Source organism: Mus musculus, chromosome 1 (assembly GCF_000001635.26).
Source record: "Mus musculus strain C57BL/6J chromosome 1, GRCm38.p6 C57BL/6J".
Lineage (NCBI taxonomy): Eukaryota > Metazoa > Chordata > Mammalia > Rodentia > Muridae > Mus > Mus musculus.
This window is the reverse complement of record NC_000067.6, coordinates 92,687,706-92,759,274: the sequence shown is the minus strand read 5'-3', so window position 1 is coordinate 92,759,274 and position 71,569 is coordinate 92,687,706. Positions and strand designations below refer to the sequence as shown.

Below are 71,569 nucleotides of genomic sequence, written 5' to 3'. Positions count from 1 at the left end.
ATCTCTCACCTTGAAGTCTTTTAAAAACTCCAAAGGGGCAAAAATAAAAGCCCAAAGAAAAAAACATCACAATTTCAACGAGTTGGGCTTGGTTATAGGTGTGAGTAGGAAGCCAGGCAGAAGGGCATCCAGCACACTGGTCTTTTCTTAAAAGTAGCCAAAGAGGTGGTTGTAGGTGTCCCTCAGATGACTGTATAGGCAGATGTGGGGCAGGATGGCCTTAGTTCCAAGGCTGTGGGGCTCTTAGTAGGGAGATGTAGGAGACGAGGTTGTCATCTTTTCTAGCTTTAATCTCCACACAGGTATCCATACAGGAAGTGTCAGGGTTCCTGAAGCTTGGCGCTCAAGATGAAGCAGGCTTTCTGTTCTGGTCACCTCTCATCCCTGCTCTATGTGTAAGGAGACTGAACCAACAACAGAGACCACATAAAAGACCAACTCTCCTGTGTTCCTTAAGTGGTTTTGCTGAGGTCTTGGTTGAGTTCTGATTCTCCAACCATCCAGACAGGAGGTGGGAGCCACATTCTCTCACAGGCAGACCAACAGTCCCTATACCAATTTTGCCAAAATGAATGCTACAGACCAACACGTCACAGGAGGAAAAGGCTGGATGTCACTGACTCTGTTCCCATGTCTTCTGTCTCATGTCCTCATGGCTTCCTGTTGTCTGCTGATCACACAAACCCCAGGACCCATGACTGTGTTTGAGGTTAGTTATTCCATGACAGCCATGCTAAGAGAGCTGAGATGAAGCCATGACACTCTGACTAAATTACTTTTGTATCACCGAGACCACACTTCCTGACAGAGACAATTCATATTTAGCTCATGGTCTCAAGGGATTTCAGTCCATCACGGCCCAGTGTATTAAGTAGTTTAGTTCATGGCAGGGGGGGCCTAGAGAGGGTGGCAGGGCTCAGGTGTGACCTTCGAAGGCCTTCCCTAGTGACTGCTTTCATGGTCCCACCTCCTGAAGGCTCACCCCACAGCCTCTCATTCTCACTAGCAGCTGGGGGATCTGCATCTAAACACTGTAGAGGGATGTTCCAGACTTAAACAACCTCAGTGATGAGGTTTCTTATGTAACAGCATGGCTAAAGGCAGCTTTGATTTAACCTCAAAGACCCAAATCATGCTGGCGACAGTGGATGGGCAAGGTTGACCGGAAGTGATTATCTCTGCATCCAATACTGTGAGTTGAAGTTCTGAGCCCGAATCTGTTGCTGTGACTTCATTGAGAGTCCACAGAGATGTAAGTCACATGGGTTAGGGAGAAAATCTTAATGACAATGTCCTTGTAAAGTGAGCCTTGGAGACATACAGAGATACATGGGTGAGGTGGTCAGGATAGTCTTTGTCAATTCAACCTGCTACAGGACAACAGCGGCAAATATGGTAATCAAGGAAATTGGTAGTCAGTGTCCAGTGAGCACCTGATCCTCTCAGGGAGTCCCTCACTGAACCCTTGCTTGCTGAAAGGGCTCTCCAGACCTCCTCTGTAAGGGTTGTGACCCCACTTGTGACCCATTGTCACTGTAGAGGTCAGGCTGTGCCCTGCTCTAAGTGACAAACAGTGGCTTCCAGCAACTTCACTTTGTAAAATGGCAGCTGGCTCCACTGAGTGCAAATGTCAGGGCAGGATGGCTCCTCACCTTGCTTATGCAAGTCAACACTCACTTGTGCAGCCTGAACCACCAAGGACCGACAGACAACGGATACAGATAAATCACCTCTTCCTAGGAATTCCCCAAATGAAACCAAGAACCCACGGACACATGGGAGGTCAAAACGATCTCCAACAATAAGGCCTGAGAATGTATCAAACATGGAGACCAGTTTGTGAGGCCATCTTCATCCTTGGGTGTAGGAGAAAATGCAGGCGTGACCTGGCTGCCAGCCCACTTGGCACACTGTGCTTACAAAGAAGAAGCTGCTCCTGACTATTCCCGGAAGTCAGACTTCTGAATTCTGAGGTAGCGTGGGAAGCCAGTGGCCAGTCTGCGTGCTCTGTGTCACTGGTTAAGTGCTTCTCCTGCATAGAGATCCTGGTGGTATGGGCACCCACTGTCCAATCTGAGGTTACGTGCTAACCAATCAGTCAATAGGCTTCTACTATTTTGTTTTATTAATCACTTTGTTTACATTTTAAATGATATCCCTCTTCCTGGTTACCCCTCCACAATCCCCCCCATCTCAATCTGCCCTCTCCCCCCTCCCCTTTGCCTCTATGAGGGTGTTCCTCCACTCACTCACCCACTCTCACCTTACTGCATCCTCCTACGCTGGCTGGGGTTTCAAGCCTCCACAGGACCAAGGGCCTTCCCTCCCATTCATGTCAGACAAGGCCATCCTCTACTACGTATGTATCTGGAGCCATGGAGCCCTCCATGTGTACTCTTTGGTTGGTGGTTTAGTTTCTGAGAGCTCTGGGTGGTCCAGTTAGTTAGTTGTCCATGTGCAATAAAGCATATGATGTTCTCTGAAACCATCTCCGGAGTGGGTCATCTCCATACCCTTTACTGATCCATGGGCATTGTGGTCTTGTCAGGGGACATCTGGTAATGATGGCACCTGGGTCACAGAAAAGGAGGTACACCCAACTCTGGTGCCCAGTGGTACCCACTAACTTGTCGTCAGACTATCTTGAACCTTCAGTCCAGAATTCATAGGTGATGAGCTCCCAGCTTGGTCCTCAGATTTTCAGCAAGCATCACCCTCAGTCAGATTTGAGAGGGGACATACATGCAGATTAGAGGACACATCAAAGCCACAGAGGGCAAGGACTGCTGGAGTCATGAGAAGCAGAAAGAGGCAAGAAGAGATGTCACTTTCCTGCAGCCTCTGGAGGAAGCCCAGCTGTGGACACAGCAGACTTCAGATTTATGGCTGTTAGAATGTGGCAGAAGCCCCCAGTTTGAGGCAGTTGCTGGGGCAGCCTTGGAAACTGACACACAGGATGGGATGCCAGCTCTTCTCTAAAGCAATGGCCTGCTACCCAAATAATAGAAAGAGCCAGAATAGGGAGGTATGTTTTGCTGGGGATCACAACTTGGTTCAGCTGTTGAGGAACCTGGCCAAGGCCAAGGCTATGAAGCATTTCCTTCTCGTGGACTTGTGTAAGCAAGCTCTCCAGGAAGGCTCGTGACCGAGGTGCTGACAGGGACACCTGTGGCAGATGGAGTTGCTCGGAGGAAGATGTTGTTCTTTTGGCTTATCTGCATCTTCTGGTTTTCCTCAGTCAAGCACATAGGATCTTTGCAAGTGAGGGGGAAAAAGGCACTAGCCACAGCTTTTAAGTAAAAAAGCAAACCTTCAAACTCTTGCAAAAGGGCTGAGAGGACCAAGACCCTGCAAAAGCCGCTTCCCTCACTAGATGCCCTACTTCAGTGTGCCTTTCCATATTAACTGCTTCTCACTGCTGGATTTATCCATGTCCAAATCTCTGCTTTTACCTTCTGAACAAAAAGGTAAAAATGTCATAGAATTAAGAGCAACATTTGAAAGTGAAGATGCAGAAACATTCATTACAAGCCCCTGCTGGGTTCTAAGACACTCCCTCTTGTGTGCCGTCCCTGCCCCTGCCTTGAGTCCATACCAAGGGGTTTCATCCCCTAAGTCCCAAGCCAGAACACACGTGGCTTATGACCAGACCCTGGAAATCAGCAAGGCCATCACATGAAGAACCGTCCTTACTGCCTTCTGCCACAGGCTTCTTCGAAGTGCTCTTAAAAACAAGCAAAGACTCTTTCAGGAAGTCAGCTGCCACTAGTGATGGGGAGACTCAGATCATGACTAGAAAAGGCCTCTGTTACCAAGCGGAATTGTGGTAGTAGAGGAGGCACCGTTCCACATCACAGGGGCCATGTGGTTGGGATGGCAGTTGGCCAGTTGTGGAAGTGGAGAGCAGAGCGTTGCTTGTGAAATCCCTCCTAGGCACACGCTCCATGAACAGCCTCTTAACACACACAGCTTGATTTCCTTACATCTGCGGCAGCCTTAGGGTTAAGTCCTTCCGTGCACGATGAGCCTGCTGATGGCATTGGGCACTTGGCCAGCCTGTTCTAAACCAAGTATGGAAAGAGATACAGAGGAAAGAAGTTCATGTTTTCGAACTCTAACCTGAGCCAGAGACATTCTCCTGTGTCAGCTGGATCCCGGCTTCTGCTGGGTCACCTGCATCGAGGCTGGGGCCTGGGATGGAATTAATTATCATTGGCTTTAGTGGGGGAGGGCCGGAGCTTGACTGCCTTTAGGCACGGTGACAACTGCTGCTGTGCTGTCAGATGCCAGCATGCAGTCAGAGAGCATGGTGGAGAAGGCCCAAGTAGCAGGGACAGAGAAGCTACAGCATCCAGAGAACCCGCTCTCAGCGATAATGGGGCTGGATCCCGGCCGGGCGGAAAGGAAGCGTGTGGAGACAGGCCGGTGCAACCAAGATGGGACTGAGCTGTCAACTAAGAGACACCGTGAGGGCCATTTAGTTTAGGAAAGAAGATAGCACCTATGCAGACCTTGAAACTATGACCAAGACACACCTGCTGAGTGGAAAAGGCACCCAGAAGTGAGTCTCTTTATGTCTATGCATGAGATACAACTGACATTCTGCCCAACTGTGAGCAGACACGGAGGGAGACTGGCATCACCATGCTGGGCAAAGTTCCCCCAGAAAGTCTATCCTGGTCCATCCCCAGCACAACAAACCCCAGGATGGTAGATGCCCTTTCACACTCTCGGCAGACTTCTGGTAGAGATTCTGGATCTCAGACGAGGCAGAGGACAGGGTACTTTCTTTGGCTTGTAAATGGCAGAGAGACAGAAAAGAGCCCCTCACTTGGGCACAGACCAGTCTATGCCAGTGACCTCTGCTCATGGTCGGAGAGATGGGACTGGGGGTAGACACCGCCCTATCACACATTTGCGTTTGGTGCTTCTTGAAATTCTGAGCTCCTTGGGTCTGAAAGTCTCTGGTCTGGGAAATTGGGCTTCCAAAAGGAATAGTCTTAGTAGACTTTGGGGGTTGGCCCCTGCCTGGTCTCTCAGGGCTTCTCCAGCTGTGGTTAGTTTTATGTGTCAAATCGACACAATGTAGACTGTCCTGGGAAGACAGCCTCAGCAAGCGATTGTCTGGATCAGGTTGGCCCGTGGCCATGTCTGTGGGAGATTATTTTGATTATGCTAATTGCTGTGGGAAACCCCATCTTAAAAGTGGGTGGTACCATTCCTTGGTTTGGGGTCCTGAACTGTATAGGACTACAGGAGGCAAACGGAACAGTAGGCAAACATGCCTTCATTTTCCTGGTGCTCATAATTGCGGATGTGATTAGCTGCGTCAAGTTCCTGTCTTGATTTTCCCATGGTGCTGAACATGGAACTGTGACCTAAACTAAACCTTCCTTCCCTAAGTTGCTTCTTTTTCTCAGGCTGGTTTTTTTTTTTTTTTTAAATCATGGCATCAGAAATGAAATTAGGATACCAGCCAGGAGGCCAGCAAGACAGAGAGGGGTCATCACATTGACAGAGACCAGCTGTCAAGAGGAGACATGGGAGCAGGACAGAATTGCTTGTGTCTTGTGGAGGCTTTGAGGTGTTAGTGGCTGGGCAGTGGCCAGCAGGAGATCTGAGCTCTTGGTAATCGGCCGTTCTGACAGAGTGCTATGGGAGGGTGGCAGGGTCCCGGGTGGGTAGTGGGTGTCGGTCGGGCAAGCACAGTGGTGGTTCTCCCAGCATCCTTCCTGCTGCAACTCTCAAGAGCAGAGACCAGCGGGACCCAAGGAACTGCTCCTGCAAGGCTTGGCTTTCCAGGCCACACTGTCCCCGGGCAGGCTGTGATGCCGAGAGCCCTGGGGAAGTGGTTGAGTGTTGGTTGCTGATGCATAAAGTTGGGAATTTCTGTGACCCCAGAGGGGCTGTTTTACATAGTATACTGCTCACCCCTGACACAGTTCACACTCGGTGGCCCACCTGTGCTGCCCCAGGTCGAGTCCTTGCCTCCCTACATAGGATACCCATGCATTCTGCAGTGGTATGTGTACTAGCCACATCATGTTTCAGCTTCTCTTTACCCTTCTGCATTCCATGCCCTGTCACATGTGAGCCTTAAGAGCCTAAGTCCCCAGCATAGAAATACCCACTAGAAAGTGTTTCCTATGACAACTAATTCCACGAGCCTTTCTGTTATGATGATCAGGTCACCAACAGTAAGGGGTGAGGGGTGAGGGCTGACCTCCGTTACCCTCCCCGCCCCTCTCTTTTCTCTCCTTCCAGTGTGATCAGATCAGTTATAATTACCCTTTCAACCTTTGTAGCGGCAAATGCTTCACAAAGGTAGCATCTCCTATGGGGAGCACTTCCTACAGGGAGAACATTCATGGGGAGTACCTCACATAACAGACATCTCTCCCAGGGAGTATCTCACGCAAGGAGCACCTTCTACAAGGAGCATATTCATAGGGAGTCCCTCACATAGCAGACATCTCTTGCAGGGAGCATCTCACACAGCAAGCACGTCACACAGCGAGTACCTCACAGGATGCCACTTCAAACACTGATCACCTCACCTAGCAGACACTTCACATAGTGGGCATCTCACACAGCTTCCTTGTTTCTCCTAACACACACCATCTCTCCGTGGCCGGCCCGTGGCGTTGTAACCCCAGGATCCCCTCCGTGGCCTTCTCCTCTTCCACCTTCTGATGGCTTCATTGTTTATACTCCGCCATCAAGGTGTAGTTTCAGTCCTGTTTTCCACAGAGACGGCCCTAATTTGGGAAGTAAACTTTTGCCTTTCAGGGGACCCAGCTGAGTTTAACCGTAGCAGAAACAGGGAGCAGCGTCGTCATTTTTCTCCTGGAATCTCGACTGTCTCCTGGGCTTTCTCCCTTTATGGCTCTGTTGGTTTTCACTCCGTCGTAGATGTTTGAGGTCTCTCAGGGGCCAGCGCCTTTCCAGTCCTTTTCAGACAAAGCTTATTTCCAGAGTGTCCATGCAGTCATAGAGCCTGGCCAGCCGGTGGAATGCTCATTTCTCTGGTGCCTCTGCTGCCTATAGGAGGGCCAAAGCAAGGACCAGACCTCTGGAAGCCCCTCTCTTCCCCGTTCTCTCTACCCTGAAGCCAGTTTTATAGCTTTTCAGGCAGCCATAGATTCCCAAAGTCCCTCCTTCCCCGCCCCGAGGCAGCTGGGAAGTTGTGTCTTCAGAACTGAGGGTGTGAGTCATTGGGGTCATTGGAAGGTCCCAAGCTTCCACATCAGGGCTGCCTGATTCCCCTCCCCACCCCCCAAACACACACCAGTGTGGCCTCGCTCCTCCCTGTGACAGCTCTGCATCTGTTTCCCCAAGTCTGTCCTGTGGGTGACCCTCCTTGGTGGTGTCTTCCTCTGTACAGAGACCTTGCTAGGGCCTGTGTGCCACACGGCCCACTGCCATCTTGCCTCCAGGCTTCCTCAGACACATGCTAATCCTCAAGTCAGAATGGCCCCTCCCCTTTCTCTTCTCAGCAGCAGCTCTGTTTTGTGCAGCTTCTCCTGCTGTGGTCCACAGGGTCCAGATGGAGTTCTGTGATTACTGGTCACCACTAGCTGGCAACGGGGCTCTCTCCATTGTCCAGGAAAACTTGCCAAGGGCTCAGCCACACACCTTGCCGATGCAGACTCCAGGATTTCAATGGCTCCTTGGATTTACATACCTGGAGGTTAACCTAACTCACTGTCAAACCCTCAAGCAGCAGTGTGGACAGCTGGTACCAGCTCACCATCGTATCCTTAACCTAGAGACTGTACCCTGTGGGATTTTTATGAAAAAAACCTAATGATTGCGTGGATACTTGAGGGATACCTGAGGCATCTCCCCAGGGACTCTGAGAAGGTGTCCCCAGAGAAACTTTACAGGACCCTTTGGGTGCATGTGACATCCTCCATTCTTCCTCTCATGGCTGAGTTGGGGAGCTTTCATTGTCTTTTCTCATTGGCCATGGACCAAGCAAGGGTTTGAAAACCCGAGTGTCTGGGGTGGGTAGAAGCATTGAGGTCTCACCCAGGGTCAGGAGGTCCCTCCACCCCCAACTCCCTGCTGCTGCGTCTGATGCTCTATGCCCTGCAGACACGCAGGGTGGCAATCCTGGATGGTCCTGGACTGGGGCACAGGTACCACTGATTTGCAATTGATTTCAGACAACCAAGAGGCCAAAGACTGAAGATATCGGGCCTCGAGCTGCAGCCAGCATGGGTGTGACTCTGGCCACCTTGTCCCTCTGTGGTTCCCGTCTCTTCCATTCTTGCACATGCTCATCACATACATAAGGTGCACATATTTGCATCTCATAAAATTGGGACAGTAGCTGCAGTATCAAAATATCCATCTTCCCTCCACAGAGTAGTGACAGAGCCCCTACTCGGCTCTCCTTGGCCCTCCTGGGCATATGTGCTTTTGCCTGGACAAACAAGCACATAGTTGGCAGCAATCAAGTCTCAGGCAATCAAGGGCTTTCTGTACGGGAGCAAGAATGCTGTTTATTGCCCTCTCTTTGGCTCTGCAGTTGGCCAGAACATCTTCACAACTGCAGAAGACCACAGGCCCTTGGCAACCATGGTCCTGTGTGCTTGCAGCTTCCATTCTCTTGGACCTTACAACCTCTTAGCCCACTCTGGGTTGGTCCCCCTTGAGAATGTGACAATGGTCCCACCCCAGGAATTTATCCTTCCCTCCCCCTGGGAGCCAGGGGTGCTGACTTGGGGAAAGGGCAGCTGAATAGTACACTGACTTCAACTACTGCGTCTCTTTCCTCAAGTCCCAGTGACAATGCTGGCTCCCGCCTCGACCCCAGAGTGAGATACATTAGTGGCTGCAGACAGCGCATGCAGAGAGGAGAGAGCCGGCATGGCTCAGGCCTGAGGGAGACACCACGTGGGACCATAGTAGAGTCCTCTGAGCTGGTCCAGGATGTTACACAGCTAAGCCAAAAGGGCATGCAGGAGAGCTCACTGTTCACATGTCAAGGACTTACTTGTCTAGAGCTGCCTAAAACAGATGCAGCCTTAGTGTTCTGGGGGTGGTGGGGAGTGGGCACACCCCTCTTTCTGAGACTCATTCTTCCTGGGACCTGGTCTTTCAGGTGTGCGCTGACTTGGCAGTTTTGCCAATGCCTTCAGATAATTGACTTCTGTACACAGGGCAAGATGTTCTCATTGTTTTTAGAATACCTAACCCATGGACCAAAAACTAGCTCCCTGGGCTGGAGAGATAGCTCAGTGGTTAAGAGCACTGACTGCTCTTCTAAAGGTCCTGAGTTCAAATCCCAGCAACCACATGGTGGCTCAGAACCATCCGTAATGAGATCTGATGCCCTCTTCTGGTGTGTCTGAAGACAGCTACAGTGTACCTACATATAATAAATAAATAAATCTTTAAAAAGCAAGCAAGCAAACAAACAAGCAAACAAAAGCTAGCTCTCTGTGCTGGAAATGGGGAAGTCAGTCCTTACTCTGCCAGTCACCAGCGCGTCTATCTGTCCATCTTTTTCCTTTATGGGTTGACGTTAACTGTCGTTTCTCAGGACTGTCTCCTCCGTGCCCAGTGCTAAGCACTTTCTCCTCCACAGTGCTGACGTTTCCCCTTTCACCTCTGTCTTTAGCTCTGAGGCTGACTGTCAAGATGCTGTTGACTCAACCGCACAGGGTTCCAGGGAAAGAGATATTGTCACTCACACAAGCTGTAAAGTTCCTCTCTCAAAGTCCTTTGTTTTAAAAAAAAAGGTTAATTTGCATACAATTCTAGTCTAGTAAAAGCTTTTTGTTTTTCTCCCTGCCTTTTGTGACAGGCACTTGATAGGGCCCTTGTCACCCTCGCTTGTCTGACTCATTGGAAGGTGTCAGTCAATCTGGCCTCTGCCCGTGCTTGTTAAAACAAGCAAGGATGACAAGGGAGGAGTAGTGAAGAGGAGACCAGAGAGAAAAGACAACTTGGGCCTCCGCAGGCTCAGACAGCTAGGATGGCTGCCATAATAAACATCTCATTCTAGTGGTAGTGCTTGGAATTATAAACCCACTTGTAAGTGGTCTGTTTTAGTCGCTTTCTCATTGCTGTGATAAGTTACCATGACCAAGGTAGAGAGAGAGGTTATTTGTGGCTTACAGTTCCAGGGCATTGCCACCATCACAGAGCAGAACACATTGGCAGGCACGGTTCTTGGGCAGCAGTTGGGAGCTCTCACATCTTGACCCATTAACAGGAAAGCAAGAGCTAACTTAAGATGGTATGAGTCTTTTGAAACTTCTAAGCTCATCTTTAGTGACATATCTCTTCCAGTAAGACCACACCTCCTAATCCTTCCCTAATAGTACTACCACCTGGGGACTAAGTATTCTAACATATCAGCCCATAGGGGCCATTCTCCCTCAAACCATCACACGATCACAGGTCTTAAATGTCCTGGACTCTTCTGAAAGGAGCATGTGGGGGGGGGGTCACTAAGCATGAACAGGCATGGGGAACTGTGAAGTTCAAGGCCCTTTGCTATGTTGAATATGAGAGTGGGCTTGGAAAAGGGCCATTGTGTTAGTTAGCTTTTCAACCCTTTACAAAATACCGCAGATAATTAACTGCCAAGAACAGGTTTGTTTCAGCTCACAGTCTTCAAGGTTTTAGGCCATTGCTTTTTAGGAGTGAAAGCTGGCAGTGGCAGAGAGAACAAACCCACTTATGTTGCTAGTCAGGAAACACACACATACACACACACACACACACACACACACACACACACACAAACATGGTGCCAGGGTCCATCAAACTGGGAAAGCATGTGGTGCCTCTGTCTATGGTGGCAGAGTGTGAGGCAGCTACATGGACCAAACGGTAGAGACCCAGATGCAAATGGTGGTAGGTATAACCTTTGAAGACTTGCCTTGTCAGCCAAACCCTACCTCCCAATGAACCCACCACCTCAAATACCAGGGAGGCCACCAGCTAGAAACATGGATTCAAAATATGAGCCTGTGGGAGACATTCATATTCAAACTATGATATTTCACCCTAACTTTCAAAGCCATCTCTATGAGTATCTTACAGTACAAAATGCATCCAGCTCAACTTTCAAAAATCCCCACAGTCTTACCAGGTCTAACAGTGTTTGAAAATCTCATCCTAGACTCAAGAAAATCTCTTATCTGTGAGACCATGTGAAAGGAACTTAGGATCTTCCATCATACAGTGAAAGCCATTATGTGTTCAATGTCTGTGGTCTGTGTTTTGATTTTTGATTGTATAGGGGATTTTAGTGAAGCGAATGCATGAATCTCAAAAGAGACTTTGAACTTTAGACTTTTAAGCATTGTTGAGACTCTGATAGACTATGGGGGCTTTGAAGTTGGACTGTAAGGCAGGAGTATCACACAGAGAAATTGGACAAATGCAGGACCAAATGCCAGCAGAACTAACACCATGTCCTGTAGCCCCGTGTCCTGTACTCTGGCCATGTGGTGTCATCATCTGAGTTCTATCAGACCTGGGTATCTCTACTAGTTTTATTCTGTTGCTGTGACAGATACCAAGACCAAGAGCAATGTAGAGGAGGAAAGGGTTTATTTCGTCTTAGAGGTTACATCTCAGAGGTCACGGAGGCAAGTCAGAGCAGGAACTCACAGCAGAGCCTGCAGGAAGACTTGCTTCCTCGTCCATGAAGCATTACTTCTGGCCAGGGAACTAACTTGCAGCCAAGGAAGTACAGCAGTAATGGTGGAGGAATGCTCTTTAAGGGCCTCCAGGTGAGCTTATAGACACCCAGCTTTCCTACATAGCTCAGAACCTCCTTCCTAGGGAATGGTGCTGCTCATAGTGGATTGAGTTCTCCTAAAACAATTAGCATTCAGAAGAATTTCCCATAGACATGTGCATAAGCCAATCTCTTCTGGGCAACCCCTCAATTTGCACTATTTTCTCAAATGACTCTAGGCTGCATCAAATTCAGTTAAAGCTAAGGGGAACCACACTCCTAATCCTACAGACCTGCTGTTCGCAAAACACCTGGCCTCTCTTATGCCAGTTTCCTTGGTGAATCCCTTGTTCATGACATCTCCAACATCTTGCAGTTTCCACTATAGATTAGCTTCACCTTTACAATTCCACACATCACCCAGTCAGGGGACCCCTGCAGCATATCCAATCCAGCTACACACTGCCTAATCTCCCAGACGTTTCTCAAAACTCTGGTCACATGCATCCATGAATGTTCATCTCTTGAATTCTAGCAGGATACCTCTGAAGTTTTCTCCTATTAAAGGACGTATTTCAAATAGAGTTGCAGTATTATACCCCAGAGCATAACATGGGTGGGATATCACCCTTAAGGTGCCTTTCCTACTGTCAGCATGCAAACTGCTTGTGTGTTTTCTCTTGAATGGTGCCAATATCTTTAGAAATGATAGCCGTTCTGTTTGCATTCACCTTTTCTGATACTTTAAATACATCCATATTTCTTTAGTGGCTAAATGTAATGATCTCCACATTTTTTTACAGCATATTCTCACCATAAGCCTCCCTAAAATCAGTCAGCAATAACCATGCCACAAAAAATTCATTGCTTTTGAATTCTGACACACACACACACACACACACACACACACACACACACTTAGAACATAGACAAAAGCTCATCATATTATTTATTCTAGTAGTAAGAAGGCAGGCCAGCTGCCATCTGGTACCTCCTGACAGTGTCTACTGTCCATAATTCTATCCGTGTTCCTCTCTTCTGAGCTTCCATCAGAGCCAATAACTGAGCACAAGTCCTAGATTCTAAGATTTCTCTAGCCTGATTTCTAAACTCTCCCACATTCCTCTTGAAGATGTGGCCAGGTTCCTCACAACTCCTGGGTACCAAAAGCTACTTGTCTATCACTGTTACGGATAAGTGGCAGATGCAAGTTATGTGTGGATGTGTCTGGCTCCTGTTTCTATTTCAGCCAGTCCGACAGTTCCTTCTTTGGAGGCAGGAGCACCTAGAAGCAGAGAGCAGTTAGACCCAGAGGCTGGGCTATCACCTTCAAAGGCCCTTGTCACCTATTTTTGCCAGCCAGCTATCACCCCTTATCCTGGCCTCATAGAATAGCTCTTTCAGTAGAGGGGCAAGCATTCAAGACACAGATCTGTGGGGGACATAACACCAAAGTTGCCCAGGTTGGCAGACAGCCAGAGTAGGCAGAGAAAGGCAGACACAAGTTTTCCTTGAGAGACTCAGGAGGCTCTGACTTGCCCAAGACTGAGACAAAGGAGGACACATTTCTGTCATGGGAACCACCATTTGTGCCCTTTTGTCCCAGGAGCCCTTGCCACACGTATGTGCTTCTGAAAGAGGGTCAGAGAAGGCTTTGGGGGTCCAAATACCTCTAGATCAGTGGTTTTCAACTTTCCTAATGCTGTGACCCTGTAATAAATATAGTTCCTTATGTGGTGACTCCCCAACCATAAAATTATCTTTGTTGCTACTTCATAACCGTAATTTTGCTACTGTTATGAATCATAGTGCAAATATCTGGTTTGCAGGATATCTGATATGTGATCCCTGTGAAAGGATTCTTTGAGCCCTCAAAGGGGTCTCAGCCCATAGGTTGAGAACCACTGGCCCAGAGTCACTTGGGGACCCTGGATACGAGGTTATTTGGCAACATCAGGACTCTCCTCACTGGGGCAAAGAAACCTGAGGCAAGATGCCCAACCTTTGAGCTTATAGCATGAACCTGTGGCTGCTAGCCTGCATGGCCAGCTTCCAGCAGGGGAGATCCCCTGTACTCCAGAAGGATCCTCTGGATGAGTCACCCTCAAACCTACAGAAGCAGGGGCGGTAAACAAGGCTTTACAGGATGCGTTCCCAGGCTCCTGAGCAGTGACGACCAGGTGTAGGGAAGGAAGGGTGCTGGGGTCTGCAGTCCACACACCGTTCCAGCAACACCAGCCTAACTTGGCTTCCATGAAACTGTATCAGCCCAACAGCAAACTACTGTACCCCTCCCCTTTTAGTAAAATCCGAGGTGGGATCCATCTGCACGGCTGTCCCTGGGTGGAGGACTTTGTTTGCCTCTGTACACTTTCTGTGTTTGCTAAGATTCCTATAGTGGGTGATGTATTTCTTCGAGAGTGGAAAATCCTTTCCTTTAAAGGGTCTTGATTAATAGGCTTGCAGCCTGCAGGCCACAGGCAGCCATCGCTGAAGGCTGAGACTGTGACTTGGCTCTGGGCCGACATGGGTGACTTCCTGGCAATTGCCAGATAGGATGGAGCAGCCTGCGGGCGAGACACAATTATCTGCTGGCTTCCAACCAGTGATTCATGGTTTGAGATCAGCAGTTCTCAGCTGATCTCCAGGTCACTGCCAGGCCCCTGCTTGTGTAAGGGTGGGAGTTGTCGGAGCTACTACGCTGGAGGTTAGAGGACAGAAAAATGTTAATTATGTTTTGCTAATTCATTAAAGAGTACACATGGAGGGACTCATGGCTCCAGCCCATATGTAGCAGAGAATGGCCTTATCTGGCATCAGTGGGAGGGGAGGCCCTTGGTCCTGTGCAGGCTTGATGCCCCAGAGTAGGAGGATGCTAGGGCGGTGAGGTGGGAGTGGGTGGGGGAGCACCCTCATAGAGGCAGGGAGAGAAGGCATGGGATGGGGGTTTGTGGAGGGGAAACTGGGAAGGGGGACAACATTTGAAATACAAATAAATAAAATAACCAATAAAACAAACAAACAAACAAACAAAACAACTAACCAAAGAAACAAACAAAAGTTAACCAGGGCAAACTCATTACACTTCAACACAGATAATGAATTCTGATGAGGAATATAAATATTTTCCAAATGTAAAGAGAAAAGTTGCACGATTTAAAAGGTTATTTATTATTTTGTGTGGACGTGAGTGTTTGTATCCGCAGTGCAACATGTAGGTACGGGTCAGAAAACAACTGGCTGGCATTGGTTTTCTCCCTCCACTGTGTGGGTCCCAGTTGTCTTGGTCGCAGGTGCCTGTAGCTGCTGAGCCATCTTGATGTTCCTAATTTTTTCCCCTAAAAGCAGTTTTCAGATCTGTCCAGTGTTGGGCTTGCTAGCCATCGTGATTTTTCTAGCTGCTTCTACATCCCATCAGTGGTCAGGATGTGTCCACGACAAACCTTGGCTTCACACAGAAGGTGGGAGGAGAGTTCAGTGGAATTTGTCGATAACTGGGGATGCTGTTGTTTGAAATTAACTAAAACCTGACACATTAGGATCTTCGTTAGTTCAAAGGAGATTATGGAGGTACATTAAAGACTGAACATTTTTCCTTGTTTGTTAAATGACAATCCAGAACTCTGTCTTTGAATGGATTTTTGTACAGTTGCCCTTTGGACATTTGGGAAACACTTGGGTCTCCCTTCCTTTGTGGCCTCACCAGCGCTGGGACATCTTATCAACACACCAGCCCACAGGAAGGTCTCGTGTGCACAAGGTGGGGTTTTCATAGTGCTAATCTTTGATTGTGAGCTTGACAGTTATCATTACCATAGTTTTACCTGCTACCTTTTGTGAAGTCAAAGTTTCATTTTGCTCATTCTAGAGAAAAAGGTCTGCTAAACACAAAGTCTTATTAAATATAGTTTGATCTCCATTACATCCTGCACGGTTTCAGGGACAGGCACGACTGGGGCAGTAAAGGACTGAAGAAGTGCCAGACAGACACACAGGCTTCAGGTTTACTGGAGTCTCTGATGGAGAAGCCATAGAACAGGACCTCAAAAACTCAGTGTGTTTATTACATAGGGTTGAAGAGAGATGAAGGATTGCATACAGCTGAACAAGGGAGTGAGGTCATTACATACGGATAAACAAAGAGGCAGGGTTTACGTGAAACAGCTGGTTCCAGCAGACAGATTCAGCTATGGCTCAAAGTGAGCAAAGAGAGGACTCTGTAGTGAGGGCTGGGTAATAAAACTGGTCCATGGGATGCTTAACTGGGCTGGTATAAGGCAATGGAACTGGTCCATGGGATGCTGAGCTGGGCTGGTATAAGGCAATGGAACTGGTCCATGGGATGCTGAGCTGGGCTGGTATAAGGCAATGGAACTGGTCCATGGGATGCTGAGCTGGGCTGGTATAAGGCAATGGAACTGGCCTATGGAATGCTGAGCTGCACTGGTACAAGGCCATGGAACTGGTCCACTGAATGCTGCCCTCTAATGGAGCAAGGACTATGGAGCTGATCCAAGGACAATAGAAGCCACAGATCATTCCCATGAGCACCAGGCTGTGTATGCACTTGAATACCCAACGAGGTAGAGGACAACTGAGGGACAGAGGCACACTGAACTATAGACCTGGTTTCAGCAAAATGTGAAAGACTGTCTTAATGCTTAGATGGTGGATTCCAGCAGGGATTTATTTCCTCCTGGTCCTAGCTTCCCGACTGCCCATTATTCTTCCTGGCCATTCCCTGCCTTCCCAGGCAGAGGGAAGCAGACGGAGATCCCTGAAGCTTTGTGTCCAATGGGATTCTGTTCCGACAGACCCTTGACCTCCAGCCTCCTGGTCAGCAGCCTTTACTCTCCCTGCAGGAACCTGACACACTTGCGTTCGGGGATCTCAGATGGCTGATCTCTGGGGAGTAGCATGTATGTCTGGTAAAGCTGTCATGCCAGGTACTAAGGGTGCTGAATGAAGACACAAATTGCATAAAAAGAGGAAGGTGACTTGTCTTATACTGGTAAACTTGCTTATCCCGTTGGCCACTATTGGTAAATGTCTAAAAATAAAAATAAGGAACTCCTACATTTCTAGTGCTTGCCAAACGCCCCAGGGTTGACACTGTTGGCATAAGCTCTTTCCTTACAGGTCAGTGCACAGGCCTGGAGTTGCTCCTCTGGTCCCTCTCAATGAAGCAGGCGGAGCCTTGGCTTGAGGTTCAAGCTCCCGCCATGTTAATTCACAAGGTGACCTAGACCAGAGTGGGGGAGTGATTCCACATAAGCTCCTGATTCTGGTGAAAGGACGAAGGAGAGCAAGACATGCTGAGGCTGCAGAGCAGGAGTGTCTATCTTCATTTCTCAAGGCCTAGGGTTAGCCACTGGCTGGCCAGTTTCCTTCTGTGCCTGGGATGGATGCCCTATGCTAAACAGCCAGCCCTCTGTCTGAACTGGGAGGCAGCAGATTCTCTAACAGTCTAGGGTGCCACATACTCTTGCCTGCTTGGGTTCACGCTTGTATGTGAAGTGTCTTCCCTGTCTGCTCTTTCTTCTGCATTGAAGGCCCAGACTCATTCCTGACCCAGCCCATCCGCAAACCTTATTTATATAGTGAAACTTGGGTGCAGGGACATTTGGGCAAGTAAAAGGCTTATTTCTGCTTCTTGGTCACTGCTAGGCTTCCTCCACAGTCTCCTCTAATGTGAGGCTGCACCTCCATTTCTTGGTGGGTGTTGCCAGCTTTAGCATAACATCCTGTCCTGGACTTGGGATATTTCAGTTGGGCCATGGGTCTCAGGAGCAGGACGGGCCTGGGAAAAGTGGCTCCCCACCCCAGGCCAGCCAATGAGGGTGAGTCTGTGTCTCAGTTGCTTCTTAATAGGCTTCGTGCTGCTTGACACACAGACTTAACAACATGTCCTCTCACGAGGTTCATCTCGAGGGCCCCTGAAGCCTTGTCACAGTGCTATGGCCATAAAGCAGAGGCTAGGCAGATGTTTGAGGTCTTTGTAGGAAATCTGGAGCAGGCAGATGGGTTGGAGTTAATCATGGTGGAGAGACAGTGGCACCTTGCTCTGTCACCTCTAACACACATGACATTTTAGCACTTCTCCTTTGAATTTTGCTATAGACACAGATTCTTTAGTTTACAAAAAATTTTTGAACTGGAAAAGAACTACAGTTTCCCGCTTCTTTTCACTTACCCAAATATCCCTGCACCCCAGCTCACTGTATAAATAAGGTTCGCGGTGTTGTGGAGACTGGCCAGGGTCACTCTGAGGCAGGCTCATCTACAAGTTCCACCTGTCCAGGCCTCAAGTCTCCTATCTAGCAGCTGCAGCTGCGGCATAACTTATGGCCTGCTCTAGGCTGTTAGGGGCCTTGTGGCCCTGGTGAGGTTGTTCAGCCTGGGCTCAGCTTACATGACAGTGTTAACTGGATATTTCTTATATGTTTGACTTAAGACATGACTTTTCGTGTGTGTGTGTGTGTGTGTGTGTGTGTGTGTGTGTGTGTGAGAGAGAGAGAGAGAGAGAGAGAGAGAGAGACAGAGACAGAGACAGAGACAGAGAGAGACAGAGAGAGACAGAGAGAGACAGAGAACTGGTACATTTCACAGTGATGGTCTCTGGGACTGTGGATCAGTGCTGACTGTCCCTCGAAGGGAATGAGGTGCCTGCTGCTGATAATTTGGAGAGAAGGCTGTGAAGTGGACAGGGGCTTGCCCTGCAGTAGATTTACCCCTCACCTCTGACTGGGTCACCTGAAACAAGCCAGAAACACCTAAGGAGGGAGCTGCTCGGACAAGTCCAGAAGATGGACTAGGCTCTTGGGAGGTGAGACAGTGCCTATGATGCCTTCCTGACAGCTCTTCACCTTGACAAGTGTCCTATTGCCCATCAGGAAGGCCTGGCGAAAGACTATAGGTAGAAGTATATGGCCAGGCAGTCATCAGGAGCTTTCACAGGGACAGGACACTGTGACGTGGAGTTGGGAGCCTCAAAGGGGCCAGAGCAGACTCTCTGCTCAAGTCTTTTCTTGCTTTGTTGTGGAGTCCAACACAGGGTTCTAGTGACTTCTCAAGGAGGTGGGGGCTTCTCAGGAGCCATAGCTACTCCCTCCTAGGTTCTGTTTAGGTTCTGTTTAATGAAGCTACTGGCATATCTGCCAAAATGTCAAAAAGAAAGGAGAGCAGGGGACAGAAGAGAAGGGGTGAGGGACAAAGGTAAAGAGAGGAGGAAGGAAGGAAGGAAGGAAGGAAGGAAGGAAGGAAGGGTAAGGGAAGAGGGAGGGAAGGGAGGGAAGGGAGGGAAGGAGGGAGTGGGTAGAGAGGAGGGAAGAAGGGATGGTAGAAGGAAAGATGAAAGGGAGAGGAAAAGAAAGGCAGAGAGAAGTAGATGAAGAGGTTGGAGAAAAAGAAGGGAGGGGAAGGAGGAAGAGGGAAGAAGAGAGGGAGAGAGGGAAAAAGACTGGTATAAGAAACCCCTAGGAACCCATCTTCTCCCAGCCCCCAGCCTGTCACTCAGTTTCTCTGCCGCCTTCAGAACATCACGAAATTTTCTGCACGGATGCTTCTGTATCTCACATCTAAAGCTTTCTGTGGAGCTTGGTCTCCAGGGATCTACTCCACTTTCTCAGGCTGGTCCCAATGTTACACCATCTTATCCTTTGGTGAGCAGCTCACTGGCTCCTGGGTCCCGTAACTGTTGCCCACACTTCTTTAGGAGTCTGTGGTGGGCTTCTGGGTTGCAAGACAGAGGCTGCACATGGGCCAGGTCATCAAACTGTCCTTTTGCTGGGAAGACCGGGTACCCAGCCTCTCTGACTTGGATTGCTTCAGTCTGAGGAAAGCTGAACATTTCTTGTGTTGACTCGGTCTATTCTCAAAAGGCCTCCTGTGGGAGCAACATAATGTAATTAAGTTCATTAGAGGGTCCCAGGGACACAAGTGTCTGGGGTGATGGACTGAGGGGTGGGTTTGGTAGGAATCTGGATCTAGAAGGGCAGTCGGTTTATCCGGAAGGAAAATCTTTGGAGCCAAGTGTTGGATATCTGGACCTTCTGCCCTTCCTTTTCTCTGGGGCACACTGAACCTCTTCAGTCACTCTGGGAGTCACATCTGCAGGCTGACACTACAGAACCTTCTCGATTAACAGCAGCTACGTTTCCCTATGCCACTCTTCCCTTAAATGGTTCCCTAGGTTATCCACTGGGACCTCTGTGTGAACGGCTTGCCTCCTTCCCATCCAACCATCAGGCTAGATGACCAAGGCACCTGCTGCCTTCAACCAGAGTGGAAGTGACCTTGTGGAGCATATACTGTGTGTCTCCTCATCCTGATGTCACATGGGACCTTTGTGTGCCCTTCCTGTGGGGAGAATTCAGGGTCACCCGGCTCTCCTGTTCTCTGCTCTTGGTGACAACCACCACCCTTGCTGGATGGGCCCTCCTGGCTCTCTCCCATTGCTAGAGAAGGATGGCTTTTCTTCTTTCTCCATAGCACAATCAAGTCCGCTTATGAGTGTTGTAGACCACCCTGGACTAGGGATGTTCAGACCCCCATCCTAGCTCCATAGCAGCCTATAGCTATGTGAATGGTGGGGTGTGGGAGTTAGGGTTGGATGGGGGCTTTGCAGCTGGTCTGAGTCTTTCTCTGGCACTCCTATGTTTGCCCCGCCTTGCCTGCTCTACTTCTGCCCATGGCACCAGAACATTCTTCTGAGCTGCCTCAACCTGCACCTGCTGGACCCCATGGTCTTTCCACCCAGCTTTGTTCTCCATGAAGCCCCACTCTGCACTGTCTATGAGTCTATCCCTTGAAGTCTTCCAAGAAGACTGCAAGCTCTGTGTGGGAAGGGCTCTCTCTACTGCGGGAACACCCGACACTTAAGAGGGTCCTTCTGTTCATGGAATTTGCGAGCCACCGAATCTGCGGAAGCAGCAGGCAGCACCTGCAAGCCTGGGTGCCTGGGCTTCCCAGCAGAATGCAGATCCCCTTGAACCTGTTTAATGATAGTGGAGTGCTTGTCTCATGGAGGAGTAAGGGAACCAAGGAAAGACAGATTCAGTGGGCTGCAAATAGGGGCTTCTTACTGGACCAGAGGAGACTGGAGGAGCTGAGGGGAAAGGGTCCTGTCTATCCCAGGACATCCACAACAAATGGCCAGACCAGCATGGGGGTGGGTGGGTAGAGTTGGGGGTGGGGTGTCCCTTTTACGACAAAACTCTACCCTTTGGAAGAGTATTTCCTCAAGAATACTACCTTGGGAAGAGTCACCAGAAATACCTGCAAACTGGTGTGCAGATATGGGACAGGAAACCCAGAGCTGTGCAGCCTTCTTGTATCATTTGTAGATGCTGGAAACAGCTCGGTAAGGCAGAGTGCTCTGTGCTGGCCTGGGGAGGGAGTGGCCACCAAGAACCCACCCAGGCCCTCTACCCTCCCACTGGGCCAGCAGAAACCAGCTCTTCCCAACTATGGAGGGAGAGAGAGGACCTTGCAAGGGGCTGGCAGTACAGCCTTCCATGAATATGCATGAGGGAGGTGCCCCTCTGGGGGCCATTCCCACCCGCCAAGGCACTTATCTTTGGTGGTGAATAGGGTGCTATTGTGGGCAGGGCTTCAGAATTTTAATGACTTGCAAAATATAGTTAATTATGTAAAAAGACATCTTCTGCACTTTTTCATGTAAATGAGACAAATTAATTGGCACTCAGTAGTTTTGAGAGCCGCCTGGTCTCAGGGGGGTGGGGGGAGGGGGAAGTCCTTGATGGTTCTGAAGTAGGTGCTTGCTGAAAGCAAGGTGAAAAGCAGACACGGAGAAGGGCGGTTTCTGATCCATTTAATTAATCCCATCACTAAACCCGCTTAGGGTTTGTAACTCAAACCGTGAGAAAGCGCAGCCCGCGTGTTCTCGCGCCACTGGCAGTCAATGGGTATAGCCCAGAAACCCTGGGGGCTGCAGGGAAAGGCTTGGGGGTAGGGCGCTGGGGCAATCAGCTCCCCCAGCCCCTGGTCCTTAGCCAAGTTCCCAACAGTGGCTCTGAAGATGACCCTGGGGGCATGGGGGCAGTGTCCACGGTGGCTTCAGGTGAGATGGAACGTTTGAGGGGCCAAATCTGCCACTTTCAAGGTCTTGAGAGGACACTTTTCTAAAGAGGTACAGGTAGCCCATGGGCACAGAATGTCACAATGGCTATAACCAAAATCACAGAACACAAGTGTCCAAGAGGATTGGGGGAAGTTGGACGCTCGGCGTGCTGCTGTTGGGGATGTGAAGTATTGAGCCCACTGCTCTCTGCAAGGGAAGGTTAGACTAGAGCCACCACATGCCCTAGTGACTCTCCTTCGGCATGTAGATCTGAAAGAACTGAAAGCAGGGGCTTGAACACAGTGCTTAATCAACATGGCCCACAGGAGGCAAAGCGCCCACGTGCCTGTCGGAGGATGAGCAGATGAGCGTGGGGTCCGTCCACGAATCTCAGGGACATGATAGAATGGAGAGTTGCAGAAGGACAGAGGCTTCTCCACAGTCCCCAGTAGAGATGGAAAATGGGAGGGTGGCTAATGAGGAACATAGAAGCTTTGGTTGCAGATCGATGTATTTGGTGCTACCACATTGTCCAGTAGAAATATTCTCTTTGAGCCTAATAGCCTGCCCCTATACCAGCATTATCTGCAGTCTTTGCCTAGACTTGTGCCTGGCTACACAGAGACCATTAGGCCTCCATGTCCCATCCCGAGGGTAGCCGGGCCCCGGCAGAGCAGCCAAGGCACCAAGGGGACACAGTAACACCCTGGGCCCTCACCCACCTCCTGCTCTGGCAGCAGCAGCCACCAAAGGGTCACTTTACACATTCCCAGATCCTAATCAAATCGCACCTGCCCCACTTGGCTCATCTTTCTGAAGCCCCTCGGCCAAACCAGCCCGACGGAGGAGCCAGCCTGGAGGCCTCTGCTCTGCATGGGAAACACCATGGGAGAGCTGGCAACAATGGGCTTCTATCTCAGGAGAAACCCGAGCCAGCGTTCTCATGGCCAGGCTGCCCAGCCAGGAGTGGAACCTGACCCCCCACGTGCTGCTGTCCTCTTAGTGGCTTTGAAAATTCAAGAATGGAGGCAGGGCCTCAGGGAAGGCAGCAGGTAAGCTAGGGATGTGGCCTTGGGTGCAGGCATTCCGATTTCTTCTGGGTCACATCGCTTTGCCACCCTGAGGGTCCAGTCAGAACCTTACAGACAGCGTATGCCCTCACGCAGCAGGAAGCCTTGGGGCCATCCAGATGTGCTGCCAGAGCCCTATAGGGCCACAGCTGCCTCACCCAAGCTGGAGGCTTGCAAAACCAACTTAACTTTCTAATTTCTACCATGGGCACCTGCCTAAGTTGGGGCTCTATGCAGTTTCCCTGGCTGGCTAGGGAATAGCTAGGGCCTAAATTGTCTGTAGCGAGGCTAAACCTATGATTGCCTCCTAAGGACATCCAGGCCAGCCAAACCAAGGATGGAATGGCCCCAGGGTGTCAGATGTACATCTAAAGCTGACAGGGACCTCCATGGGCCTAGTGGAAGCTCAAGCTGTCAGGACTCTGCCTGGGCCATCCTCCCTCTGCGGTGGGAGCAGAGCCTAGAAAGGGCTCCTCCAGGCCAGCCAGGGCAGAACTCATTATGCTTCTCCTTTCTCTATAATTAAGAGTTCTTGTCTGAAGGTTGTGGTGCACACCTTTAATCCTAGCACTTGGGAAGCAGAGAGAGGCAGATCTGAGTTCAAGGCCAGCCTGGTCTATAGAGGGAGTTCCAGGGCAGCCAGGACTACACAGAGAAACCCTGCCTTGAAAAACCAGGAAAAAAAAGTTCTTCATGTCCCTCAGCTTTGTAAGCCAAAGGACAGGGCATCCTGGCCAGGAGTCACCCTCCTGCACCACAGGGACACTAACACCACAGGTCCATGGCTGGGCAGAGGTTGCTTGGTGGAGATGAGGCTTGACATTGCTAAATGGCCACTAGTTGTCATTGCTCCAATTTCCTTCTTCTTGTCACCCCTGCTACTAAAGGTGAAGTCAACAGATGTAGATGTCATAGAGTCACTCTGATAAAGAGCACCAACACATGTGGAAGGTACCAGAAGAAGAGGCAACTTTAGGAGCCCACCAAGTCCACAAGAACTACCTGCAGTGGCTGGTTCCACTTGAGGTGCCCTCAGGCCTTGTGCCAGTTTCCTCAGCTAGTCAGAACTGAGAATCGAGCAGGACTAAACACCAGCCGCTGTCACATACAGTCTCTACCACAAACCAGTGACCTTTCTCCATGTTGATCAAATGACAGCCTATGGTAGTGGAGTTAAAAGCCAAGAACAGCAAAAGAAGTTCTTGCAGTGCTGGGGGTCCTGGAACTCTCTTCCAATCCTGGTACCTACTGATGCTTGCTGTCCCACCCCCTACCTAGGGGGTCTGTTGGTCCTCTGTGTAATTCCTTGTCCTGAAGACTGTCATAAAAAACACTCCCTCTCCAGATCAACTTCATAGCTGAGGGGTGAAGTCCCCCACTAACCTGGGACCCTCTGAAGTCTGGGCCTGTTTGTCTCAGAGCCCTGAGGGTGTGGTCAGGGTTCAGCCCATGGGGACACCCAGAAAATGAGAAAGGGAAGGGAAAGAAAGAGAAGAAGGGTAAAGAGGGGAAGAGAGAAGCGGAGGGGGTCCTGAGTATGAGAACAAAGTAGGTAAGGTCAGTGGTCCATACTGGCTGAGAACTCAGGAAATGAATATACTGATAGTACTACAGAGTCACTCTGCCTTCCAGGCACCATTAATGATGAAGGGGTGTTTGGGAGCATGTATGTTTATGCATGTATGCACATAAAACCAACCTCTAGCAAGGTGCTGGCCTTCTATGGAATGATGTTTGAAGTCCTACATATATCAGAATAGATCTAATTCATTCGCTTCCTGCCCCTCCAACCCAGTGTCCATGGCATGACAGATGGATTGCAGTTTGTCTCTGCGTGTCCTGACAGAGCTGACAATCATGGATCTATTTGTTTTGAGCAGGCACCCTTTGCTGTCAACTCTGGGGGTTAGGCTTTTATGCGCAGCAGTGAGTGTCTGTGTACCAAGCAGCACACACAGGATAAACACAGGGCCACTACACGCCTGACTTAGACAGAAGTCATCTGGCTGTCTCTGACCTGTTCAGCATGGGCTTCCATGAGTAGCTACTCACTTTTTCTGACCCTGCCATCTCAGACATTGAGAACTCTAGCTACCAGTGATCGCATTAGTATTTTACTGGTCCCCAGGAAGCTGAATGTCTTTCTGGATCTGGTCCTCCTCCTTCTCAGTGCAGTAGGTGAGTGACATAAACAGTACAGGTGGGAGTCTGGCTGTGTGTGGTGGTGGCTCTGTGGTGACAGCAGAGGATGACAAGCAGTGACATGGGACATGGAGCCATCAGTGTACTCTTGGCTGACCTGCTGCCTGGATGGCTGGAGATTGCCAAGCTGCCCCCAAGCCCAGAACCTTCCTCAGCATGGGACTCTGGGAGCACTGCGCACGACACTCTTGCTGCTGCTCCTATCCCTTTGCCACCTTCTGTGCTGTTTCTGTCTTCTCTCAGCGGTGACAGGAAGGAGGCATTGCATTCTGAGTGCAGCTGATCTTTTGTGTTTAATCTGTCATGAATGTCTCCTCGCCCACTGGCACTTGTCCCTTCGCTTGAAACACTCACTGAAGATATTTTTCAGCCCCCGAATGTCATTAATATTCATGAGCAATAAATGTCTGTCAATATTTCCCTTAGAACGTCTGGGCTTAGGGCCTGAAACTGCAGGACATCATTCCAAGGTTACAGAATGTCCCGCGAAGGAGTCACCATGTTCCGCCCAAGAGCCTCATTCTCATGGAAGGCTCTGAGCTCAGTGCAGGCTTGGTTAAGTCTGGTCAATCAGGGAGCTCTCAGCCCATCTGCCTTTACCTTGTCTGCCTCTGCATTTCTTTGCAGTCAGGAGGGCATCAGTTTCTCTGTGTCTCTTAGTATTGCATCAGCTCTAAAATAAAGATAAAGCTGGGTTCCTTTCATTTATTCTGTGCTCCTGGGTCATGATGATATCCACACCCGGCTCAAAGGGGTCACTTGGCACCTAGCCTATCCTCGACTGTGGTGTTTGGGTCACTTTGGTGCAGGAAGGCCACCGCTGGTGTAGGCCAGGCTCTGAGCCCAAGGGTTGGCGAAACTGGGCAGATACAGACATCTTTGGGGCTCCTGGGTCAATTTGAAGCTCCAGCAGCAGCAGAGGATGTGATGGGGTGGCCATATGGAAGAGCCATGACAGGGAGTTTCTTTCTTTCTGGTTCTGAATGGGGGCTGCTCTTCCCCTCTCTGGGCTCTTGGTAAAAAAGATGGGCAGGTCAAATCTTGGCCTTTACCCTAGGCTGGCCCCACAGCGGCAGAATCTCCACAGGAGCAGGTCTTGTTCCTCCTGCATTGTCAACAGGCAGCAGTCCATCGAGCTCACAGAGCCTAGGATGTTGGCTAGGGAATCTTAGTTGGGTCTCTCTAGGATGCCAGCTTATATTGAGGTACCCCAGAGACAGGACCCAGGCCAGACATCTGCTCAAGTCCTCCATCCAGGCTGTGAGGTCCTGGAGGGTGTAGGAAGAGAGTGGGGGCACAGAGCTGGAGTGCAAGGCCTTCCATTGTGAGTCTCAGCTATTCTGGTCCACACATCCAGAGATCCAGAGTCTGCAAGAGCTATTGTTGTGCTCTAAAATGGTCAGGGCTGTAGGCAGCAGACACCATGTGATATATTTCAGACTAAGGCATGACTACTATATTCCTCAGCTTCAGGTCTCAGCCTCCCCCCCATGTCCTGGAATTAGCTCCTCATCTGCTCAGGGAGAATAATGGGTCGAAATCACGGGTCCCTTCGTGTTCTCCATGGCCACATCTTCATGAAGGTCTCCTACAGTCAAGCTAGGCAGGTTCACATCTTTCTTTCTTTTCTTCCTTTCTTCCCTCTTCCTTTCTTTCTTTCTTTTAAAGATTTATTCATTTTATTTATGAGTACATTTTAGCAGTCTTCAGACACACCAGAAGAGGGCAATCAGATACTATTATAGATGGTTGTGAGCCACCATGTGGTTGCTGGGAATTGAACTCAGGACCTTTGGAACCACTGTGCTATCTCTCCAGCCCCGGTTCACATCTTTCAAGCAGAGACCTTGAGAAAGGACTCTCTTACTCCACGGCAGCATCCCAACTCAGGCCTGCCCCTGGAATGACCCTCAGGCTTGCTGCTCAGAATATCTGCCACAAAACCACTCACAGAATGAAAAAAACAAACCCCAATTTTAAAGAAACGGGGCTGGAAGACCATAGTTGAGATGATACGTCACTTAATTAAGAAGTTAGGTAAATTATACAGATCTACTCATCTTAAAGAATCCTGGTATGTGTCTTCAATAAGGAAGCCGCAGAGAGGAAGGGCAGACAAACTGTCAGATTCTAGGTTTCCTAACAGAACAGCTGACCTGGTTTTGCAACTCAGACTCAATTTAATCGTCTGGTTGAGCAGACAAAAGTACATGGGATTCTTGGATTCCATGACTGGTTGGTTCCTAAAAAGAAAATAAGGTCTGGTCAGCTGGCTCAGGATCTGCAGGCTGGAACTTGTATCTTGACTCAAGACTAGATTCTTAATGGTTCCTCTGCTTCCGAGGCCCACCCAAACCCAGGGACCTGTCAATCAGTAAGAGTGTAGGTCACAGTCTGCTCAGGTAGGTTTATAGCTTGCCCCTGGCCATGGTTAGGGCAGTCCAAGAAGGTTCTGGGTACACCAGTGAGCAGAATGTCCCTTGGGAGGTGACAAATGCTTGGTGAAGAGACAGAGCGAGGTGCTGTGATAACTCCAGGGCTGTCTGGGAGCTCGGGGTTGTTTGAGGTGCTAGAATGTCACATGGGGTGGGGGAGGGAGACTGGCACAGCCTGAGGGCATGTCTTCCCTTTGACTTGGCGTCCCCAAGCAGCAGATGCCGACTGTTCCAAGATTCTGGCTCTTGGCTTGCTTGGAGATGCCAGCTATGCTTGAAACCTGGGAGAGACAAGCCTGGCCCTCGGAGGGGTGGTGAGCAGCAAGATTTTCCTCAGCTTCCCAGATGACCCCAAAGTTTCACCAGGGCTGAGTAGCACTGTCCGAATCACTGAGCCAGTGGGGTGCTCAAGGCCCAGGGTGATAGGCTAGCTGGGGATCAGATGGCCCACTGAACGCTCTGGTGGAACAGAAATGCTCTCCTGCTCTGTGCACCCCCAGGTCAATCTTCAAAGGCCTTGGTTGATCTAGGAAGGCCCATCTGAACCAACATGTCATGTCACTGTTCCCTGTAGCAGAGTGTCCCAGGACATTGGTATCCTGTATGTAGGCAACATGTACCTGTGTGAGCACTGGCTATTCAAAGACACCTTGATGTCCTTGTCTCAGACTTACTGGACTAGTCTTCCCACCAGACTGGTTCACAAGACAAAATAAGATCTTTCTATCCATTGTTCAAATTTCTCTAGCTTTGAGCATGTCTCAAAGCTCAAGGGGCACGGACCTCCACATCTGTTCAAGGACACCTAGCCAGAATGTACCCCATTGTGAACCTAAAGAACTTTTGCTTGGATTAGAACTTCCCTTCCAACGGCATGCCATGGCAGGTTTTCCGTCCCTGTACTGCAGCCAAGCCCAAATCATATTTCATTGGTTTTCAATAATGGTATTGTCAACTTGCCAATACACTCCCGTAATTGGGCCAGCAGGAAGCCTGCAGAGGAGGCTCCTCTGCGCTTGCCTGGAGGCACAGGGGATCTGTGAGAGGCAGGGCTGCATCCAAGCATGCTGCAGGTTCCATCCATCCGATAACACAAGGGGCAGTGACTGTACAAGCTGGGAGCCGCTCACTTCAATGTGATGGACACAGACACAGGGTAGGTCTTTGCTGCTGCTGTTGCTGGCATTTCTTGTGTTCAGTAGCTTAAGTCAAGCTATTTCCTTCCCCCTTCTGCCAGGAAACTGGCACTGACCGTAGCTCCAGATTCTCAGCTTGTGTCCCTCTGCTGAGCTTGCTGCCTGCACACTTTGACTATGTTAATCTAGGCCAGAGACAAATGCTAGTTACAAGGAAAACCACGGTGCTGATGGTTTTCCAAATTCAAAAGTGAGAATTTAAGTCTTTCCCTAGTTTTAGTGCAAAGCTTTTGCTCTCAAGTTCAGTGCTACTCGGCTGAGTGTCTCAAATACAGAGGGGACACACTGGATGCATCCAGGTATTGTGACTGCCATGGGAGGAAAAGTTCCAGGTGTCCTGCTTCCAGGCAGGGTACTGTTGGCTTCTTCTGAAACTTGGCTTGAAACCTGTGAGCCATCACTCTCGCCACATCTCAGTTTCCCCATGAGGCCAGGCATGACCCTCTTCCTCAGCCATCTCTCTGATCACTACTGGTAGACTTTGATAATATCAGGTGTATGGTGGTCCTTCTACCTGAGGCTAATCCACAGACTTACCTGTTCCTAGCTGTCTAGCATGGAAGGGCCCTATAACTTCTTCATTTCTTTGTATTCTGGGATGCAATATACACTTGACAGCTAGAGGCCAAGCCTTTAGGCAACTTCACTAAGGCCAGCATTTCAGATCTCCAAGGTGTCCTGCAGCAAGTTATTAGGCCAACCTGAAGCAACCAATTCATTTATAAAATTCAGGTGCCAGTCATATCACCCTTGAAGAGGTCCTGCCCAGGAAGCTGAGCCCTCACATCTGTGACAGGTGAAATGTACTTCATTCTGCACCCAGTTTTTGAAGGACTCAGTCAGACTTGTGTTCATACCAGGCTGTAATCAAGCCACATCTGTAAAGCAGTGGTTTGTTTTCAAGCTGTGACTTGAGTGGAGAATCCCCATCTGAAAGCACTGGACTCAATTTCAAGTGCAAACACAAAGGATGACTTTGCATCATGGGACACACTTGAAAACACCATCTCTCCTGAACTAGCCACGAGGCAAATACTGATAACTTATCTCCAAAGTAGAAAGGATGCCACCTAGAAATCTGTTAATTACATTGAAGTAAATTGGGACTATGGGAACACAGACATAGTAGAATCAAATCAGGAGGACCAAGCCTGAGAAATACTGAACTCACCAGTCTGAGGAGAGGGTGTGACCTTACCCAGACATCAAAAAGGAGAAGAAAGAGTAAGTACCTTGTGAGGCTGCCAGCCCCGCAACATGGCCCTTCCATCTGGCCACGTGGAGTGACAGTCGAGGAAACAACAGACAGGACTCATGGCTGCTGCAGAGCTTCAGCTCAGCTCTGTTGTTGACATGGCTTGCTAAAGTTGCTATGGGTCTGTCTGTCTATGCATTCATCTGTTTGTCCATCTTGACCTCCCATCCCTTCATTTACCTATTTGTTTGTTGGAGACAGCCCCGTGCTTTGCCTCTGTGCTTCCTTTTAAAATTTGAATGAGGGATTCTTTGGTTTGGAGGCCTAGGTGGTGTGGGGCTGAGGTTAGCTGTCTACTCTGAAACGCCTGACCTGGCTCTGTGGGATTAAGCAGGATTGGCTCAGAGATGGAGGCTGTGGGTATGTCTGCTGCAGGGATCAGGGTCCTGCCAGGCTACTGCTCAGGTGGAAAGATGAACAGATGTTGGGTTATATCCAGATGTGTTGTGCGCACGCAATGGTATATCAGGGCACTTCAAAGTGTTTCAGGCACAAGTTGTGCATGAGGCATAGCTAGGGAAAGTCCAGGCCCTTTGAGCTTCTTCAGGGTCACCAAGTCCCAATGCCTGGCTGTCCTATGGAGTCGTAGTCACCGTGACTACTCAAGGACATGTCCTCCATCCCCGGGATCATCCAGCAGCTCTAGCCCACGCCAACATCATAGTTCCTGAGGTTTTCCTGTTATGTTATTATCTCTGTGATCTGCATGAGGCCTAGGTTTGACTGCGGGTAACAGAGCAATGAGCATTGAGTTGTATAAGGAAGAGTATGCCTATCTCCTGACTAGGAGATAGGACAAAAGTATTAAGTATTTTTAATATATATTATTTAAGATCTAATTTGTTATGATGTGTAAGAATATGTAAATACACACATGCACATAAGACAGACACTAATGGATTGAGGCTGCCGTTCCCAGGAACCCCTCACTTAGCTGTGGCTGAAGGGTCTCAGCCCTGCTGTCTTATTGCTGTGTCCATCAGACACTTTTTTTGTCACTACGATAAAATACTTGAAACAATATCAGGAAGAAAGATGTGATTTGGCTCCTGGTTTCATTCAATCAGGGTGGAGCATCCACCTCACAGCAGAAGGGAGTAGGGAGGAGGTATAACCTTCAAAAGTCTGCCTTCTGTCTCCTACTTCCTCTAGCCAAGCCCCACCTCCTACATTCTCTGCCACCTCTTCAGTTAGTGCTACCAGCTGGGGACCAAACATTCAACACACGAGCCTGTGGGAGACATTTCATATTCAAACTATAGCATCCTGCCTCTGGCTTCGAAGGTCGTGAGCATCTCTGAAGGTAGAATGCACTTAATTATCTCAGTGAGTCTCTCAGGTCTCTCTTAAAAATTCTAACAGTCCTAATTTTCTTCTAAGACTCAAAGCAAAATTTAGCAGTGGACTCTTATAGAAGCCAAAACACAGTATATAACCCCCAGATTGAATAAACATTCCCATTCCAAAAACAGGGGTGAACTGGGGCACACAAAACAGGGACGTAACAATGTAGGACTGAAACCCAGAAGGACAAACAGAATCCTGTAGATCCGGGTCTGGGCTGTACCCTGTCATGTGAGCTCCCAATGACTGAGTTACCTCACCCCTAGGACCCTGTTAGTTGCAGCCAATATGAACTCTCTCTTTGGCTGGATCTGCCTTGCCTTCAGCCTTCCTTGACGTTCTACATTCCTTGCATCTCGAGAGCCCCCTTCGGGTCTCTATTGAGTCTTTAGGCTGCGCACATCATTGTCTCTGGGAATGTTGCAGACTCTGTGACAGATTGTTCGGCTTCTCTGGCTTTCTTTTGAAGTCTGAATGGCGTCTGAGTGCCCAGATGGCTGAAGGCAGGGAAATATTTTTCTAGGTAGCCCTGTGTGAGCAGGTGCCCTGAGCTGTCTTCCCAAAGTCTTTCCAATAGGCTAAAACCTTTCTCTACCCTTGAACATGAGGTGAATGGAGTCTATCCAATCCCTGAGATGCTCGGGACATTTTTCCCATTGTCCTAATGCAGAAGTACTTGGCTTATTTTAAGGTACAAATCTCTTTCACAGCATTATCTTCCTTGACCTCAATTTTAAATATGCTCCCTTTTTGGCCAAACATGGATGGTTTTCAAATATTTTTGTTCTTTTAAATTTTTATTTGATTTTTTAAAATTATGTGTGTGCACACGTGCACATGCATGATATGGGTACCTGCTCTCACTCTTAGAGGCCAGTAGAGGGCTTGGCGTCCCCCCGCCCCCCCCCCCGGAACTTATGAGTGGTAGGTGAGCCGCTTGCCATGGGTGCTGGAGACCACACTCAGGTCCTCTGGAAGAGCAACACACACTCTTAAGCACTCAGGCACTGCTCCAGCATCTCTTCTTGTTCTCCTTTTTCTCAGTTCTTACTATTACACTGACTAAAAGCAGCCACCAATGCCCACATGTGGTAGCTCAGGCCTGCAATCCCAGACCTCTTAGAGGCTGAGGAAGGAGGTCTTCCAGGAGTTCAAGGCCAGCCCAGACGACACAGCAAAGTCCAGTCTCAAGCCTTCTATAGTAAAAACCTGTACTACAGCCAGCTGTCTCTCCGCACATGGACAAGATGGAAACATGTTCCCTTCTAGATAGAATGCGCACACCGTAGTCCCTGTTCCCACCTGAGACCCGAGCACAGCCTTCACTGTGCACACTCCCCTTGGCATTCTGGTCTTTGGAGCTAAGCAGAGTCACCCACAGGCAATGCCACAACACTCTAAGCGTCCTCCAGCCTGCTTCTCCAAATGTTTCCACATTCCTCCCACCAGCCAGTTCCAAAGGCTTAAGAACCACATGGTCAGGTTTAGTCACAGGAACAAACCACTTCTCTGGCACAAAGTTTCTTCATCGCTGTGGAAAATATCTGAGAGAAATAAGGGAAGAAAGACCTATTCTCGTTCAGGGTTTCAGAGGGCTCCTCCATCTGTTATGGTGGGTATGGTAAAGGGTGACATCCCAAGGGATGGTGGCCAGGATGATGCAAGAATCGAGGGCCAGGTATTGTCTTCAAAAGCATATGTCAGTGTACTAGACTTGCACACTCCTCTGGCTTGGCTCTACCTTGTAAAGTTTCCAGCACCTTCTAAAACAATGCTACCAGTCGGGACCAAGAATTCAATGCATAAACCTGCAGGATACATTTCATATGCAAACATTCCACCATTTATTCTATTTCATCTAGAAGTGACATTTACCCTCCTTCTCATCATGTGGTTGCCACACCTCCAGGCATCACCTCTGCTTTCCAGGAAGGAAGAAGAAAGATGAAGAGCAAGAGGAGTGAGCCATCCCCTGTTGCAAGAAAAAGAAAAGCCTTGGTGTTGGTGCTAGAAGCCTCCAGCACCCTGGGAGCCTCCTGGAGCAGAAGCTCTCTGCTCGCCACATTGCAGCTGCAGGGACTTGTGCAGTAAGGACCCCAAACTTGTAGGTGGGAGAATTAGAGGTAAGTGTGAGGGGGCAGTGGGCTCACGGGCTGCTTTGAGCTCTCCAAGGGTGAGCTACAGCTATCTGAGAGACATTTAGATGCTCTCCCATTCCCGGGGCACGATGGCTCATTTGGAGTATAATCACCATCATTCTGTTTATTAAGACATGACTATTGAATGTCTGATTGGCACAGAAGTTTGATTTGTGGTTTTGTCTTTATAAAGGAATGTGCTTTTGCTTTTTTGTTTGTTTTGTTTTGTTTTTGTGATCTGTCTGGCTACTAACGCTGCAAGGTATATATATATGATGGGGCAGTAAACTGGATCATGCCTTGTTGAGGAGTGCTTATGGAGGTGCTGAAAAAGAACAATCTTTAAAAAAGATTATCACAGACTTGGGACTGTCACACACAGACTCTGGTGTGAGTGATGGACACAGGGGCTCTGTCACACATAGACCCTGTCACATATAGACTCTGGTGTGAGGAATGGACATGGGACTGTCAGACTCTGGTGTGAGGGATGGACACACAGCACTGTCACAGACAGACTCTGGTGTGAGGGATGGACACAGGGCTCTGTCACAGACAGACTCTGGTATGAGGGATGGACACAGGGCTCTGTCACACAGACCCTGTCACACATAAACCCTGGTGTGAGTCACTGGGGAGTCTTGGGCTATGCACACTTCCCTCCTCAGGAGTCTGGGTTTCCACTCAGTTGTCCCCAGCATATGGCCTGTCAGGCAGGGTCATTGTAAGAGAGCCTATTAAAGCTGGCTAGCCTTCCTCCTCTATATCCCTTCTGTGGTCACTTCTGATTCCCACCCAAGGCCAGCCATCAGGCCCTGCACACAGCAATAGCATGTGACCCTTGAGAGGCACTGCACAAAATGATTGCTATGATCTTGTTCATGGTGTGGAGTCACCAGAGCTGGGAGGCCTGCCTCGTCTGTCATTGGGATTCTGGGGTGCAGAGAATTGCAATGGGGTCAGGCTGCACCAGAGTCTGTCATGGCACTGTATCTACCAGGAATGCTCTATCACAAGTCAAAAACAGTTCCCTCCTCCTGATGACGGGACTTCCTGACCCTCTGGTCTCATGGCTGGAGAAACCTGAAGTGACAATGTGTTAAGAGATTCTCCAAAGTCCATTGGCCCCAGAATCCAGGAAGGAGCCATCATAACACTGTGTGGAGAGGGAAGTGTGCCCAACTAATGAGCTTCAGGGTCAGTTCACAAAAGGATAGAGGGAGGTATTTCTAAAATGAAATTCTTCCCAAAGAATTGAAGGAAGGAAAGACAGGAGAGAGTCATGGGGAAAGAGACCATTGCTAAGGATCATGGGCAGAAGAGAGAGGTGCCCCAATCGAGACCCAAGGAGACAGCAAGCAGTGGGCCAGCAAAGGGAGCCACTGGCCACGGCTCCAATCACCAAGCTGGCAATGGCTCTGTTCACAGTTCAAAGCTGGAGTTTATCAACCAGGCACTCAGGTTGGCAAAACCTGGGCAGTGAATGAGATAAGGGACTGCTGACACTCTAGTTCTCATTCAGAATGCCAAGTGCAAGGTCACAACTGGGCAGCTACCCAGACTCTGCATGAGACACAAAGTCCTCTGTCCATGCTTACAGTGTCTGTGTGACAGTCCCGAGCTCACTCCTCACATTATTGTCTGTGTATGATAGAGTCTCATGTCTATCCCTCACAGAGTCTGTGTATGACAAAGCCCCATGCCCTTCCCTTACATGGTGTGTATTGTGTGGTGTGTGTATGTGTGTGTGTGTGTGTGTGTGTGTGTGTGTGTGTGGTGAGAGAGAGAGAGAGAGGGAGGGAGAGAGAGAGAGAGAGAGAGAGAGAGAGAGAGAGAGAGAACTTCATGTCCATGCCTCACACAAGGGTTTGTATATCATAAAGGCCCACAATCTTTTTAAGAATAGATTATTCTCTGTACATACCTTGGAAATAACCAACAGATCTCTAATTGGACTTATAATCCAGTCAACAAGAGGGAAGTCATGCCTGTACTGGAAACCTGACTACTCAATACTAGTGAAGTCACAGTTATTGGAGAAGAATCTACACATACTACTTCAATAAACCAGCATAGTCCCAACAACAATCTATAAACACTTCTTATAACCACAGATAAGTGTAGTCCTCAACGCTCATCAAAGAAACTTCTCTTTGCAAGAGACAGAGAACCAGTACAGAAAACTACAACCAATCAAAATGTAGAGTTGTGGAGCCCAGTACTGATGGATACATCTACAAAACACTACCATACCTAAGGCTCAGGGCCCATTATGGCAGAGGGAGTGGGAAGACTAAGATTTCTATGGGATTGTGTCTCCTAAGATTGTAAGATTGCTGTGGGGTTGTGACTCCTAAGGATGTCAAAGCTAGATTCATCAGTGTGACTGCAGAAACGTGAGCTGAATGATGGCGATACCAATGGACATGCCAAAATGGACAAGGAAAGCCCAGGGGGCCTCAACCCTACACAAAAGACTACAGGCAACCAAGGAAAGCTGGGAGTGGAGAGGGGGTCCTACCCAGGGAAGAGCACACTAATGGCTGTCCAGAGCCAAGTGGTCAGCCCTGAAAACATGCATACAGGTAACACATATGATCTGAACAGGTAATACTTAGAAACATATGTATATACATATATGTATACAATAAGAACTAATAAAATAAGAGGCCCTGAATTTGAAGGAGAGCCGAGAGGAATATATGGGAAGGTGTGGAAGTGGGGGCGGAGGAAGAATGTTGTAATTACATTATAATCTCAAATTTTAAAAGTTAAAATCTTGTTTATTTTCAAACTCCCACTTCTGTGTTTGCTAGGCCCCGGCATAGTCTCACAAGAGACAGCTACATCTGGGTCCTTTCGATAAAATCTTGCTAGTGTATGCAATGGTGTCAGCGTTTGGATGCTGGTTATGGGGTGGATCCCTGGATATGGAAGTCTCTACATGGACCATCCTTTCATCTCAGCTCCAAACTTTGTCTCTGTAACTCCTTCCAAGGGTGTTTTGTTCCCACTTCTAAGGAGGGGCATAGTGTCCACACTTCAGTCTTCATTTTTCTTGAGTTTCATGTGTTTAGGAAATTGTATCTTATATCTTGGGTATCCTAGGTTTTGGGCTAATATCCACTTATCAGTGAGTACATATTGTATGAGTTCCTTTGTGAATGTGTTACCTCACTCAGGATGATGCCCTCCAGGTCCATCCATTTGGCCAGGAATTTCATAAATTCATTCTTTTTAATAGCTGAGTAGTACTCCATTGTGTAGATGTACCACATTTTCTGTATCCATTCCTCTGTTGAGGGGCATCTCCCTGCGCTAGCTAGTTTCATTTCTGCGTGACACAATCTACAGTAAACTGAGAGAAGAGACCCTCAGTTGAAAGAATACCTCCATAAAACCAGGTCACGGGGCATTTTCTTTCTTAATCAGCGGTGATGTAGATGCACCTAGCCCATTCATTGTGAGTGGTGTTAATCCTGGGCAGGCGGTCCCAGGTTCTATGAGAAAGCAGGTTAAGCAAGCCACGGGGCGCAAGGCAGGGAGCAGCACTCCTCAGTGGTCTCTGCATCAGCTCCTGCCTCCAGGTTCCTGCTGTATTTGAGTACATGTCTTAGCTGCTGGACTGTAATTCGGGATACATAAGCCAAATAAACCCTTCCCATCCCAAGTTGCTTTTGGTCATGGTGTTTCATTACAGTAATAATAACCCTAGCTAAGAGAGTCCCCCTCAGCACTCCTTAGAAAGTCATAGATTAGTTTTTGGTTCCAGCAACTTGAGGAAATAAAAATAATGGCATCAGATAAATGGTCTCACGACTGGCATCAGCTTCATTCTCTGATGATGAGCTTTGAATATACAAAACCAGTAGTAGGGGTTAGGGCATCAGTACGCAGCCTAACACAGATGGGAAGGAAGGAGGTTAGTGCTGAGGGGCATTGGGTTCACACCACAGCAACACCCACACAGAAGGGTAGGGCAGTTCACTCCAGGGATGTCGGAGGAGGGTAGCTCAAACTGGAAGGGAGTGTAAGAATATGGGAGCTGCAGGGTTGCAGCTTGGATCAGTTTATTTTTCATGAAGTTACAATACACCTCTGATCTTTCCGGACCGAATGATTCTTCTCCTACAGATGTACAGAGGGAAAAGAAAGCAAGTATGCAGAAAAAGATGCGGACAAATGCTTAGAATAGCTTTGAGGATAAAAACTTCAGAGCCAGAAAGCAGCTCCCATACCCTTGAAGTGGGGACTGGACAAATAAACAGGTGGTCTCTTCACACGACGGAACACTGTGCAATCCTGAGAAGGAGCTTGCAGCACCATGAGAAACACCCAAGGCGTGGGGGCAAGTGACAGAAGCCAGGCGCAAACAACTCTGTCCAGAGAGTCGATTTTTAACACGGTGCAAAAAGAGGCAAAGTCAATGGGCAGTGATGGGCACTGGAAGAGTGTGTGAGTCAGGACCAGGGAAGCAAGTGATCATCCTGCCAGAAGAGAAGCAGCTCAGCCGGAGATCAGCTCTTGGAGCTATCACAAGCCGCAGGGCACGGCCCTGCCTGGCTGCGGTGATATAGCTGGGCCATCGATACCTGCAACTCTCTTAGTATGGGGAGTCGCAAGCATGCAGTCCTCCAGGCTTCTTGCTGGTTACAAGAAGACAGCTGTCCTCACTGAGCCAGAGTCCCACAGTGGTAACTCACCTATTCTGCAGGGTCCCTTAATCTTTACCCTTCCTGAAAGCTCTCATTTCAGTGTTGACATTATCTGGCAAAGCCCCTTCTCTCAGGTCTCAGGATGAGGTACAGGCCTACCCTGGAGATGCTGGAGTGTTTTCACCTGGGGCAAATGTACACCTCAAACCTCAAAGCATTCGAGAGACTGGGAAGACCTGAGAGAGCACTAGTAGGCGTGGGTTAGGGTACCCGAAGCAAGGGAGACCTGTGTGGGTTTGTGGGAGCAATCAGGGATGATGTCCCAGGTCAGGTTGGAAGATCCGACTCTGGCGTCCTCGTCCTGGGAGGAGCTGACTCAGACAGATGGTGCTCCTGGCTTGCCCCACTCTTGTCTTCAGTTGGGACTAGGGGTGGGGGCTGGGGCAGTGGAGCCAGGGACACAAAGCTCTCTCTGTGTCGGAGATAAGTCACAGCACTGCTTCTGTTGTGTTGTCAGAGAGCAAAAATAGAACGAATCTCTCCATGCTTTCCAGAAGGGGCCGACTGTGGGGCCCCGGCTAGGATGCCTTCTGCCCTTCGCCTAGAGAAGAGCTTGGCATGGATGGCACAAGGCTTCTCTCCTTCTCCTCCTTCCCTTTCCCCCTCCCCTCAGCCTCGTCCCCCCCCCCCTTTCCATACTCCTTTTCCTCCCGTGGTCCAGGCCCTTTCTCCCCAGAGGCAAATGACAAGAAAGGGTTCTCTAGATTAGCTTGTCCATCTTTCCTTGGAGTCTCTGAGGGAAGGGATCTCCTCACCCTGAGGCTTCCCTAATGGGACTTCCTGAGGTACAGGGCCACAAAACCCACGACTTGCCCGGGGTGGGAGTCTGTAATAGGGCTCAGGCAAGAAAGAGAATCAGCGAGATACACTGGGCTCCCCTGATATGTCCCTTCTGTTCACACAGGAGCCTAGACCCAGAGCTGGACCCAGGGCCTGCTGGTGAATGGCCCTCCAAATCTTAAGGCTCTCTTGAAGCACTTGCTGCTGCAGTGGGCAATGGTCAATCAACTGGCTCACCAAATACCACATGGGATTACTGGTTAATGCAGGTGAGGCGACAGCTGCCAGGAGCTTCATGTTCTCGCACTCGACTAGAGGCGTGCGGCCCACTTTCTACATGGGGCCACTTCCAACTCTGTCTCTTCCTGAATATCTCATCTAAAGAGGGATGGCTTGCATTGCCTCACACATACAGCATCCCTACTATGTGCTAGGCATAAGAGGGAGCAGAAGGGCCTAACATATGGTCTCCAGACACAAGTTACGTCAGAAGGTGTGCAGGAGGCAGATCAAGGATAGTATGTCTAGTCATAGACAGGGCTCCTGAGAGACTAGCTGCATCCCTGGAGAGAGGTATGGTGTGAAGCCATGGTGACAGTCAAGAGCTGTCTGTGGCATGATGGGGCCTCACTTAGGAGTTCAGACTAAGGCATCCATCAAAGCTCCCACAGGGCTTTCTAGAGGAGGCAATGCAGCTGGGAGGGAGCTAAGGTTGGGTGCTGGCCCCTAGTGCAAGTATCAGGGGCACAAATGGCTCAGGAGCATATAGTTCAGCCATGTTCCCATTCATACTCGGGACACTGGAGGACTCTGTGGAATTAGGGCACTGGTGAGGGACTGCCCAGGAACTGGTTGAGGCCAGGAGGGCAGCCCCAGTTATACCTTGCTAGGAGCTTGGTGACAAAATGAAGCGGAAAGATGTTGGCCACACTGCCCAACGGCCATTCAGGCAGCCATTGAATGAGGTGGCAAAGTAGATGCTGGCTTTCCTGGCCAAGGAGTGGTCTCAGGGTGCCAACCAGTAGATCCCTTGGGACCCAACAGAAGGGACAAGGGGAGGGACTGGCTATCCGCAGTGACACTGTTCTGTCACTCCTTTTGTTCTGAAGCTGCCTAGAGCTATGTGCTCAGACCTGGGCCAGCTCCTCGGCCTTCTTTGAATTCTGGCCACTCCCACATGCCAGGTAACCCCTTAGTGGGTGAGGAGGCATGGCAGACAGAGAGAATTCTGGCCCTCAGGGTGGGGTGAAGGCTTCAGTGGGCTGTGGATGTGATCACACTATCAAGGACCCACACATGATGGGGGACTGCACTAGGAAGCTGGGTGTTCTTCTAACTACCAGGAGGCTGCAGAGCCCGAGAGTGGAGCAGGCAGAGGCCCAGGCAGAGCTGGGAGGAGCAGTTTCATGAGTCTCTCCTTTCACCTACGAGGGCTACGGAGCTGGACTGGGGATAAGACCATCGGACTCCTAACAGGCCTGCCTTCTGTCCTTATTCACGTTGAACCCACACCCTGTACCCTGGCATGTTTGTTTCCCTTCTCCTCTGTAGCACATTTCAGAGGTGGATGTAAAGAAAATTCTGATCTTTTAAAATAGATTTCACAGGGGAGGGAGAGACAGGGATGAACTCACCCGGAGATTGCTTTCAAAATAGGCCAGTGTGCACCTCGGGTGTTTGCCTTTGGTGCCAGCTCCAAGGACAACCCTTTCTGAGAAGGCCGCATGTTATTTCTATGCCTTTGACTCTCAAACCTGAGGGGAACTTGGTCTAATAATGATACTCGTGGTTGGATGTGTGTGGGGAGATGAGTGAGCCAGAGAGAGAGAGAGAGAGAGAGAGAGAGATATTGAAACTAAACAGGGAATGTTTCCCGAATTACCCTCAGATGTGAGCCATCGTGTGTGGGCAGGCACAGTGTGGGCTGTCTGGAACTGACCAGTGAGTGGCCTCTGTGCTGGTCAATAACTTGCCATACCCCTAGGTCATGTGTGGGCTCAAACAGTTCCTAGTGAGCTGACTGGAGAGGTTTACAACTGTGTGGAGCTCAGGGCTGTGTGGGAGGAGCAGGATAGAAACGCTGGGGGTGGCCATCTTGATAATTCACAGCAGCAGTGGGTGGGGTTTCCTGGCTGGACACACCCCTACCTTTGTGAGTCCTGAGCTCACCTGTGGACAGTGTAGAAACTTCACAGAGGAAACTCCGCCCCCAGGGGAAGGTAACCTCTCCCTTCCCACTGTCCCATCAACCAGAGACAGCAAGCAGGCCAGTAGGTGTAATCCAGACCCTGTGAGGAAGGGCTTCATGGTCTGAGAACGATCCTGTGGAAGGAATGGACATCTTCAGTCTGTTTTGGTGGTGGTGGTGTTTTGCTTTTTGTTTTTGTAACAGCGTCCTACATATTCTAGGATGGCATTAAACTCATGCCAAGGAACCCATGAAGTTCTGATGGTTCTGCCTTCAACTTCTGAGCTCCGGGGTGAGGGGCAGGCACGACCATACTTGTTTTATGTTGTGCTGGGGACGGAAACCAGGGACAGGACATGCCACATAAGCACAGTCACACCTCCAGTCCAGACATCATCTTTAAAATCTGAAAGTTTTATACAAGTGGCAAATGTAGGGACAGACGAGCGAACTTCATTTGGTATAGCTGCATCCAGAAGGTCAGAGTATGTGAGACGGTAAATGCCAAAGAGATCTGCCAGTCAGTTTCTCTTCTTTGCATTGCTTTATGCTTAAGTTAGCCATCTCCAGGAGAACACTGATGGTTCTAAGGACATTCACAGATTTCTAAGTCACCTATCATACAGATAAGACGTTTGGGGGTCAGGTACCCTACCTTGGGCCACACAGTACCTTAGGCTGGACAGAGCCCAGATCTTGTGTCCACTGCTGTTTACAGATGATCCAGTGCTGATTGTCTCTAGAGAGACACATAAGAATTTGATCCCACTGCTCAAAGAAGGCCCTAGGGAGAGAAAGTGAGCTAGCTAGTTTTTATCAACTTGACACAAGCCAGAATTACCTAGGAAGCGGAACCTCAATTGAGAAAACAACCTCCATCAGGTGGCCTGTAGGTGAGCCTGCCTGTAGAGCGTTTTCTTGATTAATGATTGGTGTGGGAGGGCCCCCTCCACTGAGACTGGTGTCATCCCTGGGCAAGTGAAAGCAGGCTGAGCAAGCAGTGAAGCCAGCCAGCAAGCAGCTCTTCTCCATGGCTTCTCTTAGTTCTCGCCTCCGGTTCCCACCCTAATTTCCCTCAGCGATGGACAGTTAGATACTGGCAGCTATAAGGTGCGATAACTTTTCCTCCTCATGTCTGTTTTAGTCATGGTGTCTTATCACAGCAGACAGAAAGTCTTTCCAATATTTGCTCCGAAGCCCCAGGTATATTTCTCAGCTTCTTTCTACTGGGGATGGAGGAGGGAGGGAAGCTGTAGCTTTCAGGATCTGCTTGGCTAAGACCTGGGAAAGGTTCAAAGAGGCCTGTCTGGTTTGCCAGCTTTGATCTGGGATAGGAACTTGCTGGAAACACAATCGTAAGGAATGTGTGTGATCCTAGGTATGTGTAGGTATCTTGGATAGAGAGTGGCTTTCTGCTGCCAACTGAGGAGTCTCCTGAGGAGGTTTAAATGCCCCCAAAGCTCCTTCCTTTTTGCCTAGGTTGCAGCTGGTTGGCAAGTCCACCTTTGCCGCCTTACTTATCTGGAATCCTAGAAGATGAAGGAGCAAAGGGATGTCTGAGGTACAGGGGGAGGAGTCTGGTGTCAGTGGAACAATCTCAGGACAGCTGGAGCTGGGAGCTCTGGGTTTGGGTGGTCCTAACTCGGCTAGACTGCTCCGTGTCTTTGCATGAGTTGGGTCCTGGGTCCCAGTTTTAGCCAGCTCTGCATCCTCATGGCAGGGCACAGGTTTGGGGCTAGTCCAGCCTGTTGTTGACCTTCTATTCTGATGTTGGCTGAAATTCAGGAATCAAGTGAAAAGCAGTGTATAGGCATTTCCAAAAGTCAGACATGTAAATCCCAGGTCCAGCCTGGGATCAGAGGATCAGACTAGAGGCTCTACAGGAAGGACCTTCAGGCAGAGGGACAGCCATGGGGATGCAGGGTTGAGAGGCAGCCAGTGGGATCTGGACTTGAGGTGGGTGGTTTTGAGGAAAAACAGATGCTCAGGCAGCCAAATGTCAAGGGTGGAGGATGGAGGGCAAGGGCATAGTAGGGACACAGAAATAAGGCAAGGATCGGCTGTGTGAGGCTATGACTAGGGTCAGGGCACATGGCCCGCCCCCTCTTGCCCTGGTCCTCTGCATGGGGAGGCATGTAGCACTTTCACCCTTGACTGTCAGTCAAACGGGAGTCAGGGCCCTGGCTGGTAGGACCAGTGAAGGACTAGAATGCTAGTGCTGTGAGTCTCAGTCTGCTGACCCTACAGAGTTAGAAATGCCTGCACTGTGCCCCAGGGTGTGGGTTGGGGATCACAGCTTGACTGATAAGGATTCTTAAAGACAGAGGCAGAAAGAGCATCTGTTTTGCAGGGCCCCATGTGCCTCTGAGCACCAAGTCAGGCCTCGATACATGGCAAGGAGATTGGGTCCTGCTGCTTATAGGATCTGGGTCTGGAGTGGCAGAGGCCTTCCCAGACCCACCTAGTTGGCTAATGGGACTTGAGGCTAAGGGCCACAGCCACCATCCTGGCAGAGGGTTGTACTCATGATCTGGCGTCTCTCGGTACTATGCTCACCTGTGGGTGGTCTCCATACTTTGGGGTTGACATCGTCACCACGTCAGAACTTGACCTTCTGAAGGACAAGCTATACAGACTCTGGGTGAGAATCTCAGCGTCCTCCCAAAGCAGGGCCTGATTGCCCCGAGTAGAGTACAAACTGGGCACACTCTCCATCACCCTTCTTAGAGGCGCGGTGACTCTGCCGGCTCCTGCGGTAGATACGGGGAGCAGGAAGCTCACTTTTCTTTGCGGATCAGACTGTACAACTAACCCAGGAGACTTGGGCTTGAGTAGAAGAGCAATTCAATTTCCTTCACAGTCCGAAGCCCTAAGTCTCAGCTCAGGTGTCAGCAGAAAGACAGGGGAGCCAGCCTCTGGAGGAGCCATCCAGGGCAGGAAATTAGATCAAGTGCAGGAAGGGGCAATCAGAAGGCAGCAGCCATGGCTCCCTTCCCTGGGTGGGGGATGGGATCAGCTGGCCTGCTTAGAGGGCTTTCAGATAAAATCAATTCCCTTTAAATCACTGGCTAATTTCGTTTGTGATTCCTTTCAGCTCGAGTAGAGCAGCAGCAATAAATTGAGGCATTCTGGTGTGAGGCCTGGGAGTGCGGTGGTGAAAGTAACTCTTCCAGCCTCTCCAGCTGATGGGCCAGCTTCATTCTGCCCTGAGGGGCCCATGGAGGCTCGAGAACTAACAAGTCCCTTAGTACACGGTGAATGCTCTCCATCCACCTGGTTCTAATTCTTAGTCCCGATTCTGCCTCTAGGACACCGAGTCCTGGTGTCTGTGCAAAAGAGTTGCCTGCTCCAGATGGATGGGTACATTGAGTGCTCAGCTCATTTCACCCTTGGGGCTTCCTGTGAAGCAAAGTGGATTAAAGAGTCGTCCCCCCCCCACCTCCCACAGTTACTCCTAAACCCCATACCTGCAAGCATGATCCTATTTAGTGTCCACAGAGGCCATTAAGGATCTGAAGATGTGATCATCTTACAACGAGGACAGTCTGTAATCTACTGCCAGGGTCTAAATGAGAAAGGAAAGAAGCTCTAAGCCAGACACAGGGAGAAGGCCACCTGAGACCCAAGAAGACCAGAGACGTGTACCATAAGGAGGAGCCACCTGGAGCTGCAGAAGTGAGGGAGGCTCCTGCAGCCTGTGCCCCTCCCTCACATCCTTGGTCCTCAGAGCCCTTACAGCTAGAGGGGTCCTATTCTGGATAGCTCAAGCCCCATCAAGCAACTTTGACACCCCTCTGCAACTAACCGGCTGTCTAGCCCAGCCCAGGCCAGCTAAGGTCACTCTGCATTCTGTAAAGAAAAGACCTGCAGCCCAACGTGATAGTGTACCAGTTTGTTTCTCTGTTGATGCAATAAAACATTGATCAAAAGCAACTAGAGAAGGAAGGGGTTTACTGGGCTTGTACTTTGATATTACAGTCCATTGTAGAAGGGAACAGGGACACTGAAGGAATGCTGATGGATCAGTCTGCTTGTTTTAAAAACAATATAACCTGGGACTGCCTGCCCAGGAGTGGTGTAGCCCACAGTGGGCTGGGCGGTTTCACATCAACCATCAATCAAGAACATGCCTCCACAGACTTGCCAACAGCCAATCTAATGGCAACATTTTCTCGAGTGAAGGTCCCTCTTACCAGATGACTCTGGCTTGTGTTAATTTAAAAAGCAAAGCAAAGCAAAGCAAAAGCATCTCAGACCTAAATGATTCTAATGAGGGGAGGCAAAGGGTCCCAGTGAGGTCACACAGCCACAGGCTTAGGGCAGACTGAGCCTGGCCACAGACTGAACCTGGCCAATTTGCTCAGGTTGCATTCCAAGTCTGCAACCAAGAGCTGTCGCTGCTCCTATAGGCCCAGACTGTTCCTAGCCGACATCTCTCAAAGTTAGGTCCTTCTCTGTGGAGGAAACCTTCTCTGTTTTGAGGCACTGTGGCTTCCTTGCTCCTAACTCCATAGCCTTGTGGCTGCCATTTTGTACTTCTTTCAGGACATGAAGGTCAGGGTCACATCTCACTAGGTTCTGTGTATTATCCCAGCTGTGACCCTGGATCCTGCCCAGGGTGTGCTCCCAGATGTGAGCCATGCTGGCTGCATCCTGCGCGCGTACTTTGGGTGGAAAGCAACACAGGAGCTTGGACCGAAGGTTCTTAAGCTCAATGACTTTGGTCAACTATGTGCTGCACTCTCCGAACTCAGGACCCAGCGACTATACCAGTAGCTACTGCAGTGCTGGCCTAGGCTTGGGACATTCAGGGTTAGATGGTGCCTTCCTTACAGTGCTGGGAAGGGTTGGGAGATGTGGCTTCCCACTGTCTCGCCAGTCACAGCCCAGCTATGTTTTTGCTAATGTTAATTTCTCAGGTGTCTGAATGGGGGATGTGTAAACCAGCACCCACTTGGCCATTTGACTCATCTGAGTATTGTCATCTGATAACTATAATTAAATATTTCACAAGCCGCTGCTTATCTTCTTAATTAAAATAATTGCGATAGCTGGAGATATGGTAGGGGCTCTACCACCAATAATGTAGAAAGTGCTGGTGCCCTGTCGTCCAGGGACAATCGCTAGCCAGCCCATGGTGAACTCTAGTGAACTCTAGTTCACTTCAGACCCTCAGTCCCAGCCAGCACCCCTCCTCTGTAGGGGGTCAGGGAGAACCTGGTGGCTCTCTCCTGTGCTATAGGGACTCCATCCTCTGGCAGCAGGTGTGTTCCCACTGGCTTTCATGTAGGTGGTGCTGGAAGGCTTGTCTGTCCACAGGATGGCTGTGACCCCATGATCCTGGTCCCTGCTCCCCAGTTTGTCTCAGCCTGTTATGAATGAATGGCTGAACACAGTCACTCAGCGCTTCACAATGTACAAAGCCCTGAATGAATAACAGTATTTTACAGTATACCAAATCCTGGGTGAATCATAATGTTTCACAGTTAAAGAGTCATGGAGGAACCACAGTGCTTCGCAGGCCTGGTCACCATGTGTCCTCCCACAGGGACTGGGTTGTGACTTAGGGAGAAGCTGGAGCAGTAAGCCTGGAGGCGGGGGCTTGCCCACCAGGAATGGTGAATCATAGCTTAGTGGGAACACAGCCCAGGCCTTGCCAGCTTCCTCCACCATCCAACACGAGAGCGTAGCACCTCGCCTGCAGGAAGCAGAAGGCTGGCTCTCCCGGGGTTATACAGAAGGCTGGATATCCCGGGATTACACCCCCATCCTCAAGCCTTATTTCTCTTGGGGTGGAATAGAGCGGTAGGGTGGGCTTTGAAGTCACTGGGCCTTGAGATGGGGAGAGACACTAGAGACAGAAAATGAAGGTCTAACCTGAATCACAGACTCAGGCCAAGCTGTCCCCTCAAGGCTGTGGTTTAGTTATCTCCCCAGCCTGGAGATTTGGGCAGAGGAACAGTGTCCTTACCATGCAGCTATGATGAGAAAACAGAACCAGATCTAGCCCTGCACACCCTGGTTAGGCCCTTGGGAGAATAGGTGGGGCTATGGGCTGTGATGGCTGAGCCAGGTTGTCCCGAGGGTACCTGGGATGGGTGGTGACCACTGATGGGCATGCCACACCCTTTCCTGTAGATGTTATCTTGGGCACTGACATGTGGTGAGAAGGAGACCTCAAGAGGAAAGACATGGGAGGCCATCTTTTCCCAGTAAGTTCAGGGGCGTACTCCACTGGAGATGTGGCTAGGTGCTTGGTCTCTGGGAGCCTCTACCTCCTGCAGGGAGCATTTACAGTTGGAATCATCTAGCTAAGGAGGGGACCCCGGGAGGCCCATTCTGGGGTGAGGGGAGCCCCAAGGAGAGGATGGGCTAAGCCCTGGCCTTGGGACCTGGAGCCTATGCATCTCTTCCTTATAGCTATGGGCTCATTCTTGGGGAAACGAGGTGGGTGATGGAAGGGGCTGCTTGTGTTGATTTGACCTTGTTCCACAGACTCAGGCAGGGCTGTTGGGCTGTCCTGTGGGGACCTTGGGTGATCGTCAGCTTCTTAAGACTAAGAGGGCATACCTGGGACATGTGCCAAAAATTAGCATCTCCACCCCATGAAGGGACAGACAGAAGGGGAAGCAGCTGGGGCTAACAGGCATGCTCCAGGAAGAGTTGTCCCAGAAAGACTGTGTACTGCACAGCAGACCCTTTTTGTGACATTAAGCCTCACTTAGCTTCCCAAGAAACACTGGGACACCATTGGTGCAGAGGGACAGGGCTGCTCAGGACAGGTCTTGGCACTCAGGGTAGTCATCTTGGTGGGTTTTTCCTCTGCCTTCCCCTGCTTGTTGGTCTTGGCTTCTGGAGGCTTCCAGAGAGTCCTGGCCCCTTCCTCTTTTATCCTCTCCAAAATAGCACCTGCCAGGTTGGAATCTTTTCCCACAAGCTCAAGAAGACTTCCCTTAGACTCTGCAAACACATATCTGCCCTTGTAGAAAGCAATGAGAAATCAAAAACACACAGGGATGGCTTAAAGGTTCTAGAAGCTTGTTATCCCAGCCTCCCTGCACACCAAAAATGAGTTCACCTAGATGAGTTGAACACCAGGAATACTAGGGGACTTCAGTCTCCATGGAGTAAGTGGGCATGTTCCTCACAAACCATAGTAAGAGGCAGGTTCTAGGAGGAGGAAGCCCCCTACTCTGGTCTGAGTGGGTGGTTGGGTGAGCCATACCTGTGTATTACCCAACCTAGTATTGAAGTCCAGCCTCTAAGCAGCCTTCAGGGACCCCCAACAATGCTGCTCCTCTTGGCACGTACTGTCTGGTTCTCTGCCTCAGGAAGAAATGTTCATAGCTCTTCTGACAGGGAGGAACTTCTCTTGGGCCACTGGATTGTAGGTTGTAGCAAATTCAGGTGAAGAAGGGGCTGCCCCTGGGTGGATGTGGGACTGTCTCTGCTGGAACGTGCTCCTCAGCTGGGCACAGGCCAGACTGGGCAAACGGAGGCCTGGCAGAGACAAGCAGAGAGAGAAGGAAGGTAGCCAGCTGTATGCAGCCTCAGTCCCTGCTGGCTCTGAGCAATCAGGACTGATCCCTAGTTGCTGGTGTTCCTCCAGTGCTGTACACAGGCTTCTGGGGGGATGGGGACACAGCAGGAAGGGCATCAGGGCAAGGAGAGGTGACATTACCATGTCAGCTATTCTGCATTCTCTACCTTTTGTTCAGGCAGGGCCATGGGACAAGCTTTGGACTCTGGACATGGGTCAAAGTGACATGTGTCTGAAACCTTAGAGTGGAACTAGCCCACCTTGGCATCTTATAGCTGCCTCTCTAGCCCAATGATTCTTCCTAATACTGTGACCCTTATTTAATATAGTTCCTCGTGTTGTGGTGACCCCCCAACCATGAAATTATTTCTGTTGCTTTTTCAAAACTGTAATTTTGCTACTATTATGAATCATAAAAAGTAAATATCGTAAATATTTTCCGATGGTCTTGGGTGACCCCTGTTGAAGGGTTGTTTGACCCGCCCCACCCCCACCCCCACCAAGGGGTCATGACTCACAGGTTGAGAACCACTGCTCTAACCCAACACGCTGATACTTGATCCTCCCGGTAGGTGCACTGAGACCTTTGTGTCTGCTCTGTCTGCAGACACAATCCTGAGGCAGGGGTCAGAGAAAGTCCCTGTGGAGTGATGCTAAAGCCTTATATGATGAGTCTCTCTGAGGGAAGGGCCCTCCAGGGGAAGAGAACAGGAGGGAAAGGACCTTGACCTCAAACCAAGAAGTCCATGTCTGGAGAGGGGGCAGAGAGAGCAGTAAGCTGATCAGGAGCCAGGCTCCTGAACACTAACCTCTCTGGCCCTGAGGGAGACATGGGTGACGACCCTAAGGTGTGCAGTCCAGGGGAGGTCTGAGCAGATCGACAGGACCTGATGCTTCTTGGTAGAAGGACTTCAGACCAGCATGGGCCAGCACTTTGAGCCCATTTAGGATGCCACGTCAACACCGGATCTGAATTGCCCTCGAGCCAAGTTGGCACGTTTGTAAATGGGCTGGAGAAGCCTGCGAGGCAGAGGTCAGGGTACCAGCTTCGACTGAACGAACCAGTCGAAGCTGGTACTGGGTAGCAAGAAAAGTAAGTGGTCAGGTCTGAGCATGGGGGCCTGATGACGTCATGCTTTCGGTGTTGACTTCTGAACACAGACCCTGGGGAGAGGACAAGCTTGCCTCCAGAGGGGTCACAGAGGTCTGGGTGTTTCTGTGTATACATGAGTTGATCCGTTCCTGGGAGCTGCTGTCTGCTGGCCTGGGGCCAAGAGGACATTCAATGAGGTGCAGATGGGGGCTGGGAGTGGGGAGACAGGACTGTTGACAGGATGCAGAATAGGTTAAAAAAAAAAAAGTGGATCTTGGAACAGGCCTGGGACACGTGCCTCTCATCACAGCTCTTTGGGAGGCTGAGGTAAGAATACTTGAGCCCAGGAATTTGGGACCAGCTTGGGAATTTGGGACCAGCTTGGGCAATATAGTAAGATTCAAAAAGAAAACAATGAAAAGAGTCTCTCTCTTCCCCATTGGCCTGAGTACGTATGTGCTTGCCTATGTGCCTGTGTGTGTATTGAGGTGGCTGGAATCATTGGGATATCTAGCCACAGCATCTATGTGGGGCTTGGTCCTTTATCTCACCAAGCTAAGTTCCACCTTCTCCTTAGGGTCTTGAGAATCTGCCTTCTCCACACCTAGCTTTGCTGGAGGAGCATGTCAGGTGAGCAGAGGGACCAGGACACCACGGCAGGCATGCAAGTAGCCATATGAGCTCTGCAGACACAGCATGCATGCGTATGACCACACGAGCTTCCCTCAGGGCAGCGGAGTGGGCCCTATCCATGTGTTTCGTGACCACCACAAGCTGCAGCTCTGCTGCCTGTCTCATACTTCCCCGTGATCCAGCTGCTGGGAAATGTCTTTCCCCTCCAACAGCTGCATGTCACCGCGTGTCCCAGGAGAACGCAGCCCCAGCGCTGAGCCCCATGAGGGCAGCAGATGTGTTTGTACCACCAGCAGAGTTTATTTTCTTGTGGAAACAGCTATTTAGAGGGACATTTGCCAGAGACAACTGGAATGGCGAAGAAAGGCTGCTTAGATTAGGGGCTCAGTGCTTCTCAGAGGTATTTAAATTGGGTCCTGGCTCAAGAGCAAACTTGGCGGTCATTTAGTCCAACTTCTCCATTTTATCGTTCCTCAAACCTTGGTTCAGAGAAGTTCTGGGTGCTCAGCGGTCTTATGGCATGCCCTAACACTGTGTTAGTGGATAAATAGCTTCCTCAGCACCAAGCCCTGTGTGGCGCAGGGGCCCAGTTGGGTCACAAAGCATGGTGCCTCCCCTCTTCCCCCACCCCTGCAAGGGTCAGATATAACATACAGGAAACTTAGAAGAAATCATATTTAAAAGAACACAGAGGCTAGAGAGATGGCTCATCAGTTAAGAATGTGCGCTGCTTTTACAGAGCTTCAATTCCCAGGATCCATGCTGGGCGACTCACAACTCCAGCTTCTGATATTCTGATGACCTCTTCTGGCCTCCATGGGTACTACATGTACACATGTATACACACACACACACACACACACACACACACACACACACACTGGCATTACAATTTTCATTTGATGACCCATGTGGTCTGGAGCACCCTTCTTCGTTCATATTTTAGACTCATAGAATTAGGCTTACCAGCGCAAGATCAAGTCAGTGAACTCAGATCGTCTCCCAGCCCCAGCTCTGACTGGGGGGACTAGTGGCAGTTGACAGGTGCTCAGGGATGAGGAGGTGAACCCTGTTTTTCCCATGCTCCAAGGGGTGACCCCATGCCCAGGAACATATAGGCAGAACTTAAGGAGTTACTTTTTTTAAGGCCATAGATAGGCATCCTGTTTCCAAAACTAGCAGAGCAGCACAAGGAATGAGTTGATTTAGGTTCAGAGCTGGTCATTACAAACGACCCCTGCTGAGAGGGAGTGCTGTGGTCTTCTTTGTGTTGTAAAATGCACATTTTCAATTCAAAGATGTGTGCTACTTTTGGAATCTGAGAAACACACAAAACCCTCTTTTAAAAGATACAGTTGTTTCAACAAGGGTTGGAAATGGATACAAAAGAATGAGGCTGGGTTCCTTCGCTGAACATGACTTAGGCAGATCCCAGGCTCAACAGGCAAACTAAGACTATTTAATAGTCTGAGAAGATATGGGAGCACTCCTTGGTGGCTTTGGGTTTACAAGTCAATAGAAATGTAAACTTCTTATATAAAGATAAAAAGGCACAAGCGAAGGAACATACAGATGAATAGGAATCTATCAAAGTTAAAAATTACCATTAAAAATGGGGCAAAGGGGGCTGGGGGTCAGGGGGAGCTGGCTCATTGGTAAAGGGCTTGTCCCACAACCATGAGGATCTGGGTGTCCTGGTCCAGTTTGGATCTGTAAAAAGCCAGGCATGGTGGTGTATGCCTGTAATCTCAGCACTGGGGAGGTGGAGATGGAATCCCTGAGACATGCTAGCCAGCCAGTCTTGTTGAATCAGTGAGTTCTGGGTTTAAAAAAAAAAAAAAAAAACAAAGTTCTGGCTTTAGAAAAAATAAAAGGTGGAGAGCAATTGACAAGTACATTCATTGTTGGTCTCTGACCTCTACCCACTATGCTCATACACACACAGGCAGGTACACACGTACAGTGCAAGGAAAAGCACACAGAATGGGAGGAAACACGCAGAATTTATAAAGTTCCCTTGCATCTCAATAATTAAGAAGACCACTGTTCTAGTCTCCTTCCTGTTGCTGTGATTAAACACTCAGGCCAAAAGCATTGTAGTGGAGAAAGGCACTTATTTGGATCAAACCTCTCTGTTATGGACCATGTCTTAGTTAGGGTTTCTATTCCTGCACAAACATCATGACCAAGAAGCAAGTTGGGGAGGAAAGGGTTTATTCGGCTTACACTTTCTTACTGCTGTTCATCACCAAGGAAGTCAGGACTGGAACTCAAACAGGTCAGGAAGCAGGAGCTGATGCAGAGGCCATGGAGGGATGTTCCTTACTGGCTTGCTTCCCCTGGCTTGCTCAGCCTGCTGTCTTATAGAACCAAGACTACCAGCCCAGAGGTGGCACCACCTACAGGGGACCTCCCACCTTGATCACCAATTGAGAAAATGCCTTACAGCTGGATCTCATGGAGGCACTTCCCCAACTGAAGCTCCTTTCTCTGTGATAACCCCAACCTGTGTCAAGTTGACACACAAAACCAGCCAGTACAATTGACCCCTGTCAACTTGACACACAAACACATCACTAGTAAGCCTCAACCCTTAGTTTTTATTCATCCCCAAGATCTAAATAACTTTAAAAGTCCCACAGTCTTTACATATTAAAAGTTCAGTCCTTTTAAAATATCCAATATCGTTTAAAATCCAAAGTCTTTTTACAATTATAAGTTTCTTAATTGTGGAATCCACTAAAATATTTTCTTCCTTCAAGAGGGAAAAATGTCAAGGCACAGTCACAATCAAAAACAAAAATTAAACTCCAACTGCCCAATGTCTGAGATCCAACTCACAATCTTCTGGGCTCCTCCAAGGGCTTGGGTCACTTCTCCATCCATGCCCTTTGTAGCACACATGTTGTCTTCTAGGATCCAGCTGCCTGTACTCCACTGCTGCTGCTGTTCTTGGTGGTCATCTCATGGTACTGGCATCTCCAAAACGCTGCTGTCTTCCACTGTAACTAGGCTTCACCAACAACCTCTCATAGGCTCTCTTCATGGTGCCAAGCCTCAAATCCTTTGCATGACTCCTTCAGTCCTGGGCCCTCAATTGCAACTGAGGCTGCACCTTCACCAATGGCCTTCCATGGCCTCTCACAGTGCCAAGCCTCAGCTGCTCTGCGTGACCCCTTCATGCCTTCAAAACCAGTACTACCTGGGTAACTCTTACACATTACCAGGTCCAGCCACAGCACAGGTACAACCTTGGCTATCTCTGGAACACAGCCTCTGTGCTCTCAGAAAACACTTCCCAGAAGATGTCACCTCAATGATGCTGGTCTCTTCTTAAACACCGCTAATTTCTTAGCTCCTGCTAACCAGCATCAATAGTCCCAGTAATGTAAAGTTTTCACTTTAGTAGTTCTGGTATCTTGTTAATCACAGTTGGTTCTTCAGCCCCAGCTAACCAGAACCACAGAATCTTCACAATCAAAATTGCAACGGCCCTGAAAAGAGTCTTTAATCTTCCCTCTGAAATTTCACAAGCCAGGCCTCTATCTTCTGCACTGTTCTCAACATTATCTTCCAAGCTCCTACACAACATTCGACAGAGCTCTTAACACCGAATGGATCTTCTGGCCCAAAGTTCCAAAGTCCTTCCACAGTCCTCCCCAAAACATGATCAGGCTGTCCCAGGAATACCCCACTATGCTGGTACCAATTTGTCTTAGTTAGGGTTTCTATTCCTATACAAACATCATGACCAAGAAGCAAGTTGGGGAGGAAAGGGTTTATTCGGCTTACACTTCCATACTGCTGTTCATCACCAAGGAAGTCAGGACTGGAACTCAAGCAGGTCAGGAAGCAGGAGCTGATGCAGAGGCCATGGATGAATATTCATTACTGGCTTGCTTCTCCTGGCTTGCTCAGCCAGCTCTCTTATAGAACCCAAGACTGCCAGCCCAGAGATGGTCCCACCCACAAGGGGCCTTTCCCCCTTGGTCACTAATTGAGAAAATACCCCACAGCTGGATCTCATGGAGGCACTTCCCCAACTGAAGCTCCTTTCTCTGTGATAACCCCAGCCTGTGTCAAGTTGACACATAAAACCAGCCAGTACAGACCATCATAGAGGGAAGCCAGGAACCTGAAAGCAGAAACCATTGAAGAATGCTGCTTGATGGCTCACTGAGGGGGTCTCACTTAGCTGGGGATGGTGCTGCCCACAGTGGGCTGGGCTCTCCTACATCAGTTGATGATCAAGGCAATCCCCTGACATGCCTGATTGCCAATCTGATCTAGGTGATTCCTCAATCTAGGATTTCCTCTCAGATGACTCAAGGCAGTATCAAGTTGACAGTTAAAGCTGACAACAACCAGACAATAACCTACCTAGAAAATGGCTAAGGATCAGAAATGAAAATCCTTTCCAAGGAAGATAGATACAAAGTATCCACTGAATGCAGGAAAAGACACTCAAGAGCATAAGTCATTAAGGAAATGAAAACTGGCTGATGTCACACAGTGCTTCAGACCCAGGACGGTGGCCACAGCCAATACCAAGTGTGAAAGAGATGTGAACACATGGGTCAACCGGGTCTTTCTGATGGAAAAATAAAATGCAGCTTAGACTGCTGAGCACGGAGGTGCCTACGTCTTGGCAGCAAGGCCATCTAACTGAGTGCTCCTGACAGCTGGAGCAGCAGCTCAGAGCAGCATTAGTCACCATATCCCAACCGGGAAACTACCCAACTTTCCACCGGCCGATGCGAGGATGAATTACGTGTGGTATCATGATCGTGCAATGCAATATTATTTGGCACTGAAGAAGATGAAGGCCTGACACAGGCTAGACACGGAAGACCTTGAAAACATTCCACGGAGGATAACAGGGCAGTCATAGCAAACCGCACCACATGATCCCACTTCTGTGAAATGTCCCAACTAGGGAAATCTGCAGAGACAGAAAGTGGATTAGCGGTTGCCTGGGGCTGGAGGAGAAGGGAGGTGGAGGGACTGTTCACAGGATATGGTTTTGGGAGTGGATGAAAAAGTTCTAAAATTAGATCGGGCTGATGGCGGCACGACCCTGCGACAGAGTGAACCCAGGGAAGCTTCCAGTTTAAGGAGTGAATGCACGGCACATTAGCCACACTAGCCACACCTCTGAGGCTGTTAAAGATGGAAAAGCAGAGATACTGAGTGGCAGGAAAGGAAAAGAAGGGGAGGGTAAGGCTGGAGCGGGGAGAGGGGAGCAGGGGAGGAGGATACAAGCTGTAGAGCTGCTACTGTGCTCCACACCCAAGGACTGCCTCACATCTTCATCTTGTCTGTAAAGATTGGTATACTGTGTCTGGAGGTGATAGCCCCATCCATCCCCAGTGCCTGGCCTGTGCCTGGGTACCACCTGCCCCGTTTCCTGCTACAGCAGCTGGAGGTTGGCTGGGATGGGAGAGCGGGAACCAGGCTCAGCAGGCAACAGGGCCCCTCTTGCCAAAGCCATCTTTCCAGAGAATCTCAGGGCTAAAGACAGGACTGGCCCTGACAGCTTAAGGGGCCTGACACTGTGGCCACAGGCCACCTTGTAGTTTCCTTCAGCAGAAGCACTCAGAGCCGTGAGCCCAAGTGATTCCCTTGCTGCCCTAGGCCTTGTCACCATGGTGACCACCTGTCTCTGAAGGACAGGATGTAGTCAGACTGTCAATCTGTCCTCACAGAACTCTGGCCCAAGTAGGTGTGGAAGGGACTAAACTCCTCCAGTGGGTTCTCAGTGATGTTCTCTGGGAGCAAGGAGGCCATGGGGGCCATACAGGGTTAGAAGCCAGGAATTAGATTCACAAGAATGGATGGAGCAAAGGGCTATCCCAGGAATGTGGAGAAGACAAACTCTTTCTTTGTTACTTGCTTTCTTTCTTTCCTTTTCTTTGGCAGTGTTTCTCTGTGTAACCCTGTCTGTCCTGTCCTGGAACTAGCTCTGTAGACCAGGCTGACCTTGAACTCAGAGATCTGCCTGCCTCTGCCTCCAGAGTGCTTGAATTAAAGTATGCACTACCATGCCCAGAGAAGACAAACTTTTTAACGTGGGCTCAGGACCACAGATGGCACTGATGGAGACAGACAGGATTTTAGGAGGATCAGCAAGAGGGCCATGCAAGGCGAGACACATACCAAACCCTCTTTTACACTTGAGACAACGGAAGCCTTTCCAGCTGTGACCTGATACTAGATTCAGGGAAACAATAATGAAGTGAACTCACCAGCGGAGACTCATGTAGGCAAAACACACCAATATTTACTGGGCATGCATGTCTGGCTCATGGCCTGCAGTCCACACTCACCTCAGGACTGCTGAGGTGAGTGAAACCCAATGGAACATTGTAAGCTTAGTTAGAAAATTTTATATCTATCTCTATCTCTATCTCTATCTCTATCTCTATCTCTCTCTATCTCTATCTCTATCTCTATCTCTATCTCTATCTGCTATATTGTGTGGTTCTTGAGCATGAACACTGTAGATGACAATATTAAGTCCTCACGTCAAAGCCGCCTTCCCCCACCCCTGGACTGACACTCACAGCTCAGGCCAAGGGCTTATGTCACTGATAGGCTGCTGTTCCTGAAGCTAGCAAAAGAAAAAGCTGTGGAAAAACTGGTAGAAGATGTGAAGAGAAGGAAGTGCAAAGTCCCCCACATGTGTGAAAAGGACCCTGATCCCTTTCCAAAGACATAAACCTGAATTTAAGCAGCCCCGTGAATCCATGTCTCACATGGCTTGGGTAACAACTTCACCCAGAGATGCATTGGGAACAGGTATGTTGGCCAATAGGAGTGAGCACCAATCCTCAGGAGCAGAGGGACTCACGGGGGCCCACGGAGGCTCTAGAGGGGTCAACAGGAGCGTGCGGGGGCTCACAGAGGCTCACAAGGGTGTGCTGGTCTCACGGGGACTTACAGGGGCCCACAGGGGCCTGCAGGGGGCCACCGGTCTCCACAGGGGTCAACAGGAGCGTGCGGGGGCTCACAGAGGCTCACAAGGGCATGCAGGTCTCACGGGGACTCACAGGGGCCCACGGGGACTCACAAGGGGCCCACAGGGGCCTGCAGGGAGCCACCGGTCTCCACAGGGGTCAACAGGAGCGTGTGCGGGGGCTCACAGAGGCTCACAAGGGCATGCTGGTCTCACGGGGACTCACAGGGGCCCACGGGGACTCATGGAGGTACAAGGGGGACTGCAGGGGGTCACCAGGCCTCACAGGGGTCAACAGGAGCGTGCGGGGGGCTCACAGAGGCTCACAGGGGCATGCGGGGACTCACAGGGGCTCAAATGTCTTGCCCAGTCACGTATTTAAGTGGCTTTGCCCCACTGGTGCCATGTCTCTGGGCATGCTAGGAGCACACAGTATCATTCCTATAAGCTGTTTACTGTGGTTATTCACAGTGATAGCAAACCAGAAAACTCCCTAAGTTTCTTGTGTAGGCAGGTAGCACCGGTCCATACCACAAGGTGTGGGGTACAGCCTCAGGGAGGTAGGGAGAGCAAGGGGCTGTTGATGTCTCCTGAGCAAGTGTATGCAGGGTAGCGCCTGGGATTCTCCGAGGTAGATTTGTTTGTGTTTCTGGTGTTTTCCAGAATCATGGGGAAGGTAATTCCCGAAGTAATTATGGAAGCCATCCATGGGTGGGGTGGGGGTGAGAAGAGCAAGGGAGCTATGAATAGCTGACCTTGGCCTTCCTGTGGCTGGTGTTTACCCTACAAGAGTGCTTTATTGGAGAAAAATAAATAAATGGGAGACAGATAGGAATAAGCCAATCTAAGTGTTGGTCACACTGGTGTGAGAAATTCAATAGTTTAAATCGCACCTCCCAGCTGCCCCTCCAAGGCCTTTTTCAGCAGTAAATCTTGCTGAGATAAGTCTAAGGACAAACTAAAAAAAAAAAAAAAAAAAAGGAATGGACTTTTAAAAGTTAGGTGTTCCTAAGGAGACACCCTTATCATGCTCCAAGGCGCAGGAGCTTGGTGAAAGGAGTTGGAAGTAGGAGGCAGAGGCTAGGGAGGAGTGCTGAGAAATGATGTCTTCTAGGCGTGGCATGGCTGCACACACTCTGTATCCCACAGTGGGTTAGCCTAAGGGCACCAGAGAGGCATTAGATCGGATCCTTCACCTTTCCTTTGTGGATGGGGAGGGGCTTGTGAGGACCCAGCCCTTCTCTAGGATCTAAAGGATATTAATGGCTGTGGAAGGAGGGGGAGTTGTTTTCTCTAGTGGTGTATCCAGTGGGAAGTTGTCCTGCTCAAATAGATAATCCCAACCCTTTCATGCTTATACAAACAAACCTGATAAAAGTCTGTGGGACACACACACACACACACACACACACACACACACACACAGAGAGAGAGAGAGAGAGAGAGAGAGAGAGAGACAGACAGACAGACAGACAGACAGACAGACAGACAGACAAAGAGAGATACGCAGACACATACAGACAGAGACAAAGAGAGACAGAAAGACAGAGAGAAACTGAGAGAGATACACACACAGAGAGACAGAGATAGACCGACACACACACACACACACACACAAGGGGGTGGCAGAGGATGATACAGAGATAGAGACAGAGACAAGAGGGAGGAGCTAGCATGAGCCTGTTATTTCAAGAGGCAAAGGCAGAAGGGTTTCTGCATGTTAAAAGGGTGCCTGGTCTACATAAAGAGTTCTGGGCCAACTTAGTCTACATTAGGAGTTTTGGGTCAGCCTGGTCTACATTATGAATTGTGAGGGAGGGTGGTGCAACCTGGCCTACATAAGGCATTTCAGGTCAGCCAGGGCTGCAGAGTAAGATTATGCTTTAAAGAAACGTTTTCCAAGCAAAAGGACTAGCAGGAGAGACCGTATAGGAACATTGTCTTTCCTGATGGGAGACAGCAGCTCTCTGAATCTTGCTGAGGAGGCAAAAGGAGGGCAGCCTGGCCTGCCGCTGAGATGGAGATTGTATTGGCTGAGTCTGGCCAGCGCACAGCAGGAGGTTCTGTGGCTCTGAGCTCTCTCCCAGAGTTCTGTGCTCTGGATGGAGCGCCTAAGAAGACTGACTATGCATAGGGAACGCTATGGAGGACCAGGGAAGAGCTGAGTGCTGAACTTGAGCAAGTGTCCCTGAATCCCTGAGGGACAGAAACTGGTGACCTGTCCTAGGACCACCCCAAGACCACAGTCTCGATGACACATCTGGGACATCTAGAGCTAAGCTCTAGCAGAGCAACTGTCATTCATTAAAGAGGCTAGAATAGAGGGATAAAAGAAAGGGGGTACAAAAGGAACCGGGGCCACTTAATAGGACCTAGGGTGCCTTTTCATGTTGCTCATCTGACCTGAGCTCCACACCTCCTCCAGCTCACAGCTGCAAACACCCAGGAGCACAGACAGCACCTCCCCAGGGCTCCAAGCTGGTGAGTCTCTTGGTATAGTTGGTGGGGTAGGGCATGCTAGGGGCTGCGTATGCAACCACAGCCTGGCACGGGGCCATTCAGGCTGTGAGACAGTGGGTGTGGCTTTGGTCTCCGCCCTCTCACTGCAAGCCTAAGCATGGCAGACCCTGCAGCCCGTGGGGAGAGCCACTGCTCCTCCCAAACAGGCAGCTACTTCAGCTCAGCTCAGCAGGCAGGGCAGAAAGGATGACAGGTGCCACCGCCCCCGTCTGCCTGTCACTGGGAACCAGCTGCCTCCTGTCAGCAGCTTGTCAAGTCCAAGGACCAGGACAAACAGTCCTGCTGAGCTGCCGCTCCCTGACCTGCCCCCAGCAGGCCTCTTTCACGGCCAGCACGTGCTTCTGTCCTCTTGGCTTTAGGGTCTGGCCTGAACAGGCCCTGCAGGAAGGAGAGAAGGGGGCCATGATAGGGCGAGGAGCCTAGAAAGATGCTCTTGGGAAGAAGGCTGCTGATGGAGAAACATGGGAAGGCTTCCTTGAGGAGGAGGCAGTGGGAAGAGAAGGGATGGAGTGGATTGGGGGAGCAGGAGTGCAGATAGGATGGGGGTGTTTTAGATCCATGAGGGTGAGTCTGGAGCAGGACCTTCTTGGACACAGTGGGCCTAAGATGGGTGCCATTTGAAAAGGTAGGTGTCCCTGGGGGTTCTGGGCTGCGGACACCCCCAGTGGAGCTGGCTTAGGGCCAGCTGATGTCCCCACTTCACACCAGGAGAAAGAAGAAGCAGAGGCAAGAAGGACATTGAGGCACCCAGCTCCCACCCACTGCACCACCCACTGCTGATTTCTGCCCCATCCAGGTGCCCTTCTGCCGCTGGTTGGCACAGCAAGTTATAGCAATGTTGGCAGGACCGTGGCTCTGTCTCAGTGAAGCCCTGGCCTCTTCCTACCACTGAGACACTGGGAGCATAATGGATGTCCTCGTGGAGAGAGCACTGTCTTCAGATTGCTTTCATTTTTTTCCTGTGATATGTTTCCTTTGTGGCGATGCTACGTATTCCTGTTTAAACAGCGTACGCTCATTCTGAGACTAAGTGAGAAGTTTTCCGTCTGCTATGGGCTGTAAGGAAACTCAACCTAACACTGGCTATAGAGCAGGGGACTCCTGAGGGCCAGAGAGGGTGGCACAGGGAGACACTGAGACCAGCCTGTGACCTCTGCACCACCAGGAACCATGATCACACCAGGACTGCCAGGCTAGTAGCTAGGGCTGCCGGCAGCAGAGGCTGCTCTGCTGTCCTTAAAGGCAACCCCAACTAGAACCAACCAGGCATGACCTTGTCAGAGAATCCTCTCAAGGGAAGAGCTAAAGTCAAGGGGTAGACCCTGATCATGATGTGACTAGGCCTCAGCCCTCTCCCCTCAGCTGCCTTCCCAGAGCTGTCCCTGAGACCCAGCCTTATCCTGATGGCTATGTGCCAGCCTTATCCTGGGCTGGAGCTCTGTCTGGACACATAGCCTACAGCACGGGGCCTAAGAGGGCTAGGGGGAGACAGAGTGAGGCCAAGCGTGTACAGACTCAGTGATGCAGGTTGGGCTGTGTCCCTGTATGCTGCATCTGTGGCCCTTCATTCTCCTGAGTGCTCCCCTATCTGTCCTTTGGTCTCATCTTGCTCGGTGGATGACTGAGACCTAGAGGTGAGTTCACAGCCCATGGAACCTCTGAACTCTAAAAAGCCACCCTGGAAGGACACACAGGATCCACCAACCTTTTTGGAGCCCCAAGGGACACTGAAAGAGCCCAGTGCCTAAGGGAACTCAGAATCACTCTGCCCAAGGCTGGCATCCAGTGTGCTTTCTCAGGCTGCGGGATTCCGCACATATTTTCTGAAGCCTTGATGGGCATGCTAAAGCAGTAAATTGGGGCCCACACTGGCCAGTCAAGACCACCTGAGAAGCCTGGATTTTGTGTGTTCATGTGTCATACTTCACTCATTCTTAGCATCCGGCCTGGAGAGCTCAAATTCTGGGATCATCAAGGAGGCTCCAAATAGAGGGAACAGTTGGGGGCCTGGAGCCACTTACTGCCTGCTGTAACTCTCAAAGCAGGCAGCGGTATAGCTTAAATATATGCCTGCCTATAAAGGGTACCATGATCTGCCCCAGCCAAGCCTGGGTGACTGGGATGCAGTCAGGATGGAATTGAGTCTTGTGTCTGTTGTCTTGCTGGGCATGTCTGCTAAGTCCTGAGGCCTCTCTCCGCAGGCCAAGAAGAAGGCCTGATCTTGCCCAGCCTGGTCTAGATAAATTGGGGTACAACTCCTAGCAAGTTAACTTTGGCAGCTGGGATTAGGGCCGGGTTGGGCCTGTAAACAGGGATTCAGAGACTAGCAGAATTCTTATAGAGTGTGTCTGAGGCATCCACTGGTCTTTCTTGAGCTTCAGCGCCTCCTGGTGGTGGGAGGCCATCACTTACAGTAGGCTGTGGGTACTTCAACGTTTTGCCTCCCCAGTCCACTGGGCCTTTGGATTTGAGCTCTGATTAGGAACCTCACACCTGAGAAGGGATTGTGAATCTGGGCCTGGAATCAGAAACTAAGGGATACAGGCAAGGGGAAGGGGTGGGTACCCCAGAGAAAACCAGCCTCCTAGGCCACCGTTTCTCATCCCCAAACAGAGCAAACCTGGTGCCATCTTTACTGGTCCACTTCTCTGCAAGCTGACTTGGAATTGCTCTCTGTGGGTGTTGGGCTAAGTTCAGCCTAACAACAGGGTTTTCTGGAGAGGGGTGTGTGTCAGGTGTGTCAGGCCATGTGGCATGTCACTCTGGATACACAGGCCAAGGCGTGCTCCACCTGTCCCTGTGTAACTCTCCCTGGAAACCAGAAGCCCACACAGGGGCACCTGGAGGGACATTTGTGAGAGGCTACTGGTTGGGTGGGAGACTGAACTGGGTGTCTTCTGGACATTTGTCCTGCAGCCGGGCTCACATCCACTGAACTTGCTGATATGACCTGGGGAATGAGGACCGGGAATTACCAGCTAGAAAGGGCGCTGACCAGCCTGGCACCAGGGGTCCTTGGGTAGTATTAAACTCACCCACTCATGTCTAATTGTATGATATTTCTCCGACGAGAAAATCTCTGAACATGTGGATAAGCATCCAGACAAGAGGCCTGTAGGGGCCTCTCAGACCCGCGACTACCCACTGCCCTCTGGCTCCTGGGCAGCTCTCAGTCCAGTGTGCTGTTTCTCAGGGTTTGTGTTCCCGAGCAGTTTGCCTCTGTTTACTGCAAGTTGTGCCTCTGTGTTTAATGCTGAGTGATGTCATTGTTTTTCTCATGAGTTTCTCTCTGTAAATTTCTGGGATTGCAAGCACATGAAAACCAATTTGATGGGCATTGTGTGGTTTGAATAAGAACGGCCCCCATAGGCTCATATATTTGAAGGTTTAGTCACCAGGGAGTGGAATTCTTTGATAGGTTGAAAATGATTAGGAGGTGTGGCCTTGTGGGAGGAAGTACGTCATTGGGGGTGGGCTTTGAGGTTTCAAAAAGCCCATGCCCCGCCCAGTGTTTTGGCTTGTGGATCAGGATGTAGCTCACAGCTCCTTCTCCATTACCGTGAGTGCTGTCATGGCCCCGCCATAGTGACATGGACTAAATCTCTGAAACTGTAAGCAAGGTCCCAGTCAAATGCTTTCCTATATAAGAGTTGCCTTGGTCATGGTGTCTCTTCACAGCAGTAGAACAGTGACTAAGACAGGCATAGAGAGAGAGGTTCGGTGCTTGTTTCTTTAGAGTAGATTCCTGTGAGTCCCAGCAGGTGTCCTCCGTTTGCTGGTTTGTTTGTTTTTGTTGTTGTTGTTAAAACTTCATACTATAGCCCAGGCTAGACTTGAATTTACCAGATAGTCCAGGCTGGCCTTGAACTTGTGGCAATCCTCCTTTCTCAGTCTGTGGCAAGGGTACTGATGTTGCAGTCATGAAACACTGCACCAACAGTTCACATGGTTCCCAGAAAGTGCCTGTTTCTTCCAGTCCTCACCAGTAGCCAAAGTTCAGAGACTGTGGATGTCTCCAAAAAGGTTCAGTTTTTGTCAAACTAAGCTCTTTGTGAAGTAGCCAGCTAAACTATCATTTTTATTACATCTTTTCAAATTCTTCTGGATTAACGTTTGATTATTCTGTTGATTTTTCAATTCTGCTAAAATTTAGCAGTTCTCTCTTTCTCTCTCTCTCTCTCTCTCTCTCTCTCTCTCTCTCTGTGTGTGTGTGTGTGTGTGTGTGTGTGTGTGTGTGTGTGTGTGTTTGTGTGTGTGTGTAAGCCAGAGAGTGATGCCAGGTCAATCTCACTTTATTTGTTGAGTCAAAGTTCTGTCCTTCTTGCTCCTTCCCCCCACCCCCACCCCCAATCTGGAGCTCACCAGTTTGAGCTGGTCTCTCTAGCCAACTTGACCTGGGTTACTGTGGGTTCTGGGGATCTGAACTCTGTTCCTCATACTAATGTAGCAAGTGTTTACCCACAGAGTCATCTCTCCAGCCCCTAATTTAACAGGTCTATTCATTACCTTATTCTTTTAACTTGATGGGCTGATATCACAGAGGTTCAATACACTGTTTTCCTTCCCCTCTATCCCAGTCAATACTTTGCATGTTGAAAATTCACCCTCAGCCTTGGTCTGCTGTCTTGTTTAATAACCTGAGTTTCCTGCCTCAGGATTTCTGTTGTGTGGCATGAAGTGTTCTGCCCCATGTAGCTGGTGGATGATCGCCAAGTCACCCATGTCACTCTCATGGGCCTGCAGTGAGGTCCAGCTTCCTTATAGTCTGGATTTTACCCCTCGAAGTTTCCCCAATGTGGGATTTGTCTCACTGGTCCCAGTGTATGTCTGACTTAATTCCTTATAGCTTTAAATATGAATAGAGCTTATCAGCAGGACAAAGTATTTTTTTTCCAAGTGAATCTTAGGATGTTTTATTTTTAAATATTTTCACTGATTTTTTTTTTTTTTTTGCTAATATGTTGAACATTCGAGTTCAACTTGTGAGTTATTTTGCAAAGAATTAGCAATTCTGACCTGTTTAGTCTGCCACTTGGGGACATGACAATGACACCTGTCCCCATTTATACTGAAGTACACCCCACCCTCGGATAGGACCCTTCATAGTGCTTTGGTTTGCTTCTGCTTATTTTGGGATTTTGATACAATTATGAGTTATTTTTGTGTCTTATTATCTGCTCTGCCAGGCTGCCTCAGCCTCGGGGAGCGTCTCTGGTTATTGGGTTTCTTTTCACACCCTACTTCTTTGTTGAAACTTCTTATTAACCCTGAAATTTCTGACAGTTGTTTTAAGGCTTAAAATGGTAGCACATTTTTTTTCCTGCTTCCCGTTGATGATTGAGAACCCTCCTCTACCAGTCCTGCGTCTGTCCTGCTTGTCCTGCTGAGTTCAAGAATTACACAGTTGATAAACCAGTCGCTGTGTGTGTGTGGGGGGTACACCTGTGACCCCAGCATTTGGGAGGTGGAGGCAGAGGATTAGAAGTTCAAGGTCTCTGCAGCACATCATAAGTTTGAGGTCAGCATGGATCACATGAGACTTTGTCTTTAAAAATAATAATAATAAAACAGAGTTATGGAGTTGGCAACTGAGTGTTCTCACATACTGATTTTAAGGGCCCCTTCTCTGGGATGCAATGTCAAGGTGTTGTTTGAAGGGGATGCACATCCTCCTATTGAAGAGATTTTCTCTGTGCCTCGATTACTTGCCTCTGTCCCAGCACACTGTCCCAGCCAGAGATACTTCTATGCCATCCTGGTCCATCCAGGGCAGAGTTAGCTTCTTCCCCTCCTAGAAGCTCCTCGGTCTCACTTCCTGCTCTTGAACCCAATACAGTGTGACCCACTGCCAGCTCCCGCTCATCTGGGAGTCCCATGGAAGGGGGAACGGCTGCTTCCATGGAAAAATTCAGGGTCTTCCCAGTAATCCACCCTACCTCTTGAATGCAGAACGGTGGGTTCTCCTCCAGCCCTGTACCTCTCCTTTGCTATAGCTGTTACTTTGCGGTTGGTGACCCCTGTGGAGTCACTGCCTTCCATAATCTTCTCGATATTCTCATCTGTCCCTTCCCGAGACACTGGGGGCCTGCTCTGAGACTCCAGGCAGCAGCCTTTCTGGCCACTGCAGTGACACTTATCAAGGCTCTGGTTCTGTCCCCCCCCTCCCCCCCAGACTGTGCTGACAGCAGAAGTTCTTGTCCTTGAGATGGCGTCTGCTCTCTGGATGACCCCTATAGCCCACTTCCTACTGTCACAGTTTCCTCCTCCTCCAGACCCGACAGTGGCTTACTGCCTGGACCAATCCTGTCCATAGTTCATCACCATAGCCCCACTATTCTTCCTTCGACTACACTGGGAGAAGTCTGTTTCTTAGATCATTTCGGACTTTTGCCTTGAAAGCCACTCAAACCAGCTGTCCATAGAGCTTCCTGCCACCCTCACTGGGCACTCTTGAGATATAGTTTTAATGGCCACCTTTGAGGAACCAGCTTTGCCTCTACTGTTGGGTCCCAATCCTCTCCACCCACAGCTACCCAGACCACCAACTAAGAGGCAAGCAGAGTGCATGGGGCACTCTTGACCTATGCAGTCTGAGAAGTGTACTGTTAGCTGCAAGACAAGCTGGCAGATGGTCACAATAGATACAGAGCAGGTAACCTATGGGGTTGGATACCTGTAGTCTCAGTGTTGTGTGTCCTGGTGGGCTTAGTTTGATAGCCAATACACAGACCTTCTAAACTCTCATTCATTAAGATTCCCCCTAAGCACACATGCATACACACACTGGGGCTTAAGACTTGAAAATATAAATTTGGAGGAATACAACTTGACCAAAACCATTTATTTCCTATTTACACCCTAGCAGAATGGTGTGTGTGTGTGTGTGTGTGTGTGTGTGTGTGTACATGTACATGGGAAGAACAAAAACTGACATGGCTTTTTGCCTTATTCTTTGAGTCAGGTTTTCTCATTGAACCCTAGTGCTGGAGTTACAAATGGGTTCTGCCAGGCCCAGCTTTGTATGTAGGTTCTGGGGATCCAAACTCAGGTTCTCATGTTTGCACACCAAGCACTTTACCAACAGAGCCATCTCCCCAGCCCCATTAATTTGCTCCTTGGGTCCTATGTTAAGTTTCACTTCTAAATACCTTCCATATACAGTAACTTCAGAAGTTTGCTTAGTTCTCTTTAAGACCTTATCCACACATTCGCAATGTGGTTCATGAGATTCAAATTTCTTCATTCTAAAAGATATTCTTTGGAGCAATTACTTTAGGTTTAGGTTCTCTGATATGTGAAGTTCTTAGGGATGCTGCTCTTTCTATTTCCGGTAAACACTGACCTTATAAATTCACATTCATAAGATTCCCCCTAAACACACATACATGCACACACTTGCGTATACATATGCATGCACACATATACACATGAGTACACACATGTCCATTGTTGGGAACCTGGAGAGCTGGGATGTAAATGCCTCTGGTAAGAGCTCTGCTTTTGTGTATAAGCTTAGCGTGGCATAATCTGCCCACAGTTCAGGCCTGCAGTCTGGTTTTTCAAGACAGACATAGCCAATCATATGGAGAGATGAATGCACACAGCATCTCAGAGCTGATGGTAAAAACCTGCTAGTCAATTTTCAGCCACTAATTAGCAGAGTTCATGCCAGTACCTGTAGTCTATTCTGGCAGGACCTGCATACACAGCAAAGACCAGGACAGGGTGTATCTTGCAGGAATATGCTGTCTTCAGTTGGCTCTGTGGTGTCATTTCTTGCTGACACGTCTGTGGCATTGGCTAGATAGCTGAATGCCAACATGTGTTGAGTCTGGGGTGAGATATGGTTGCCTACATTTTAATCTCAATTTTTCTAAGCTGGTAGTTTTTATATGTTCATATAAAAATGAATAACTGCTCCCGGGATGTAGCTTGCTTAGTTTGATCCCAAGCCCCACATAAACCAGGCATGCTGGTGTAGCCTGTAATCTCCCTACCCAGCAAGTGGAGGCCTCTGGGTGGGAACAGGCTGGCTGCAGCTTGGGAGCCAGCCCATGTCCTGGCATGGAAGTGGGTAAGAAGCAGATGCAGCACCATAAGAATCAATGCCATTCTAGGGCAGCTGTGCCACAGGGCACCATAAGCTGCAGGTCCCATCTGGGCATTGAGATTCCTGATAGTAGGATGCCGACTCTTAAACTGTCAATGTTCTAATTCCCAGGGAGGGATTCTTCCAGGGCTACTGCAAGGCTGGGCTGGGGGGCTGGGGGGTGGGGTGGGGGACAGGTGGGCTCCCTGATGACTTCACCCTGGTGCTGCAGTGAACTGCAGCCAGAGATACATCACCCTCAGAGTGCTGCTGGACAGTGAGGTCTGGGAGAGCAGTCGTGAGGCTAGCTCAGTGCAGCTAAGGTGGAGGACCTGTCAGATGGGAACAGTCCTGGACACAGATGCTGAAGGTGGGGTCTTCCTGGCACAAGCTCAGGTTACGATAGAGACTGAATGCCTTTATAAGAACCCTGCTCCCAATCTGAGGTTCACATGCACTCTGCCTTCCCGAACCCCAATAGCCTACCATAGACAGTGGTATCTAGCATGCCCACCCCTGCCCCTGTCTTCCAGAGGGTAGAGACAGTGAGGGTGGAGCAGTGAGCATCAGAGGAGAAGCAGAGGAACCCCTCCCCTCCTTCTTAGGTGGTGAGGCTTCAGTTCACAGAGGTGCACGGCCTCCGGAGGCCACAGCTAGGAGACACTGTGTGGATGGAGGATCATTTTCCAGGTGCAACTGAGACTCTAGAAGGATCTGTTCTAGGCTTGGGCACAGGTCTTCCAGTCAGGACTGACTCCTACTTCCTGAAGAGCTGCCTCCAGGCTGAGGGGGAGCTACCCAGCTCCTTGGCCACTCTGGGCCCAGTGGCCTGGGGTGATTGGGCTATCAAGTGTGGGTTAGAAATGGGATTCTATGGACAGAGCTGAGGCTGCTGTGCCACTGGATGTGACGGCTCAGCCAGGGCGGGCTCTCAGGTCTGACACTTGCCAAAGCGGAGTGTGGCAGAAAAGCACTGCTGGCATCTGCAGGCAGGGCTGGGGCACCTCAACTCTTCCACTGCCCTATACTCAGCCAAGCAGAGGCAGGAAGTCAGAGGGATAAAATCCACGTGTCAATATTTTCTGAAGGAACTTTCAAAACCTTCAATTTCATGATAAAGTCATTGATATCCATTATGTAATAAGCAGATGAAGACGAAGCTCTCAGAGATGCAATGGCTACCAATCGTCGTCATACCTGTCTGTAGTTACAGAGTTTGTCTTTGCATTTCCTCTGTTTTTCACAGGGCCGAAGTAACCAGTGTCTGTGAACCAAAGGACATGGCCCACTCCCCACAGACCTGTTCCCGTGAGTGTATTTGAGCTCTGCTGGGGCTCAGGGCTGTCCCTCGGTCCTCACATTATTCTGAGGGGCATCAGTCACCCAGGAGGACCCGGGTGACCTGTGAGAAAGAACACCACATCCTCCCCAGCATTCACTGCTGATTTCCCACCCGAAAACTCAGCATCCGAGGGGCCAGCTTGGTGTGCATCACAGGAGTATCTCCGTCTCCCCCGCATATGGGCCCTACCTGGGGCCTACCTACCAGTTATCCCGAGATTGTCTCAGAAGAAGCTGTTAGGAAGTCCTATTGGGCCCGTGGTTACAGGAAGCATGGATGGTTAGTGCTAATTGTCACCTGAGAGAATGGTCCTCTGGGCATTCCTGTGGGGTTATCTTAATTACCTTAACTAAGGTGGGACACTCCCTCCTTAACTATGGTGTGGTCAGCGTAAGTAGAGAAACAGCTGAGCACCGAGTGCGGACACCATCCTCTGCCTCCTCATGATGAAGATATGATGAAGTGATGCTCCAGGCCCCCACCATCTTTACTTTCCCACGATGATGGACTGTATCTTGAACTGTGAGCCAGAACAAACCCTCTCTTCTTTTAATTTCTTTTGTCAGAGTATTTTATCGAGGCAGTAGGAAAAGATATTAAGGCAAGACGGATTGGATCTTAGCCTTTTATTGCTGTGATAAACACCACGAGCGACTTGGGAGGAAAGAGTTTATTTCAGCTTTTAGCTTATAGTCCATCATGCAGGGAAGTCAGGGCAGAAACTCAAGGTGGAAACTGATGCAGAAATCATGGAGGAACAATATATTTACCAGCTTGTTCCCTGTGGCTTGCTCAGCCTGATTTCTTTCTTTCTTTCTTTCTTTTTTTTTTTTTTTGAGACTTTTTTTTTAATTAGGTATTTTCCTCGTTTACATTTTCAATGCTATCCCAAAAGTCCCCCATACCCACCCCCCCAATCCCCTACCCACCCACTCCCCCTTTTTGGCCCTGGGGTTCCCCTGTACTGGGGCATATGAAGTTTGCAAGTCCAATGGGCCTCTCTTTGCAGCAATGGCCGACTAGGCCATCTTTTGATACATATACAGCTAGAGACAAGAGCTCCGGGGTACTGGTTAGTTCATATTGTTGCTCCACTTATAGGGTTGCAGTTCCCTTTAGCTCCTTGGGTAATTTCTCTAGCTCCTCCATTGGGGGCCGTGTGATCCATCCAATAGCTGACTGTATGGGAACAAAACACCCATGGAAGGAGTTACAGAGACAAAATTTGGAGCTGTGACGAAAGGATGGACCATCTAGTGATTGCCATATGCAGGGATCCATCCCATAATCAGCTTCCAAACGCTGACACCATTGCATACACTAGCAAGATTTTGCTGAAAGGACCGATATAGCTGTCTCTTGTGAGACTATGCCGGGGCCTAGCAAACACAGAAGTGGATGATCTCAGCCTGATTTCTTATAGCATCAGGACCACCAGCCCAGGGTGACACCACCAACAGTGATCTGGGCCCTCCCATATCAATTATCAATCACGAAAATGCACCACAGGCTTGTCCATGTGACAAAGAGTGGGGGACTTTTTTTAAATTGAGGTTCCCTCTTCTAAAATGACTCTAGCTTATATCAGGTTGACATAAAACAAGCCATCACAAGCCATGACTTGGAACTGTTTCTAGGATGATTTCTGGTACAGAAGTCTGGAACTGGGACTCTCCCCCGGGCAGGGTAAGAACAAGAACCACCCTCCAAGAGAGCAGCTGGCTAACATAGGATGTTGGGCTCAGGCCATTGCATCTTCACACTTGATGGTGTCTGGAAAGTGAAATTTTTCTTCAGGAGCCTGAGGATCATTTCTAACATTTTAAAAAGTTAGATAGACATAAAATAAGGTGGCAGTAACAAGTGCCTAATGTATCGCCTTCTCTTCCTCCTCCTACTCCTCCTCCTTTACCTCCTCTTCTACCTGCTCCTCCTCTTTCTCCTCCTCCTTTTTCTCTTCCTCTTCCTCTTCCTCCTCCTCCTTCTCTTCCTCCCCCTTTTTAGACGTGGTCTCAAGTAGCCCAGGCTAGTTTTGAACTTGTGGTGTAGCCAAGGATGACCTTGAATTTCTGGTGCTCCTGTCTTCACCCAGGAAGTCATTTCTAAAGAGAAGAGGTGTTTCCATGGTTACCAGGCTGCTATGGCTAGGCAGCATAGGCCACCTCTAGCTTCAGACATCTTGAACACACATAGGAAGTTCTCTGTCACCTGATAGATAAAAACCAACCAACCAACCAACCAACCAACCAACCAACCAAGGCCCGGACAGGCCAGAACCAAGTGCATTAC

The 71,569-nt window shown here is 49.6% G+C and overlaps 2 long non-coding RNA genes across 2 annotated transcripts in view; one reads left to right on the top strand and one right to left on the bottom strand.

The window, feature by feature from the left end:
• The window catches only part of Gm36102, an 8,995-nt gene extending 1,864 nt beyond the window's left edge, over window positions 1–7,131 (bottom strand). Inside the window, exon 1 of the long non-coding RNA XR_387275.3 lies at window positions 6,558–7,131. This is a non-coding gene — a long non-coding RNA (predicted gene, 36102). The remainder of the gene's footprint in view (window positions 1–6,557) is intronic.
• A 21,400-nt stretch (window positions 7,132–28,531) lies between these two features.
• Gm29483 (predicted gene 29483) lies at window positions 28,532–45,041 on the top strand. Its single transcript, NR_166120.1, has 4 exons — window positions 28,532–28,648; window positions 33,217–33,410; window positions 39,045–39,189; window positions 44,203–45,041. It is a non-coding gene; the product is annotated as a predicted gene 29483 (long non-coding RNA).
• Window positions 45,042–71,569: the final 26,528 nt, after the last annotated feature.